The sequence below is a fragment of the Eutrema salsugineum genome, unplaced genomic scaffold (assembly GCF_000478725.1).
Source record: "Eutrema salsugineum unplaced genomic scaffold, Eutsalg1_0 scaffold_8, whole genome shotgun sequence".
Classification (NCBI taxonomy): domain Eukaryota; kingdom Viridiplantae; phylum Streptophyta; class Magnoliopsida; order Brassicales; family Brassicaceae; genus Eutrema; species Eutrema salsugineum.
The window spans coordinates 1862422-1923369 of record NW_006256414.1 but is presented as its reverse complement, the minus strand read 5'-3'; the positions used below and the strand labels follow the sequence as shown (position 1 = coordinate 1923369).

General features: G+C 37.4%; 7 protein-coding genes and 2 pseudogenes across 7 annotated transcripts in view; 2 read left to right on the top strand and 7 right to left on the bottom strand.

Moving 5' to 3' along the window:
- Positions 1-4272: 4272 nt before the first annotated feature.
- Positions 4273-7557, bottom strand: LOC112090216. Its single transcript, XM_024160926.1, has 7 exons — positions 6907-7557; positions 6588-6851; positions 5827-6495; positions 5612-5746; positions 5138-5382; positions 4986-5070; positions 4273-4899 (listed from the first exon to the last, which is right to left on the bottom strand). Exons 1-7 carry the CDS (start codon positions 7555-7557, stop codon positions 4273-4275), a joined length of 2676 nt encoding a protein of 891 aa, XP_024016694.1.
- Positions 7558-13106: 5549 nt separating this feature from the next.
- LOC18009920 lies at positions 13107-16636 on the bottom strand. Its single transcript, XM_006391828.2, has 6 exons — positions 15707-16636; positions 14794-15534; positions 14605-14721; positions 14010-14296; positions 13823-13910; positions 13107-13730 (listed from the first exon to the last, which is right to left on the bottom strand). Exons 1-6 carry the CDS (start codon positions 16634-16636, stop codon positions 13107-13109), a joined length of 2787 nt encoding a protein of 928 aa, XP_006391890.2.
- A 423-nt stretch (positions 16637-17059) lies between these two features.
- LOC112090212 lies at positions 17060-24636 on the top strand (annotated as a pseudogene).
- A 261-nt stretch (positions 24637-24897) lies between these two features.
- Positions 24898-26295, bottom strand: LOC18009824. Its single transcript, XM_006391827.2, has 2 exons — positions 25666-26295; positions 24898-25275 (listed from the first exon to the last, which is right to left on the bottom strand). The coding sequence occupies exons 1-2, from the start codon at positions 26177-26179 to the stop codon at positions 25088-25090; spliced, it is 702 nt and encodes a 233-aa protein (XP_006391889.1). The 5' UTR covers positions 26180-26295; the 3' UTR covers positions 24898-25087.
- Positions 26296-33235: 6940 nt separating this feature from the next.
- LOC18009898 lies at positions 33236-35672 on the bottom strand (annotated as a pseudogene).
- Positions 35673-35865: 193 nt separating this feature from the next.
- Positions 35866-37449, bottom strand: LOC18009890. Its single transcript, XM_006391825.2, has 2 exons — positions 37302-37449; positions 35866-37195 (listed from the first exon to the last, which is right to left on the bottom strand). The coding sequence occupies exons 1-2, from the start codon at positions 37327-37329 to the stop codon at positions 36120-36122; spliced, it is 1104 nt and encodes a 367-aa protein (XP_006391887.2). The 5' UTR covers positions 37330-37449; the 3' UTR covers positions 35866-36119.
- A 4235-nt stretch (positions 37450-41684) lies between these two features.
- LOC18009889 (UDP-glycosyltransferase 73D1) lies at positions 41685-43344 on the top strand. Its single transcript, XM_024147895.1, is given in 2 exon segments — positions 41685-42124; positions 42127-43344. Coding segments are annotated over 2 exon segments (1533 nt in total). The 5' UTR covers positions 41685-41730; the 3' UTR covers positions 43266-43344.
- Positions 43345-43460: 116 nt separating this feature from the next.
- Positions 43461-45517, bottom strand: LOC18009800 (caffeic acid 3-O-methyltransferase). Its single transcript, XM_006391823.2, has 3 exons — positions 44687-45517; positions 44484-44548; positions 43461-43879 (listed from the first exon to the last, which is right to left on the bottom strand). Exons 1-3 carry the CDS (start codon positions 45411-45413, stop codon positions 43580-43582), a joined length of 1092 nt encoding a protein of 363 aa, XP_006391885.1. The 5' UTR covers positions 45414-45517; the 3' UTR covers positions 43461-43579.
- A 13662-nt stretch (positions 45518-59179) lies between these two features.
- The window catches only part of LOC18009865 (carotene epsilon-monooxygenase, chloroplastic), a 3986-nt gene continuing 2217 nt past the window's right edge, over positions 59180-60948 (bottom strand). Inside the window, 4 exon segments of the mRNA XM_024160331.1 lie at positions 59180-59377; positions 60345-60381; positions 60535-60697; positions 60796-60878. Of these exon segments, the coding sequence (XP_024016099.1) occupies positions 60352-60381; positions 60535-60697; positions 60796-60878 (276 nt within the window). The 3' untranslated portion in view covers positions 59180-59377; positions 60345-60351.

The following is a 60948-nucleotide window of genomic DNA, read 5'->3' as shown; positions in this document are numbered from 1 at the left end:
TTTATTATATTTCAGGTGGAAATGGGTTTAATGGTGAAGTATGTAAGAGGCGTGTGGAACAAATCTGCAGATGGTGATTGGGATTTTGAGGTGGAGACAACGGGGAGAGGGTACGGACTTTTGATTTCCGAACGAGAAACCTTTGAGTCACTCGACGGGATGATGAGAGCCCGTTACAGCCTCGGACCACACGACATGATGGCCATGACCTACCAGCCACCTCCAGGCATCTGTGTAGCTCCAGCTCGCAAGACTCCTCCTTTCGACATCATCAACAATGGAGACGTCCATCTCTTCATGGCTTTGCGAGTGGAGGTGGAGACACTGACCATTTGTGTGACCGTGGGGGCAGAAAATGTGGAGCGCTACCGCGCTGACCGACGTTCTATTGGTCACGTTGCCGGTCCACCTCCTGGATTTGAACGTCCAATTCTGGCAATACCGGGTAACCCTTTTGGTTACAACGATAATTTAATTAATACCGTTAAGCTTGCAATGAATGATGGTAAAACATTTGGTGGACTTGACGATGTTCACAATTTTTGGGAAGGCCTCATGGAGGGACCAACGGTGCAGATTGCTGAAAGTGTATTCCATAAGATCTTTACTGAGGAAGAGCAGCGTCTCATCATGGAGTTCCATAACGCCTACACCCACCGAGAGTCTGCAAGTCAACAACCCATCGCCCAAGAAGACAGCTTGACGAAGTCGTTGGCTGAAGAGTTCGACCAGATGCAACGTGAGGAGCGTCTCTCACATGGTCACCAGAACCCAGTACAGCCCCCAACGCATGTGACTCGCGCAGTAGGCAACCTCTCCCTAAGGACAACCATGGGTGGAGGTACCAGATAACTTTGATACTACAACAAATTATATAACTTTGAACATTGCATCTAACTTAATCGTTGTATTCGGTATATGGTGACGTAACGGTTAACTTTGTGGTTAAAGGGAATGGAGGGTCGCCGCTGTCGTCATCCTCAACAAGCAGTACCTCGAGTAACTTCCCTATAACCGATGACAAGGGCAAAGCCAAGATGCCAACCGAAGCTGCCGGAAGTCCATTTCTTGGGTTGACTATTGCTTGCGTCGGTGAGGGTAGCAACACGCCGAGTAAGCCGGTTCTTGTTTCAGACGATGACCTTTCTGACCACGATGGAGACTACATATGTGAGTAGCAGTTGTATAAACATCTTCATACATACGAGCTAACATTCATGTTAACTTAAAACTTTCTAAATTATCGTTTTCTCTTAGGTAATGGGGTCAACAAACCAGATCTTCTGTACGTGGGAATGGTGTTCGAAAACCAGAATGCTTTCAAGCTACACATGTCGCTCTACGCAATTGCTAATAAGTTTCACTATCACCACCGACGATCAACACCGAATCTTATGGTGTTAGAGTGTGTAGGACAAAACTGTCCATGGCGAATTTATGCCGCGAAGATGCAGGGCATCGAATGGTTCCAGATAAGGAAGGCTTGCCTGACACATAGCTGCACAGTGGACGAGCGTGGCCAATACCATAGGCAAGCCACCACAGCAGTCATTGGGGATATGGTGAGGAGCCGATATGCGGGAGGTTTGGTTGGACCACGGCCAAATGAATTGCGAGATATGATGCGAGATGAACACGACCTCCCAATTTCTTACTGGAAGGCATGGAGATCTAGAGAGATAGCAAGGGAAGGTAGTTTGGGTGCTGCTGGTACGTCTTACAGAGAACTTCCCAATTTCCTTCAGCGTCTGGTTATCTCAAATCCTGGAAGTCTTGTGTCTTTGGAAACAGAACACGACATTGGCTTCGGTCAACGATTTAAATATCTCTTCTTCGCCCTTGGAGCAAGTCTAAACGGGTTTCCATACATGCGCAAGGTTGTAGTTGTAGATGGGGCCCATCTGAAGGGTAAGTATGGGGGTTGTTTACTTACAGCTAGTTGTCAAGATGGCAACCACCAGCTGTACCCACTGGGGTTTGGAATAGTTGACGGAGAGAACGATAAGGCATGGACGTGGTTTTTCCAAAAGCTGGTGGAGGTGATCCCTGACAATGAAGATCTGGTATTCATATCTGACAGACATAATTCCATTTACGCAGCATTGCGTAAGGTAAATACGTTGCTTATCCAAAATTTTTATTGCTTCTCTAATAGATATGTCTGAACGCTAATTGTTATGTTACCGTCCATCAAACATGGTTTAGAACTCTAATATGATAGTTAGTTAACTACGACGGTGTTATCCAAAATTTTTATTGCTTCTCTAATAGATATGTTTGAACGATAATTGTTATGTTACCGTCCATCAAACATGATTTAGAACTCTAATATGATAGTTAGTTAACTACGTCGGTGTTATGCTACCGTACCTCCTACACGTTTTACACAGCTAATACGTTAGTTAGTTAACTACATACGGTGTTAACTAAGCCGAGCATTTTACGATGTAGGTTTACCCAAAGTCTTTCCACTGCGCCTGCGTGGTACATCTTCAGCGCAATGTGCGTTGCATTTTCAAAAAAAGACAGTTAAGCTACATGGTCTCCAAGGCAGCAAGGGCTTTCGTTCCTTCTGAATTTTATGAGTATTTCAATGAGATTCGATCCATGGACGAGGGATGTGCAAGTTACCTGACTTCAATCGGGTTTGAGCACTGGGCGAGATCCCATTTTCCAGGTGTTCGTTACAACCTCATGACCAGCAATGTGGCTGAATCCTTAAACAATGTCCTCGCAAGTGCCCGTGATTACCCTATCGTCCCTCTGGTGGATTGCATCCGAGCTACCCTGATGGGGTGGTTTACAAGGACAAGGTTGGCTGCTAACGACTGTGGTACCACACTAACACCCAAGGTGGAGGAGATCCTTTCGACCAACTTCGAAATGTCTACAGGATTTTCATTCCGGAGAATTAATGTAGATGAGTATGAGGTGAGGAACAAGGAAGGCGTCCCATTCCTGGTCAATCTCCAAACAAAGATCTGCAGCTGCAACGAGTTCCAAATGCTACGCATCCCTTGCCCACACGCTGTCGTTGCCGCCATCCGTACGGGTACCAGGGTTGATTCTTTGGTGGCTTTAGAGTACAGCACCACCTTTTGGAGAAACGCGTACGAGTGCAGCATCTACCCGGTGACAGCACCTACCCCACTTGTTGCCGTTGGAGACGACTTTTCAGGACTGAATTTGCTTCCGCCACGTACAAGGCGACCACCAGGTAGGCCGCGCAAGACACGTATCCGTTCCCGCGGAGAATATGGGGTAATTAGATAGTTAGTTTCTAATCTTTCTCTTATACCACTAACATTTTGATTTTGCACTTTGAAAACCAAATCAATAATTTGATGTAGGGTAACCAGCCAAGCCTCTTCCGAGTTTGTGGGCGCTGTGGTGGATTCGGTCACAACCGCGCCACATGCAAGAGGCCAATTTAGAGAAATAATGATGGAAGGTACAAGGAGAGAAGCAATGGAGTTGGTTTTTGTTTTGCTTCTGTGTTGATGGGGCCATATAAGTTAAGAACTTTTTTGTGTAATATTTCTGGACCCCTTTATTAATCCTTGTCAGTTTCATGTAAGATATTCCTGGGGTTGCCCCATCGTACTTGTTTATTTCTATGTTTGAATTCTATGTTCCCTAATTGCCGTTAGTGTTTACATCTGAACTTATCTTTTAAAAAATTGTTGTAAGCACGTACTCGCCATGTTGTAGGGATAGACTTCTGATGCCATAGTTTAAATCAGACAACAAACACTGAAATCAACGATGAGGTCTGCTATTCATATGTTTAGACCTGTTGTCAGATTATTTGGTAGTGTTAAACAATTGGTTTGTTCTCTAACTAAATTGATTAGCATTAACGCCAATACTAATGAGAATGTTTTCGTCCTAATGAAATGCATGTTAATTATCTGTTTAGTTCTGATAATGTTTTGTTTAGCTCTATAATAAAACTGTTTACTAACAACAAAATATTCACCGATAATGGTTTGGCACTAATTTACATATGTTATTAAAATGTTTAGACCTGCTAATATTTCTTTAGATTTGTTAATAACTTTGATGGACTTGTTACTGATTAGTTATCAGATAATCATAAAATTACACAACTACTGAAACAGTTGTGAGGATATCGTATTTTGCAAATTCATACACATGAAAATTATAACACACACCAATTTGAAAAACGACCATAAAGATAGAAAATGTGTACTGCAATTCCAAATAACAAGAAATAAGCTAAAAAATTTTTCCGGACAAACGTAGGAAACATCACAGTTGTCCTGCAAATTCCTCGAAGAATTTCACAGCCAATACCTGGCTCGCATTGACCACTTCTTCTGGGGTCATCAGCTTGCATCTCTCCACACCCCCAATACAATGCATCATCGCCAAAAGAGCAACAGATACTCCAGCATCAGTACGAATAGGGTTCTGTGGGATCCCTTTGGCTCTTTGGATCGACAACACCTTATATTCTATTGGATGTTTGTAACCCGTTAACTTTTTCAAGACCCACGGCAACATTTGTGCTAGAGGTGTAAGCTCTTTTTTAGTGGCCGCCTCTGTCCGAATTGAGGTGTTGCAGTCAATACTCCACATCACCCCACCCATAACGTCAACATAAATGGCTATCCAATGCTCCTTGTCCACATTTAAAGGCAGATACAATCTTTCAGGAGGTGGTTGTTCAGGTGTTTCTGGTTCCAGATATTCCATAACAGCATCGCCGAATGAAAACCGCTGTCTGTCTTTGGGTGCAAGCTTGGAGAACTTCCCCCAGCATTTCATGAGATGATAAACGAATTTTGTCTCCAGAAACTCCGTCTTGTTATGACTTGGCTCGGGATAGAGTCTGTTGTATACTGCACGGGCATAGAGTAAAAGAGCATCCATCATCTGCAACCAAAAGTCGGTTAGTTAAATATATGATGTAAAGAAGATTATATAGCTTTAACTTGGCGCCGGTTATAAATGGTACTTACCTTGGCCAACATCGGTTTTGTCCTCTCTCCGATTTCAATAACATCCCTACCAGTGACGCATGATCCATCCCCAAGGCTGATAACTCTGCGATCAAATTCTACAATCATCACCAGAACCCAGAAATAAAGTTACTAGCTATTATATCACTTACCGTTGAGGCTTGACTGTGGTAAGCAACCGTGCAAACTTCTCGAAATAAATCCTCTGCTCTTCGGGAGGACATAAAAATGGGTTGGAGCCAATGGATGATGCCAGCAGCCTAGTGTCAACATGGTAATCTGTATATGCCGTGTTCTGGATCCTAGCTCTCTTCCCTCTTCGGGGAGCCACGTTGAAATCATCAACAAAATCATTGCCACCATCGACTAAACCGCAATTGTCACCCGTCTCCCCACCCTGAATAAAAAAGCTAAAACTCTAAGACCGATACTACACACTAGATCCAGAGCAACTAAACCTATAACTTTAAGGTTACTGGATAATATTGTATTTAGCTGCCTAACATTTCTTTATCCAATTGTTGTGTGGTTGTTATCTAAAATTGTAACGCTTGTAACAGTGTTGATAATACGGGTAATGATATTGTTAACTCGGTATTATAAGTAATATCATATACGATCAATACCGGATTACTCGGCGGAACGTCGTTGCTGTCACCAACTTCTGAGCCCGACGCGTTCGATCCTTTTTTCTCCATTGCAGCACGCTCCATTGAATTGGCTTCGGCGGTGGCGAGAAACTCGTCCTGTTGGTCATCTCCCTATATACAAAAGCAAACCGACATAAGCCGTTTGTATTTTAAACAAGACGATGAAGTATTGAAGGTGATCATAATCAAACCGCTCCAGCAAGTGCATTCACCATCCCGATAGCATCAGCAATCACAACATTTGGGTTCTGGTCCACGTTTAACTGGGGGATGGTCGCACTAAAATCGCGTGAGCCTACGTTTGCGTTGACATGGATACCTCCTTGTCCGTTGTCTGACTTCTGCTTCCCGGCAGATTGTTTCCCGCTAACTGAAAGCGACTTATCCAAAAACCCAACAATGTTTGAAATCAGCTCTTTCTGCATCTCTTTTAAGTTAAGATCAAGGCTAGCCTTCAATTTTTCTTCAAACCCAGAAAAAACTTGGTCAAGAGCACCAATTTTCAATAACGCTTCAGACAACGACTGCTGAATATGTGCGAGTTGTTCCTTAACCAGATTGCAAGAGCCATCCTGGCTGGTACTACCAGAGATGCCTTTGTCTGCTGCAGGCACCCCGGATGCCTCCATTAGTTTCTCTTTCTCTTTCTTCTCTCGAATCTCCTTCCTCTCTGATCTCAACTTCATAAGTTCGGCTTGAGTCATCCCACCCTTGAACATTTCCTTTCTGAATTGAAAACCTTCACCTATAAGCTGCACCACATAATTTATTTTGGGATCGTCCTCGTCATCAGACCAATCAAAATCCACATTCTCCATGGGTATATTGGGGTCGTCTGGAATAATACTGAAGACATCAGCCTGTATAAGAGAAAATATTATTCGATTAACTTAAAGATTAGATTCTAACAAAACTGTTAGATATCATATATAAAATGTTACCGGTTACTTACTTTGCATTCTTCGTCTACCTCCCTCGCATGACCTGGACTGAGTCCAAGTTTGGGAACCTCCGATCTGGAAGTTGTCTTGGGTGTAATCCGATCTGGTTCCATCGTTGTGTCCTGTTCTACCAAGCCCTCACCACCTCCTCCTGATTGAACGGCATCGTCAGTGTCACCTTCTTCATCTTCACCACCTTCGGATCCCGATGAATCGGAAGATTCATTGACTTGGACAACCTCCGTCAGCGCCGGTATGGCTTCCACCAGTATTAACTGAATGGCATGAAAAAAAACCTTTAACTGCGACGGTGCTTTGTGCAAGTGCAACCTCGTCTTTGGCTTTTATGCTAGCAATTAGCATCTCGAATCCAAGTCTTCCCCATGGATATGAGAAGAACTCTTCCAGATCTCTGATTAACTCGACATGGTCGTAAACGATTTTAGAACGGTGGTTGGTAGGACAGAGGACGGCGCCGGTAATAGCGAGGCATGCGTACTTCAAACGAGTTGTCCGGTCGACGACGGTTCTCTTCTTCAGCATCTTCGTTGCCAAATCAACACTGCATACTTTGAGATTGCCAAACAAATCAGGCCAATAGGGTTTCTCTTTCACCGGATTTCGTTTTTTCTTCTTCAGCTTCTTCGGATACCTTCCGCAGGGCAGTCCGGTGACAATTGCAAACTCGCGCAGAGAAACCCTAATTGGGCGGCCAACAAACAGAATCCATACCTCGTGCTTCTTGTTAACTTTGAGTAGCCTGGTAATGATGAAATGCCCGAAACTCCCGGACAACGACGGTTTCTCCGCAGTGGCGATTAGCTTCCCAAACGGCGAACTTCGTAGATAATTTCTTTCGTCCTCATCGAGAGCGTCAAGAATGTTACTAATGGTCTTCGCTTTATGATAGGAATTCACTCTCTCGCCGGTGGGTTCTTCGCCGGCGGCGAAAATTCTGGACGGGAGATCTTGCAACGCCATTAGTATAGCAGTTTCAATTGGGGCAAAAACTGTCTATATTGGAGAAAGTTACGAAGACGGTTTTAAGAAGAAATTTTGAATTTTAAAAATACTCTTTTCCAAATTCAAAATATCATCATCACACTGTGGGCGTAGGGGTTCATGCGCCTGTAATCTATAACCGCTATCTTTCATAGAGTTATAGGGATATTTTTGTATTAATGAAAATATGAAAGTAGGCGTATAGTGTATAGAGTTATGTTTGCAAATACGGTCGTATTCTGCGTTACAGTGTGCAAATGTTTTATAATATATTTAGATGATGGCTTAGAGTTCCCATGTCCTTTAACAAGTAAAATAATCTTTAATTATGTGTGCAAAACACAAAATAATGGTAACTCGTTAAATGATGGAATTGAAAAATTTGGAACCAATCGCAAAAATGCAAGAATTTAAAATTCAATTATATCCTCTTTCCATAATTAAATTGATTGTTACTTTATTTTTGTTATAAGATTATATAACACTTTTTATATATCTACGATTCCAGAATATTATCGATCAGATCAACCAACCCATATTTTTTTCATTAAGGTGATTATTTATAATACAGTGACTTTAACTTGAAATTTACAGATTGTTAAACATCTATGTTACAAAAAGCAAACCTTTTCAAGGGAAAAAGGAAAAAAATAAAGGAAATGAAAAAGAAAAACAGACAGAAATAAAAAAAAATATATTTTAAAAAACATGACCCAGAAATTTACAAAAATAAACTATATAGTTTATTTTAGAAATGAATTTGCTAGAAATTCGTCATTTTGGTCAAAATTTGGTCCATAGGAAAAACAGTGAAGCGAGGGAGAATTCGGATTTCGAAATGGTGGTGTATGACCGAAAAACCCTTAGCGACAATCTCTGTAATTTAGGCAGTAATTAAAAAATTATTTAATTAAGATATTGTACAGATATTATCTACAAACTTAGACGTCTATAGCGGTTCATAGGTCTGCGAATAGGTTCCTGGTGTCCACAGAAAATCTTCTCTCCCGAAGCTACGCATTTAATGCCAAATCTAAGAGATTTCGTATATTTATGTGGCATGTCATGGGATGTATGTATGTATGTGTATGTTATTAGGGTTTTTTACCCTCTATATAAATAGGTATCGTCCCCAATTTCCCTTTTATCAGCCACCTCCGAAAAAGAACACACAGATATCCTCAAGTTAAAGTTGTCTTCTAGTTGAATAAGTCAAGAAAGATACTACCGTTTCTTCCGTTAAAGGTAAGCCGACAATAAACTCAGATGTCTTCAATATATTCCTTTTGTAACCTAGTAAATACCACTCCGGAGCAATAAAGTCTGAAATCTGTCGTTTTACAACATTAAATACTTCCATAAATGTTGATTTCGCTGTAAAGTTACCGAGAAATTATATATTGATGAGTAGATGTAATATTTTTTTTTGGTTTATTTGCTAGATGGTTGGAAGTTTGGTTATGCTTGTCCGTGGGTCGTGGGAAAGATCGGAAGTCGGTGCTTGGAGTTTTAAGGTCGACAGCGAAGGTGAAAGCTTCTGCATGATGGTCTCGGAGAACGCGAGCTTCGACGGGCTTATGAACAGTATTAGGGTGCGATGCAATGTTGACGCCGCCACAGAGGTTGCTTTGAGCTACCAATTCCCTGACTGGATGTTGGTACCCACCGGACCTCCAACTCCGCCGATAGATGTGCTGAACAACGCAGACGTGGGGGTTTTCATGGCTGTGCGCATGGAGGTTCCCGAACTACCGATGTGTGTGACCGTAGGAAATGATGCCGTTAACCGTTACAAGTTTCAGAAACGTGCTACGTACGACGTTGGAGGAACATCTAATCCGGTATCTGTGCAACCGTTACCAATCCAGTTTGGGAGTTTCGACTACCGTGGTAAGATTCACTGGTAAATGCTAATAAAGATTTTTTCATAGTGTATAACAAAATAGGTAACTTAAAATTGTGTATGTAGGGTTCTTTTCACGAGATGTGATTCGGTGCAGCCAGAGTGTGTTGGAAGAGGTATGCACGTCAGATGAGCTAGAACTCTTACTAAAGAAGTCGACGGAACTGGAAGCACAGCTCATGGCTGCCCATCAGCAATCCACAACGAACCAAGTTGTCCAGCTGAGTGACAACCAGTCTTCGGCGGGATCCAGCAACAATCCCGGCAATGGAGATGGACAACACGAAGAAATCGTAAGGCTTACTGATGAAGAGGACACCAACATGGGTCCAGCGAGTTTTGACAATGCACTGGCCAATCTAGCCTTAATGACCCCAGTGAAAGGTACGGTTAAGAGAATAGGCTAGGAAATTTAGTTAAAGCTATAACATTTACCGGTGACTCATGCAATGCAGTTGTTGGAAGAGGAGAAGTTGGTGCCGTGACGCCACACACTCTGACGTTTAGTGAAGATAAAGGGAAAAGGAAGGCAAAAGAGAACACCTCAGAGAGTGGGTCTCATCTGGCTTTGACGTTAGCCTGTCCATCAGGATCGGAGAACAATGACCCCATAGCTGAAGACACCGACGAGGAAGATATGATAGGCGATGTTTTTGTCGGTAAGAAATTTGATAACGGGTATTTATAATAATAACGTCGTAATCGAATGTTGAATATGTAAATCGCATGGTAACATTTGGTGTTAACAAGCAGGGGACGGATTAAGCAGGAACGACGAGGTGTATGTGGGTATGATGTTTAAAAACAGGGAAGCTTTCAAGCTCCACATGGCTATGTACGCATTGCACCACAAGTTTCGGTTCACCCACAAGAAGTCTACACCAACTGTTATGGTGTTGGAGTGTGTTGGCAAAAGCTGTACATGGAGGGTTTATGCGGTGAAGATGAGTGGGTCGGAGTGGTACCAAGTGAGGAGGGTGAAACCTGATCATTTATGCACGGTTGACGAGAGAGGGAATTTCCAAAGACATGCCACATCAACGGTAATAGGAGACATGATGCGAGCACGGTACGCAGGACGCGGGGCGGGACCAAAACAAAATGAGGTGCGGGAGATGATGAGAGCTGACCACGATGTACCTATCTCATACTGGAAGGCAAGATATCTTGAATTGTCTATTTAAGTTATTAGATGGTATTAATGTAGATAGACATTGATTATTTAAATTTAGGCTTGGCGATCCCGACAGGTGGCAATGGATTATGCGAAGGGGAGTAACGGCGGGTCGTACAAGTTGTTACCGTCTTATCTCCAACAACTGGTGATAACAAATCCTGGAACGATTGTTAATCTAGAGACCGACATTCAAGAAGGCCAGGGGCAGCGTTTCAAATACCTTTTCGTCGCATTTGGCGCATGTGTGCAAGGATGGAAGTATATGCGAAAGGTGGTTGTAGTGGACGGGACGCATCTGAAGGGTAATTATGCAGGCTGTATGCTAACTGCGAGCGCGCAGGATGGAAATTTTCATATCTTTCCAGTGGCATTCGCCATTGTGGATGGGGAAAATGACAAATCCTGGACCTGGTTTTTTCAAAATCTGCTGAATGTAATTCCCGACGCAAACGACGTGGTCTTTGTCTCCGACCGGCACAACTCAATATACGCTGCCTTAAGCAAGGTATGAACTACAATCGATGATTATGGGGAAATTTTAGGTTGTGTGTAACTTGTTAAGTTAGACCTCTATAGTAATAAATATTGTTTACCTATAGGTGTACCCGCAAGCTAAACATGGGATCTGCGTTGTTCACTTGCAAAGGAACGTCCAAGCCATCTTCAAAAAACGGCAACTAGCATACCTGATATCCAAGGCAGCCAGAGCATATCACATCTCGGATTTTAACACACACTTTAACCAGATAGTGGAAATCGATCGTTCTTGTGCAGAATACCTCGCCGCCATAGGATTTGAGCAATGGACCCGTGCACATTTTAGTGGAGTGAGGTACAACGTCATGACCAGCAACATAGCTGAGTCATTAAACGCTATAATGGCTGAAGCTCGAGGCTTTCCAATTCTGGCTCTATTGGAACACATTCGCACCACCCTGATGGGTTGGTTTAATGAACGGCGGGAGAAGGCTACAAACGACTCTGGTGTCCTAACGAAAAGAGTTCAGGCAATCGTGGCTTCTAACTTCGAGAAAGGGACCGGGTATGTGTTAAAGCGCATCAACGATAGTGAGTTCGAAGTGATAGACAAAGCAGGGTTCACTTTCCGTGTGGATCTATGCAAGAAGAGTTGCAGTTGCTGCGAGTTTCAACTCTTATCTATCCCTTGTTCGCATGCGGTAACAGCTGCCGTAAGGTCAAATGCTAATGTTGAACAGCTGGTCGGGGAGGAATTAACGACTAAGTTTTGGCGAATGGCTTACGCGGTGAGTATTTACCCAGTGCCAGATTATCAATCGCCCAGCGAAGAAGGTGACCTCATTTCAAACTTTGCCCTACTGCCACCCGCCACCAGGCGCCCTCCTGGACGCCCACGTAAGCAGCGTATATACTCACGTGGTGAATTCAGGGTAAGTTATCATTTAACAAGAATTTATAAGTGTGGACGGTAGATAAGCGTTAGCATTAAAAGTAAGTTTATAACGAAGTGTATTTATCCCTTAAGTTTGCAGGGGCGATTTGTGAGGCGTCTTACGATATGTGGTCGGTGTGGTGGTCGGAGCCACAACCGAGCCACTTGTAAGAATCCAATATAAGAAGATGGTAGTGGGAGGAGGACTCAATCAAGCGATCGTGTTTTATTTTGGAAGTGCGCCGAACTCAGGGCCGGCCAAATTTTCATCTGGTGTGTTTGTATAATATTAAGCGTAAGTCCCTTGATAAGACTGAATCGTGTGTGATACAGTCTCGGAATGTTTGAGATGTCCTTTCTCCCGTTTGTAATATGCATGTTTGAAAACTTATGGTATCTGCTTTGAAGCAATGTGAAATAGTATGTTTATGAATTAAAATGTTAAAGACTAAAAAGACAGTTAGATATTATAAATATATATGCGAGTGAATTGGAGTTGTTAGAAGAAAGCGTGCTAGAAAGTAAAAAGAGAGTTAGACGTAAATGTGTTAGAGGGTAAGACTGAGTTTAGACCGTAAGAATTGAATTGGGTGTGAACTAAATTCTGTAGAGAATATAGTAAGCGTAACATGATGTCAATATTGATTTACCAAATATATTTATAAGGAGACAACAAGAACATTGGTAGTAACAAAGTTAACAGCTAAGTATAGTAATGTCGTATTATAAGAGAAATAGTGGATGTATAGAATAATTTAACAACCAAGAAGTTAACTCAATTTAACGCAAAAAATAGTGGATGTATAGAATAAAGTTATTTAATAGAAAGAAGAAGAAGTTAAGAAGGAATCTATATGGAACATTGGTACTTGTTAAAAATAATTATACATCGAACAATTTTTTTTACCAACTACTTATTATTGCTAACATGCTAAAATAAATTCAACAAGAATTACGATATAGAGAAGGATCCAACGAGTAATTGTAAAATACAAAGCAATGTTAGCATCTCACATGAAATGTTCTCATAGCTAAGGCTAAGGACTCGGCCCAAACTCATCGTAAAACATAACAGCTAACTTGTAGGCCTCCGATGTCAGCAACTCAGGGGTAATGGTTCGGCATCCGTCCAATCCAGCACTTGCATGGGCCTGCATAAGCAAAACAGCGGTGACGGCTGAATCTGAGTTGATCTCGTTTTGTGGAATGCCCGTAACTCTCTCCAGGGAAAATGGTTTCTCGTCACGCAAAGCCTTCGTGCTTGCGGCTCTGACAATGAAAGGAAACATATTGCAGATGGGGTTGAAGTCACGCTTGAGGGCAGTGTCAGAACGAAAAGCAACGTTGCAATCGAGGACAACAATAGCAGCCCTAGGAATGTTCACACATACACCAACCCAATGTCTTTGGTCAAAGTTGAAGGGGAAGTACATTGCCTCCGGAAGAGGACGCCGCGGGTTGTCTGACTCGAAGTACGATAGCAGCGATCCGTCGATTTTAAACTTCGAACGATCTTTGACAGCGGTCTTGGAAAATTTAGCATATTGAGATTTGATAAGACTTGGGAAGAGCGTATCAAAAAACTCTATCTTTGAGTGATTCATCGGATACATCTGAGGGCCGGAAACGTGACGGACGTAGAACATTAAGGCGTCCACAATCTAGAAAATCATTAACGACTATATGTTAACAAAGTGTTGAAAACTGAAGAAAAGAAAGTTAAATATGAGGGATTAGCTCTCCAGAGTGTTACCTTAGAATCAAGCACACGAATGCGGTCGCCGATAGCAAGAACATCTTCGATACTAACAGATGCACCCTCGTAAATCTCCATTGGACGTCTAAAAAAAAGTTTATTACGTTAACACGAAATTTGACGGATAATAATATATATATCCGGTAAAACGTTTATTATAAAGATAATTTGCTGTATGTATTACTTGTCGTGCGTGAGCTTGGCTTTGAGATCCACAAACCGAGCACTATAATTGACATAGGGGTCGCATGGCATTATAAAAGTACACTTAGCAGCTGCTGGACGGTTGAAAGCGCATTGATAATCCTTGAAAACAACAGATGAGGTCTTGACTCGTTTGCTTTTGCGTGGTAGAACTTCATCTTTGTCAGAGACATTTTCATTGACGACATCGGGCTTCTGGGCCACTAATTGCTCGTCTTGCGTTAAACCGAGAGAAAAGGATGGTGACACGGACAACAGTAAATCCATCTACATTCAATATATGAAAATTAGTGATTCGTCCCTAACAACAGAACAAATACTAAAGATTGGCTTATACCGCTTTCGTGTTTCCCCCAATGGAGCAAGATTGATGTTGGGGCGCGAGCTGGTAGAGAGACATTAGAGAGGGACGTCATCAAATACAAACAATAACGAAGTTGGTGATATACTTTTTTGTAAACATCTACAAATAATAATACTTCTCTATATCTAATTGTGGTCGTTAATATATATTGTAACTATGTTACAAGTATATGTAGACAACTATAATTTTACATGGGTGATGAAAAGCTAACCTCAGCAAGCTGGGTCGGTAAGTCTTGGGATGTGGTGTTTGCTCCCGGAGGAGTCAGGTGAGATTGTGACACATTACTGGCAGGGAAAACACAACTAAAGGGTGAAGGGTCCTTGGCCTGGATTAGGAAAAGGAAATTTAATAGAGCTGCGGAAGTGAAATGGAAGATGAGTAAACAATGACCACTTACTTGGGCATTTATAGATTGCGTTAGACTGCGAATGAAATCTTCATTACTCATGGCAAGGGAGGGAGCCTTTTGCATCTGTGTCGGCGCAACTGCAGAAGGTTGAAAAAGAGGACTGGGCGGCGGATGATGGCCACAATTCAAAGAGGTTTTCGGATTGGCGACATTGTCAAAACCTGACTTCCCGCCTGAAGAATGGATGGAATGTGCTTGATGCTCATTTTCAGACTCAGGAACGCTTTCTCGTGTAGGAGGATCTCCAAGTTCGGCCGAGATAGTTGCGTGTCTAACGTTTTCGGATATACTTTGGATAATGGAGTGATGAAATGACTTGAAGGCGTCTGTAATAGCTTGTCCAATCTTCCCATCCTGCAGAAGGATTGATGCTTCAAGATCCCGTAACCTATTACTGAAGGACTGCAACTCAGGCTTCAATTTATCAAGCACCAGTTCAGCGATCCCCTCCTGATCAACCGTAGCAAATGAGGATGAAGTGTCGCCGGTTTTGTCTTTTTTCTTCTTGTCTTTAGCTTCTTTCTCTTTCAGAGCCTTATCACTTCGCATACGGACCAAGTCAGAAGTTGTAAGACCACCCGTGAACATATCACCTGAAAAACGATAACCTTCGCCGATAAGCTTGACCATAACATCTACGGACTCATCACCAACTTCGTCAGCCCAACGTAAGTCCATCCCTTCGATAGCACAGACACCGTCCGTAGGGATGATGGAATAAACCAATGCCTGATATGGGAAAGTTATAGGTTACAGGAAATTGTATCATTGAACAACATAATGTAACTGATATTATAATAAGTGACAGATATTCCCAAGGATACTTATTAATTTGTCAACGCTCAGATTATGTACCCGTTAACTATGATTGTAAACAGTATCAATAAGTGAGGTAATTTACCTTCTCCTCCTCATCGATTTCTCGTGCATGGCTGGGACTAAGCATCATTTTCACAACGCCGGAAGATGTGGCTCTTTCAGCCAGATCCGCGGCATCGCAGCCGAGATTGGCCTCCTGTCCGGTGGATACATCGGCGGCGGTGTCACATTCATCTTCGTAGTCACTATCAGACTCACCGGATGGAGCTTGAACTACCTCGGTAAGCGTCGGCACTGCAGCCATCATTACAAGCTGGATGGCATAAAAAAATCCTTTTACGGCGATTGTCTTCTGCGAGAGTTCCAATTCATCTTTGGATTTGATGCTAGATACGAGCAAATCAAACCCAACTCTACCCCAAGGGTATGAAAGAAATGAATCAATGTCCCTTATGAGCTCGACATGCTCGGGGACAATCTTGGTAACATGCGAGGTAGGAACCAAAACAGAGGCAGTTACAGCGAGGCAGGCGCATTTGAATCTCTTCTCTTTGTCTGAAATTTTTCTTTTCTGTAACATGTGGATGACGGAATCAACAGTGCATGTCTTAAGCAACCCAAAGAGCTCAGGCCAGTACGGTTTCTGGGCCACAAGATTTTTAAGCTTCCTCGTCTGAGCAAATTTCCCACACTCGAGCCCTGTAACTAGAGCAAACTCTCTGAGAGAAAATCTCACTGGCCGACCAGCAAACAGAAACCATAATTCATGCTTCTTCTTCACACGCAAGAGACGAGCGAGCATGTAATAGCCAAAGCTCCCGGAAAATGAAGGCTTCTCCATCGTCTCTAGGAGCCGTCCAAGTTGGGAATCACGAAGCCTCTTTGCTTCATCTTCGTCGAGAGAATTCATAATAGCCTGTACCGATTTTGATTTTTGGTAAGAATTCACCCTCTCTCCGACGGGCTCTTGGCCGGCAGCAAAAATTCTCTCAGGCAATTGAATGTTAGGCATCCTTTAATATATTTCAGACGAAACCAATTAGTCATATATCAAAGCAAAAATTCATGTGCAAAATTGAGAACGGTGTAACGAAAACTTACTTACAGAAATCGGCGACTACAAACTGTAAAATTGGATGAAAATGGATTCCAGGGATGAACGGCGGCGAAAACAAGAGAAAGAAGCTTCTGGGTTCAGTCTAACTAATAAAATAACCTAATAAAAATATTGTTTACCAGTGTTCGACATTTGCTTTGATCGATGAGGCTTATTGTGTAATATTAATAAGATTTTTGAATTTCAAATTATTGTGTAATATATTACTGTTTCTCTCTGACGCCAAAATCTTATCAAGATCGGCGATGCTTGCTAGTAAGTAGGGAGCATAGGGGTATAGTCGGGTTATTAAAATGCTAACAGTGTCGAAATAGTGCGATGTATATTCTTGCAAATATGGTACAGTATCATGGTCATCTAGTGCATTTTCTTTTATTTTATTATTACTTTATATGAGATAGAATCTTTGGCTGTGACTGGATAGTCATTTTAGCGTAAATATTTTTACTCTAGATCCATGTTTACTCCAAGTTCAGCCAAATATTCACCAATCAAGTAGATTATCATTTTTTAATATTTACGCTAGCTACTGTAGATAAAGAGAAAAGTACACTCTAACTTTTACTCTGGGTTTTGCTGGAGTAACTCTTTTCCACCTGTTTTATTTTTCTCTCTCTTATTTCCACCTGTTTTTTTTTCTATCTCTTTTCCACTTCTTTTTTTCTACCATTTTACTCTTTGCATTACCAATCAAGGCCTTTATTGTTTCTTTTTAGAATTTATCATTCCTTCTTCCCTTTGGTGGGTTACCTTTTGTATTTTTTTTTGCCTTCAAATTTCCTTGATGGATTTCTCTTTTTCCTGTTAGATATTGTTGTCTTATTGATAGTTACAACCAAAATAAAATATCGTCAAGTATCTCTTGGGTATGCTTGTTGTGTGTCTAACTTGTTGGTTTTGGTCCATCTCTTAGTTTCTGTTGTCACTTATTCCTTGTTTGTAGTTTATTTTTTGTATCTCTGCTTTCTTTGTTGTCTTTGTATTTCTGTCACAAATTTAAAAACTGGTATAAAATTTAACATTTTACCACAAAAAAAAAAAAATATCGTCTTCCCCGTTGTTTGCCTCCGACGTCTTTTTCTAGTTAAATTACGTACATGGGACCACCGACCAAAAACAAAGACAATCCATGGGGACAATTTTTCTCTAACATTTTTTAACTTTGAAATGTCAACAAATTTATCCAACTTTGGAGTGAAATTTATACTGAACGTTAACTGTATTTTTCTTACTTGCACTGTATACTAGATAAACACATGCAATGGGTTTTACTGTGACGGTTTCAAACCGAACTCAGTTAATCAGCCCAAGTTGTGGACAGAGACCTGGACTGGTTTGTAAGTCAATAAGCTCTTTAGTATTACAGTTTCATTTTTTTGAGCTTGTCTTTAAATATAAATCATTTATTATAAGATACACAAAATAGTAAAATGTATGTGGTGATTGTAGGTTCACGGAATTTGGAGGTCCAATACCAAATAGACCAGTCGAAGACATTGTGACAACGTGACTCGTTTCATACAGAACGGTGGTTCCTTTATGAATTATTACATGGTACTAGGGGTTATCCCCGGGTTACGCCCGGGTTATTTAATAATTTTTTTCATTAATTTTAGTTTACTATCTAATTTTTCTATTTGCATTTGAATATAGACGACACATTTATACAATGTCTATGTTTTCCAAATATACAACCATGTTTTTCGATGGAATTAAAAAGATCCATTTTAAGAGAAAATATTGATTGGAGATTTAAAATTATACTCCCCTGTTTTACAAAAAGTGTCAGTTTTAAGGTTTTTCATACATATTAAAAAATCAATTAAGAAAGAACACATGCTTGTTCAACGATATTAGGAAGTTTTGACGTTTGAAAAACTGAAGCCTGGTTTTTACCATTGTATACAAATAATCAAAGTAAACAACATTTAAAAAGTAAAGTGTTTTCTATATGTAAATTGATTTTGTGGGTAAGCAGTCACAATGCAAAAAAATTCACATACAAATTTATCTAAATATATTTTGATTCATACGTTTCTATTAAATTTTACTTTTAAGAGTTAGAATTGTGAATACATTAATATTCTGTATATACAATCCCGCACGGATTTCAACGTGTTTGGAACTTACATCTTTAACCAAAATTTGTGGTCTGATTCTAGTTTGTCCGTCCACATTCGCCTCCCGAAAAGATTGTAAATCTTAAAACCTTTTATTAAATCACCTAACCGCATACATTTGAGATCACCTCCTTGTCAAAACCCAAAACCCGACACTATATCTCTCTCTGAGACATTATGGGCTGCATGTCTGTTTTTAATATCAAAACCTGTATAACAAATCACTCAGTAGCACATAAATGAATCCTTACTCACATAGAAGCTCTTGGTGTTCAATAATGTACTTGAGAAGAATTCGCAAGAACTGCCACCTGACCTTGAAGCTACTTTGAACCCATGTCTTTTTACCGTTCCTTGATAGTGTTACTCGCTCCTTAACTTGAAATACCAATGTGTAAATCATATCTCATTCATGATAAGGAGGATCGCTTTGAGAGAAACCTTTTGAGTAATATAACAACATTTTTCTTAAAACTATACAATATACTAAATATAACTTCAGGAAAAGGACAGAAGCTACTAACCTCAGTAGCAGAATAAGCAGGGAAATATCCCAGATACTTCAATGTGACAGGTTCATAGCATTGAACTGTCTACTGGCTTGCCTCCGATGATTCAATGTGCTAATAAACAAAAGATTCAACAATTAAATTAGCTTATCATGACATATCATCAACCGTAGTGAGTCAACCAGTTAGATTGACAAATATGGAAACCAAAGTTTGTTCCATAACACAAAGATGAAATCTACTTAAACATTACCATACCTAAGTCCTTTCATCCAGATTTGAAAACCACAATATGGAAGAAAATGAGACATGGTACGATTGAAGAACTCACATAAACAAAGCTATTCTCCTTCGTATCTTTTCCATGAGCCAACATTGTTTCAAAAATCTATTCCTAAAACCAATAAATCACAAGTAGATAAAGCTTGTTCTACGGAATGTTTCACACAAAGGGAACACGCAGTTCTTTAACAACCAAGCAAAGCCAAAAACGAAAGTTGGAGAGGTATCATCGGATGCGTCTACGTCAATGGAAGGAACGTTGGGGGAATGAGCATAAGAAAACATACTCTACACATATGCCATACAATTATACAGCCTTAAACATTTAAAATGTATATGCAAATTTAATTCATTTATGTATTGTGTTCATAATGGTTTCGTCATAGATAAGCGTACAATTGTTTTCCTCACGATCTCTCTATATTTGATAAACCACTATAATATAAAATTAGAATTCGTTCGGTTCAAAGCCAAACTAATGTTTTGCTTTTTAAGTTCTCAATGGAATAGGGAAAAAAGGAAAATACAGGCGAACAAATAATAGATTAAAACTACCAAGAGTCAAAATGAAATGAAACGAAAATATGTATAGGAAAAACAGGATCATGATGTGCAATATGTACCTTCGTCCCAATTTGAGAATTGAAGTTACTCCGCATCTGAGGAAGGGGATTTTTAAATCCAATCTTCAAGCCTGAAATCCAAGACAATAAAACCAAGACCAACAAAAGAATCTGTTAAATGTGGATCGGACTCGTAATGAGAATATTATAAAACAGTCATCTTTGTGAGCAACCCAGAGATATCAAGAGATGATAAAGTTAGGAAAGTGGATCATACGTGGAATGTAGTGGCATACATCTCTTGAGAAAATATGAGCGATGAGTTAAGACATATGTGCATTGAGGAAAAAGCGATATGGTTCTATTGTCATGATCATTTTTTTTAACCTGCAAAACAAATTCAAAGTGTAGATTTTCATTTAGTGTAGATTTTTTTTTGGATTATTACATGGTATTACAGTTTGATTAAATTGAAAAATAGAAAAAATAAAATAGAAAATGTTTCAACTTGTGAAAGAGTATATTAATTAAGAGAATGTTGTTTCAGTACCACGGCGGGAAGAACTTTGATAGAACATCTGGTGTGTTCATTGCCACGAGCTACGACTACGATGCTCCTCTCGATGAATATGGTAATCAACGCTATTATCATCTGAAAAATTAAATATTAATTAATCAGTCAAAAAAAAAAATTAAATATTAATGACCTCTCTAGCTATTTGATTTGATCGACGATTTGATAAACATTTTTTGGAAACTTTTTGTTTGTTTGTGAAAAGGATTACCGAGAGAACCCAAGTATAGTCACCTGAAAGAGTTGCATAAAGTCATCAAACTATGTGAACCTGCGTTGGTCTCTGTTGATCACATCATTACATCGCTCGGAAATAAGCAAGAAGTGAGTATGCAATGTAACTTTGAAGAGAAAAAGTATTAAAGATTTGTTCCCAAAAAAAGAAGTATCAAAGATTCATACATTTTGTTATTTTGGGTTATATTTTCAGGCGGCTCATGTGTTCAAGTCCAAGACTTCGTGCGCTGCGTTTCTTTCGAACTACGACACGAGCTATGCATCAAGAGTTATGTTTAGGGGATTTCCATATGATTTGCCTCCTTGGTCTGTCAGTATTTTACCCGACTGCAAAACCCAGTATTACAACACTGCAAAGGTTAATAAACTAAAATCTTATATTGATAACATTATCCTTTTTTGACATGTGCAACTAGTGCATTTAAATAGGATACCAATTCGATAATTATGTTTAAGAAAATTTCGAATATGTGTGTATAGATTTAGTCCCTAATTACAAAAAGAGGACTTCTGACACATGATTCCGATTCGAAAATTATTTATACTGTAAGAATACTATATGATTTCAATAGTTTAAGACGTCCTAATTTTGTTAATCTCGTAAGAATGGTATTATTGTTATTGAGATTGACCTATATATGTGTTCCTCATTTTGTCATGTACGTAACGTGACATAGATCCGTTCACCGAGCATACTTATGAAGATGATTCTTACTAGAACGCGATTTTCATGGGAATCATACAATGAAGCAATCCCTTCTTCAAATGGCTATGGTACGTTTGCTAAAGATGGTCTGTTGGAACAAATAAGCATGACCAGAGATAAAACAGACTATTTCTGGTATCTTACAGAGTAAGTAATGTTTGACCTTCTCTTGACAAATGAAATCTCTATATCTTGCTGATTGATTAATTGCTGATCCACAGTTGGTTCTGTTTTATGTTTGTTTCTTGTTTATTTTCAGCATCGCAATTATTTCTAATGAGAGATTCTTGAAGACTGGTGATGGTCCACTACTTACCATTTGTTCACCTGGGCATGCTCTTCATGTATTCGTCAATGGTCAGCTTGCAGGTAAGATAAGATATACTTATGAACTTAAAATATCAAAGGTCAAATTCATCTTTTTTTTTTTTTTTTTTTTTTTGAACACAGGTCAAACTCATCTTATACTTGAAAAAAATTCTTAAAAACATTCAATTTTTTTTTTTTTTAGGAACTAGTTATGGAGCATTGAGCAGCCCCAAGCTCACATTTAGCCAAAAGATCAAATTGCGTGTAGGCGTCAATAAACTTGCTCTGCTAAGTACGACTCCGGTTAGTTCTGATCTTGTTTCATTCGATGGGTTATTGCGTTTTCTTTTTCCTCAAAATATGAATTTATATAACTTAGTTAACGAGATTTGTTATCTCCAATTCATCACAGAAGGCTGGTTTGCATTATGAGACTTGCAATACTGGAGTTCTAGGTCCAGCCACACTGTATGGAGTTAACTCTGGAACATGGGATATGTCAAAATGGAAATGGTCCTATAAGGTATCTTCAACAAGAGTTTGAACTGTCTCTGAATCTTTATACCAACCATAACAATAATAAACTAAATGTGTATTCTTTTGTGTGTGTGATTCGAGTAGATCGGTACTAAAGGTGATGCTATGAGCCTTCATACCATAACTGGGAGTTCCTGTGTGGAATGGATAGAAGGATCATTCGTGGCCAAGAAGCAGCCTTTGACCTGGTACAAGGTATGAAATACTACTTTTTAAATAGTTTCTTTTTAGGTTTTAATTTTTTGTTGATATAGATTAATGGTTTTCCAGATTTGCATGCAAAAACAAATGATATTTCCAAATGTACCTTTACTTGAAATTAGTTAGCTATTATAGCGCATTTATCCAAAATAGCAAATGAAATTTATTAAAAGCTATATATGAATCAAGTGGTAGTGGGCGAAATTCGTTTAGTTTTATTGAGGAGCCACCATGTTGATCAAAGTCAGTAAACGAATTATATAACCGCTCTGCTTGACCACTATAGACGTCTTGAATGGGCAAGACCTCAGATTTTATAAACCTTTGGAATTAGACTAGGTTCCAAAAACCCCCTAATAAAAAAGTTTTTCTTTATATATATATTATGTTTTGAGTGCTTTATTATATGCTTGTGGAGATTACAAAACATATAACTTTGCGAAACAGAGAGAGAACATAAGGATGAAACATGTCTACCAATAAAGTTGGATCAATATATATCATAGAAAAGAAACCTATGGATCGGGTGGGATTGTGTTGACTATCTTACCTTGGTTAGAAATGAGACTAACTAGAACCTTACTACGTCTCAGAGACACTCTTAGACTAGATTTGGGCGGTGGACTGTGTATATATGGGTTTTATTGAGCTTAGTTACGAGCATAGAATGATATTTTCATATCAGATTCTTGCACTCTTTATTTGCAGTCTTCTTTTGATTCACCGGTATCTAATAGTGTGTAATATAGCCTCTGTAGTCTGTACTATGCGCGCTGTGTTTAGAGTCTTTAGACTACATAACATAGAGTCTAATTCAATTAACTTTATAGTTACATTTAAGTTCTTGATTATCTAATCTTGAGACTACCGAACATAGCTGCATTACTCCCTTCCTAGCTCTGCTTTGGGAAGATTTCATCACTGTCTTCGGCTATCTTCTGAGACAGTTCCTGAGAGAGAAAGAAAACTCAGGAGCCAGGTACGATTGCTGAAATTGCAGAACTTTACCGCGATGAGGATAACGATGAGACATTATCTTCCTTGATCGAGATAATGAGCTGGCTGGTAGGGATCCGTTTCACTTGATTGCTGCCTTCTGAACAGCGAGAGGCAATGTTTTCCGGAAAGGCTGCGTCTGTGTCTCCTGTGAAAAAGGAAGAAGAGAGTTCTCTTCTTCAAGAATCATCACAGTCTGCTTCCTCTGAGAACCTTCTCACTTCTTCATCTGACATTTCCTCAAGCCAGCCAAAGATTGTTGTAGAAGGAAGTGACGGACCTGTTAGACCCGGGAAAAAGTCAGGAAAGGAGTATTGGCAGCACACGAAGAAATGGTCACGCGGGTTCTTGGAGTTGTACAATGCAGAGATTGATCCAGAAGTGAAAGCTGTTATGAGACACGTGGGAAAAGACTTGGACCGATGGATTACAGAAGACGAAATCAAAGACGCAGCTGATATAATGGAAAAGCTGCCAGAGAGGAACAAGAAGTTCATGGAAAAGAAACTCAACAAACTCGAGAGAGATGGAATTGTTTGGTCCACAAGCTGTTTCGAGCATTGTTTTCTTCCTAAACATTTGACATCGGAGAAACCCAAAGTCCTTCAAAATCTTATCTTCCTTTTCGTGTTACAGTGAATTGAATTGTACACGGTTGATGACAGAGGAGAGCAACAAGTAGGATTCTACACATTGGAAATGGCAGCAGATCTCGAGTTAGAACTCAAACCGCATCATGTGATTGCTTTGGACTGTAAAAACCTTTGTTGTTACATTATTCAAGCTCAACTGGATATGCTTAAAACTGGAAACGTTTTCATTGTTCCCGGCCCGCCGAAGATAGAGAATGTTCACCAATGAAGAAACTTTAAGTAGACCTGTTCTCTTACCAATTTTAAAAAGATAGATTTCCAGAAGAGATGTGTGAGATAGGAAGCAAGATGTACCATGATAAGATCATGGGATAGTATAAGCTCGTTGATGAAAACAATGTGAATTTGCGGTTATAGAGAGTCAAGTTACTCTGGAAAGGTTTGCTTTTCTTTACCGCAAGTAATGTAAACCATTCAAGTATGAATTTGCGGTAAAGTGTGAAAAACCAGTACGTGATGTGCAATCATATTCCGTGAAATCATATATAGATTAGATTGGAATTCGGATACACAATGGAGATAATGGAATCATACATAGATTTTGTCCAAAAAAAAGAAGTAATCATACATAGATTAGATTGGAATTCGGATACACAATGGAGATAAAGGAGCACAATCCCTGATCACACAACTAAGTCACTCCCTAATCCTAAACAGATTTAACGGGACTTAAAAGGACCATCTACTCCTCCTTCAAACAGCTTAGACGATGTCCAGACAGCTTTAGCAAAAGGTTCAAGATCTTCTGCTTCGTGGGGTGTTGCTAGCAATACTTTATAACCTTGCTCAACCGCGAACTTCAGAGACTTCGCGAAGTCTTTATCTTCGGAAATTAACAGAACAACACCTATAAAATAAATAGAAGATCTGTCAAAAAACAGATCAAACGAACCACATACACCAACACGAGCAAAAACACAGACTAGCTCGACATGATACAACCTAGCACACCACATACCAGCTACTGGTACAGGTCACAAAAAATTTCCAACCGTTAGTATCCTAACGCCAAACCACAAAGCAAATGCTCAAACTTTCTCAAACTCAAAAAGATAGTATCTATTTATATTATTAAATCTTCATCAAAAATAATCAAATTCCAAATAAGAACATGATATTAAATTCTACAATTATTTAATTCGGTATGCACGAGATTTTAAGTTAAAAAAAGTCCAATTAACCGGCGCTCATAATCTAGTAAAGAAATTAAAATTAAAAAAAAAATCTAAAAAGAAACCTGGAGGTGGATCTGTCATATTCAGATATTTTATCTCGCGAGCTAAAATCGCATCTCCCACGTCCATGACTCTCGAGTAATCGTCTTGATGGTTTTTCTTGTAGTGTTCCTCAAGTTGAGCGTCATTCATCCAGGTGAGATTTGTAGACTCGTGACCACATTTCGCACACTTTCTTACCCTAACCGGCGTTCTAAAGGATCGGTAAGGTGGGTTGTTTGCGTCGAGATAGCTTAATCTTTCTTCTCTGAAGAAAGATTGATCCTCAGGTAATTCATTTACGCCTAAACCGAAAAAGCTCCCACAGGCTGCGAAAGTCTTGATCTTAAGATTCGTATCATAGATCGTCAATGCTGTTTGAATCTTGGGCAACAAAAGTTCAATATCATATCCTAAGGGAAGTGGAGCATTATCCCAGTCCCAAATTACATGGGCTGGTTTAAAAGGTACTTTAGTTGGCACCGAGTTCCAGAAGTCGGTGTCAAACTTAAGCAGATTTGTAAATGGCTGTGCCATGAAAGAAGAGTTTGAGAAAAAATTAGGGTTTAAGAGAAGGAGGCGGAAAAATGGATAAATTAAGGTTCCAGAGGAAGGAGGCGAGAATGAAAGAAAACTAGGGTTTCAAGTTTTGGTCGCTTTGGAGACTTTGATGAGGTGAAGATTGGGCCAAAATTGGTGGACACGAGTTGGGCACCCATAGGACCGTGTGTGTTAAATGCGAATATGTTTGTTTTTGATTGTGAGAATATTATGTTTTCAATTGATTTATATTTTACATTTTTAATTATTCCTAAAGGGAGCTAACTGAAACAAGTGATGATCCATGTGACTAAATCTATCTATAATAACAAAGCGAAGAATTACCAATTAATTCATCTAAGAGTTGTGTCTTTAGGATTGTTTATATTGCACTCTTTTGAAAAGAAACAATTTTCTATTAAATTCCCTATATATTACATAAGTAAGTTGTTTAAAAAAATTTATTAGTTAAAGAATGACTATAAGAGAAATTTTCCTTTCTCAAAGTTACAGTGTATCAATCAAACAAAAAAATTCAGATTTTTCTTATACATTATCAAGTTCATCTTATTCTAATTCCAGAAAAACCATAATTTCATTAGTATTCAATAATGAAGGTATGATATTGTTCACCTTTTAATTTGTGTAATGTTAAAATTTAATTAAATAAAATATTATGATGCTAAATCCATTAATGTTCTTAATGATATTTGATCAATAAAAATATTGAAATTGATGAATTCTTTATTGATCCAACAATTTCTGATAATGTTCTCCAACTTATAGTTTTTCATTCATTTTTACTAATTTGTTTTGTATATATACTTTTTCTGTTAGTTTATATATATTTATGTTAATTAATTGTTTAATTGTGTTTAGATGTTTCAAAAATCATATATATATATATAGTATGTTGTTGTGAGATTTTTTTCTTATTTTTTTTATTAAACAATTTATATATGGGTGAAGGATCTAGTCATCAAACATGCAGTTTTTCAATAGAACACACTTCAGTTGAATTGTTTAATACATTATCAAGTCCATCCAATACTAATGACATAATATCTAGAGTTCCATTAGTTATGATGCTAATAACATTTGTGATAATGTTTAAATTCAAATAAAAATATTTATGATGCTAAATCCATTAATGTTCTTTAATGATATCTAATTAATAAAATTTATGAAATCAATGAATTCTTGAATATCAATTTATTTAACTAAAACATTTTGACAATGTTCTCCACCTAATAGTTTTTCATCCATTTTTTATAAAAAAAAAATTTAATAGATAATTCTGAATATTGGTTTATATATGTATATATTATTAACAGTTCAATTGTGTTTAGATGGTGATTAAAAAAAAAAAATCAAACAATAGCAATATCTACCCCAAAAAAATGAAAAGTGAGTATATTCTTAAAAAAAGTTAAAAGTGAGTATTCTTACGATTAAATTTTGTTTTGGAATTAAATGAACCTGATAATATTTAAAGAGAAAAGAGGTCGACCATTCAAACAAAAGGTTATAGGACAAGCAATAGAATTAGGAAGTTGTTCCCAGCAGCCATCTAAAAATAACAATTTGTTACTATTATTTTTTTATTTTTTATTTTCATATCTTATTTGACAATATTTTTATTTTCATATATTATTTTTTTATTTTGTGAATTCCAACAATTATCAAATGAATCTATTACACCCCCCCAAAAAAAATCTTTAAAAGTAAAAAAAAACAGCCACACAGCAACAACGAAGAATGTTGACGAAGAAAATGATCGAGTTTATTGGTTAATGATCGGTTTAAGCCCATGATTTAGGAACATATCAAACCGGTTTAGTTAACCGGTAGTTATTCCATAAGTAACAACTCGTGTCTTTACATATGGTTGTGTCTCTACGTACGGTTGTGTATTTCTGTGTTGTGTCCATTTGATTGTGTATATATATGAAACATTGCAAAGAGAAGAGTAATGTTTTTTGGGGTAATACAAAACATAATATGAAGTAACTATTGAGACAAGGAGAGAAATCTAAATAAAGAAAAAAAACGTTACAGTGAGAGAAAGCTTTGAGAGATCAACCGGAGGGCACTTGAACAGTGGATAGTGGTTGATTTCTATCTGTGATCTCATCCTGATCTCTGCAGCCGTTTTCAGATCATACCGAGTCATCTTCGTCGCTAAACTAGGCTAAGGTATGTGTTTCAGTTAACATGCGTCCGCAGAAACTACAGTTTCAAGTTTATTTAACACTAATGATATATGATATACGATTCTACTATTGTTAAATGATAAATGTATAATGTTTTTCAAACTTGTCTGATAATGGTTAAATTTCAATTAAATTTTCATCAATTTATATAAAATAATTTAGTTATTGCCAAAAAATTTTAAATATAAAAATGCTTTGGTAAAAAATTTTAAATGATGTTTGAATAAACAATTTAACAAATCAATGAATTCAGAAAAAAAAAAGAGATTTAGAAAATTGTTTTCAACAACATTCTCCAATTAACATATTGTCTTTTATAATATTTTTTTGCTTTAAAATACTTTCGAATGTTACTTTACACATGTATACATTAATTAATCATTCTTCATACTTATGAAGTGACTGAGTCTAATGACTATGCACCTTCAAAAATCATACTTCCTCTGTTTTTTATAAGGAGTTTTTCTTAAAAAACCAAGAATTAAAGAATTCTTTTTTATTACTTAAAATATTAAATACTACCATAACTGTATTTAGTTACCAATTAAAATGAGTTTAAGAAGAGAAATACAAATGATTTATGATAATATCAAAACTATTAATAATTAACTTTACATAGAAATGTGAGAAGTTTTTATAATAAAAACAGAGGGAGTAACAATATATTTTTTCACCTACACGTACGAATGAGATTAGCCATTGGTAACTGGATATGTTGCTATAATTGGCTATAAGATTTTTCTTAAAGTTTGTTACAAATTGGCAAGTGGCAACCTTAAACCCACAGCTAGTTTTTCCCACGTACAATGTGTCGTTAATTATAAAAAAATTAAGTTTGTACATATTCGAAAAATTCATATGAAATTTTCATTTTGTCGAAAAATGATAAGGATCTGAAAGAAAACAACCAAGAAAAATCATAATGTCTTTATAAATCTATTAAACAGAACATTGTTGTCTCCTATTTTGATACTGTTGTCAATACTCAAAACACTAAATATTTCTATTTCTTCGTTTCAACACTGATAATTAACATATAATCAATGAGGAGACGCATATCATTTGAAAGACGAACCGAGACGGTCTAAACCCGACAAGATGAATCGGCTGAAAGACTGGTTAACCAAACTGAATCCTTTTGTACCGACACATCATCATCGTTCCTCTGCCATTTCCATTGTGCATGAGTCGCATTCACCACCACCAATTGACCATGCCTGAAACTTGCTTCTCTAAACAATGATATTGCTGGAGTTGGATCTTGGTAGCTGTATATATGAGTTATAAACATCGTCAAAATCATTTTATGTCACTATAAAATAGGAATATGTTCGAGTTCGTGGTTGCCTTGAGTGACCATCCATGGTCTTTTGCTCGCAAGTGGCTGCACCAAGCGACCAAAAGTGTCCCACACGGGTTGCAACGTATCAGCGTACGAAGATCTCCAGGCAAGATGAAAACATCGTATTCCCATTTCGAGACATGGTCCAATGTTGATTTAGTCCATTCAGTCGTACCAAGGTCACCTTCATAATTAATCAATTTTCATGATCATTAACAAAATAACGAATTTGAGCTACAAAACCGCCATGACCTGGGCTTTGGACTTTAGCCTGTTAAGGGTTCAGTTCAGAGCTATAAATACATAAATGTTTGTACTTTATGTTCAGCAATGACAAATCTAAGAAATTATGAGTGATGAACAAAAATGGAAAGTGTAGTACCAGCCACGGCAAATTTGATGGGAAATTGAGAAGGTCTCTAGTCCGGTTAATTAAAGCCCATACGTTCGAAAATGTAGACCAAATTTACAGAGAAATAGAAACTTTTTTTTTTTTTTGCCAACCAGAGAAATAGAAACTAGGTTTAGACTTTTGTGTGAAAACTAAAGAAATTCCAAAATATAATAAATAAATTCTTCCTAAAATAATCTAACTAAGGCCCAATATTGTTGACAAAAAAGTCCAATTTTCTTGTTCTTTCTAAAATCTGTTGGAACAGATACTGGCCTAAGTCACTCACGAGGACCCAATCTAATTATGTAATGGCTCAATAACAGAATTAAAAATAAATAAGGTAATTGGAAAAGAAATGTGAGTAGTGAGTGAGTACATTGATTTAGAAGTATAATGTACATTTAGCCACTTGGATCAGTTTTCTTGTGTGGGCTCGTATACGATCATGCCCGACCTCTAGAGCAAAGCAGGCAAAACACATGATTCCCTTTTTTTTTTTTTTTTGGCAAAAACTTCCCGCCCTATACAAAATGTTTATTTTTCTGATCTATTTTTCTCCAAAGTTTTCAGTAAATGTTTATTATTTGAAATTGACTTGTCGATGATGGAATTCTTGGAGATTTGAGCCTCTAATCTCGTTATTACCTCTTCTATTTACAATTATTAACTTCCAAGCCCATGGAAATTTCTTTTTGTTTATAACTCAAAAAAATTCAGATCCGACATTATATATGATATATACCCAAAAAAATTAAGGGGAAATGATATATGTATAGAGTATATATATATATATATATATCACTTTTAGTTTTATATATTTATATACCAAAGTATTTTAAAAATAAAAAAGAAAATTATACAATAATTACTAATACTTTAAAAGAACAAAAATATATAATTTTGACACATATGAAAATAAACTTAGGTATAAAAATTATACAATAATTTTTAGTTTAAAATAGATTATTCTAATAAATATTTTAAGAGTTAATTTTATAAGAAAATTATACAATTTTTTCTTTCTCGATTTCGCATCACTAAAGTCATCTCTATATAAATATCTAAAAAATAATAATATTTATGTATGTATTTCTTTTAATTAGTGATTATATAACAATAAGATATGTTTATATTTATTTTAATGATAATTGATGTAATAATATAATGGATTTTATTATATTGATGTTAGTTAGTTTTTTTTTTTTCGGTAAAATGTTAAATTTTATACCAATTTTATGTTTTTGACAGAATACAGAGATACAACAAAGAGAACAGAACGACCAAAACTACAAACAACAATACGAAAACCGAACTAGATACAACCAAGCTCAACACGACAAGAAAATGGAAAGGAAATCAGGAGCAAAACAGAGCCAAGCCGAACGACAAAGCAGCAATCAAACGCAAACGCGCAGACCATCCCGTTTATGCCACAACTCAGAAGAGCTGAAATCCTCATCGTAGTTGCCGCGAGATCCCTTCCAGAGGTCCGCCCTCAAAACCTCACAGAAAGAGATGCTTACAGCTTCTCCGAGAACTGACGCGATCTCCGATTCAGTCAAACAGATCTACTTGCCACCGACAAGAGAGCCAAGAGAACAGAACCGCCGCCTCAACAATAATCGCCTAGCAAAGGCCCACAACATCACCGATCCAATGTCGGAGCCTAACCTATCCAAACCAAGTTACGAGAGCAATGACGATCTAGCCGGGAAGACAAACACAAACCGGAGGTATACTACGGCCACACCGATAGACAGACGCCGCCAGAATACTAGCACCATGGGGAGAGCATCCGACGAGCCACACGCCTAGACCACCGCGAAGAGACACCACCGGCCGAGCCACACAAGCCGAGAGAAGACAAGCGCCAACTCCGAACTAGCCACGGGACGAGCCTCAACACCACAAGCTGACAACAAAAAACCCGTCCTCAAGGATATGTCGCCACCATCGGGAGTTAAGAGCTCCGAGCTACCAAGACCTAAACCACCAACTCAGATCTGAATGGTCTGGGCCAAGGCGAGGCCCGAGCAAGGAGGAGAAGCAAAGCACTACCACACCACCACCGAAGCAAGCCGGAAAGCACACCATCGGCTCGAGAGCTCTAACGGGAAGCCGAACCGCCAAAAGGGAAACACGCCGGGAACGGAGAAAGAGATGCCGGCGAAGAAGAGACGAGGCGACGAAGGAGAGACCACCGACCACTCGAGTAGACGACTCTCCGCCACCGCGGACCCAGCGACGCCGCTGAGCTCGCTCCGCCATCGACAGACCAAACACCGAAGAACTCTAGATCCGCAGAACCGGCTCGACGGCAAAAGAGAACAGAGGAGGAAACAAACGCAGAGAAGAGAGAAGAAGAGGAGGCAGAGGCAGACGCCGGCGTTGAAGAAACCGCCGGCGCCTGAAAAACAGATCTGTGAAAGAAAAAACCAGTCGAAGATGGTTGGGAGAGAAGAAGACGGGCGCGTCCGTCTCACGCGTCAAATGCTATTAAGATAATAATCCTTCCAAAGTCATCTCTATATAAATATCTAAAAAATAATAATATTTATGTATGTATTTCTTTTAATTATCATTAAAAAATAAATAAAACCGAAAAAAAAACTAACTAACATCAACTTGATGTTAGTTAGTTAGCCGAGCCTTCGTATTTTCCAGAGGTTGTGCCGTACACAACAGTCGGCATGACTGAGTCGTTCGTTATCCATGATATTCTCATTTTGTCTGGCCCAACGAGAGATATATGCACCTTGCAATTTGTTTATTATCCCATATTATATGTTCTGTTTTAGACCTGGAAGAAACTGGAAGTAATAACACTGAGACAAGACCTCGTATTTCAAGAAGAATAACCGAAGACGAACACGGCCGTACATTTGAAACGGACGACATCCTTCTACTGTAGTTGGGACAATACATTTAGTTAATTTGTATTTTCGGCAAAAGAAGAATGAGGGCAAATCTTATTTTATCCCAAAAGAAAAAAATAAAATAATATATATATATATATATATTTGTAGATAGACTAATCTACTGTATCATTTTAATTTGTGAGGGGTCAAAATTGACAAAGGAAAAAATAAAATACCACCTTTTTTCTGCTGTAAATTTACAAAACCCTTGTGAATTATAGTGCGAATTATAAAGACTAAGAATCTGTACAGTAGAAGAGGGATGGCTGAAACAAACAGACTTGTATGCGTTGATGAATGAATCAGTCAACAAGGAGCCTTTTGATCAAGGCGTTCCAATTTAAGCAAGGGATCAAGCTTCTAAACCAATCACCGGTTTGATCAGATTTGTTGACAGTTGGGAGTGGATGTTGGCTCATGTATATTCTCACTGAATCTCCCCTCGAAAGTTGTTGCCTTCTCTTTCCATCAAACGAAACCCATGCATTGCTTCGAGCATCATCTGGAATCGGTTTTTGTTTAGAGAAGATTTGTGAGCATTTGAAACAGCAAATATGAAAAAGCCCAAAGGTTTTGATTACGTGGTCTCCAAATATATGAGCGCAGAGAGTTTGGAAAGTGTATTGCTATAAAGATCTAAAGTCTGACCTTCAGTTCAAGCTTAGCAGAATCTGGAAGTATAACTGGCCTGAACGACATGGAATGTGGGCGGATCGGAGTAAACAGCATGCAAGGAACGTTTGGATGCACCTGCAATTTTTTGAATTTTATACATGTCTAATTTGCGAACACTGAAATTTTATTATAAACGGCATGATATTACTCTGAGATGCCAATGAGGTTTATTCTTTTTAGTATGTAATGCAGAGTTAAGTTGGAAAGTTTACCATGGAGCCTCCGGCTGCTGTAGAATAAGCAGTTCTTCCTGTGGGAGTCGGTACTATAACTCGTACCTAAACACACAAAAGCTGTAAAATTTTATCAATGTAGGGGTCATTTTTACAACATGCACTGAGACTCCTCACTTGCTTAAAGATTAAGTAGACTTCGTCTCACGTAAGAAATTAAACCAAATGGGTACAGACCTTGGTGATGAGACGATCGTGTTCATAACATTCAATCTTAGAAAGGTATAGTTGGGTTGATCAACAACACTCTCGTTCAGAACATCAAACACTTTAACAAAGATTTCGCAACATTCGAAGAGTTATATACAACATTCGAAGAGATCAAGCGAGTTATTCCCAAGGATGATGACTCGTTTGAAGTCTTGTCTGAAGTCCTCAAACTAAATGGAAACAAAATAAAAATAATAAGAAGGCTGTCGAAAGAAAAAGAATAGTAAGACATAGTTAAGAAATAGAACATGTCGAAAGGGTTAGTAAAGTGAGAAATCCAAGGGACCCCAAGTTAAAGGAAACAACGGGAGGGACAGCTCCTTTGAACAAGTTTGATGCATGTAATATCAACCCATCCGCTCCTAAGCATGCCACAAAATCAACCCTTCCATGGAGATCGCTGAATTAAAACAAAAGCAAATAAAGTCGATCACAATTGAGCCGTGGATTAGTAGTCTAGCTGATGTCCACTTAACTTATTCTTGTACCTCGTGTCCTGTATGTAAAAGGTCCGGGCAAAGCCAAACCCTGGAATCCTGGCAAATACGTCATGTCACCTCAGGTTCAACCAATACATTCATCTTCTCTTGGTGATACAAGAAAGATGCAGCCTGAAACAAATTCGAAAGAAGAAAAACTTTTCACCGGCTTCCTGAATTACAGGCAACTTCAATACACAAGAGAGAATTTATATAATCTTCTTGAAAGCGTTTACCTCTTTAGCTTCCTCCATGAGTTCTAGCACTAGCTTCTTCAGCAGTAAGACGCGGTTTTTGGGGTAGTTTTCCAAAGAAGCATTTACTGTTGAGTACTTGTATGTGTGAAGGCTAGCGAGGACTCTGTAACCTTTTCCCTAGTACAAGAGACTCCATCAGTTGGGACTAAGAACATCTCTGCTTTCTTTCTCGACTGCACCCTTACTACACCAGTGGCAGAAGCACACATATTTCCCTCAATAGCCCCAGCCCGACGAAGAAGTACTATTGTTTCTCTGAGACTCTCGAGCAGGTTTTGAAACTACAGTGCGACTTAAGATATCACTTGGAGGCACAACAATAGGCTCTTCAGAGAAGCCATTTCCCCTATTACCCGATGTACATGTACTTGTATTGGTGTCATCAGAAGCATGCACATTTCCATTTGAAAACTTCCCATAGCCAAAATCTAAACTTTGAGCGTTGGAGTTTCCTGTCTCCGCAAGTCCTCTTACAGAATCAGCAATCTGAATACTATAATATTCAATCCAACCTTAGTTTCAGAAACCACCTGACGCCTGATCAATTGCGCCTGATCATGAGATACTAAAGCCAAAAATCAAATTGAAATTTACTAGAACGTTAGCTTTGGTAGGTAGTGACAAGAACAGAAAATCCACCTTATAGTTGAATTCGCCTCAATTTGAGAATCTAAAAACAGAATTCAAGCAATACGCTGAATAAGAAGGGAAGTCTCTGAATCCGAGAAAAGGAAGACGAAAACAGAAGCAGGGGAAGAGAGTGATACATACGTTTGTTACCGTACTCCTCGTCGTCCACCACAACAAAAGGAGTTGTGATTTCTGATTTCTCACACTTGAGTTGAATTTTTTGTTCTTTTTATAACAAAAAAGGGAAATAGCCTGATTTGCAGATTCGATTATGAGATCTCATGACGACTGGAATGTACAGAAACTTTATAGGAGTTGAAAGGGATAAGAAGAAGCAAACTACTTGGACCAAAAACTTTATGAAATCAAATTAAGCGTTTTGGAGTTGCAACAACCGAAAAACAAACAGCAAATACCAAAAAGGAACCGAGGATGATTAAAGATAATAGTCCAAATGCAACAGAGGATGATAAAAGTCCAAAAGCAACCGAGAATGATAGAAGTCCAAACGCGTAACACAGAAGCAGACAGCAACAGAGAATGATAAAAGGTCCAAACGCTACACAGGAGCAAGACAGACAGAAAGTTAACGACTAGAGAATCGGAGTCTCTTCTGCCAGTCTGGGCCCCGCTGTTCTTCTTCTGCTGATACGTCTTCCCAAGGCAGTGAGATAACATTTGGGCCAAATACGGTTTTCTCGAAATCAATCATGAAAACATTGTGACCCCGATATGTCAAGCTATCAAGGATAGAACGTCCAAAACTCTGTTTGGAAATTATAAGCAAATTAGGACCGCCTGGATTGAGATTGGAATTGTCGCCAGGATTGTCAATTGTCCACAGAAGAATGTCCATTTTCAACTGAGCCAATCTTGCAAAGTTGTCTGATGGAGCTTTGCGTACCGTGATTGCATCCTCGTCATACTCAAATTCCTCCCCCTTGACAACATAGGCGTAGATTGAGTGGTTACCACAAGGAAGATGAGAACCAAGAGCTGATCTGATATTATCAGAAAACGTAGAGAGTTGGAGACCCTGAGGAAGTGGGTAATCATGGACGTCCCAGAAGACGCATGTATCAACATTCTGGAACCTGGGGAATTTCTCCATGGTATATGAAGGAGGAGGCTCTATAAAAGCAATATCATCAACTTGTTCCCCAGACCCTTGCTCAAGCAGATGTGGACAAATCCATACAGGGATTCTCCCCTCCACATCGTTTTGCTCCCGGAATACATTGGAGGAGCCAATGAATGAAGGAATGTCAGGCACTGCAAACATAACTCGGCGGCCTCTGCTTCTCAAAGAAGATGCAACCGAAGAGATCATCTCCCAGTCTTCTTCTTCCAATCTTGTGAAGATCAAGAATCTGCACTCGCGAAGAGTATCACTTGAAGCCTTCAAAACGAGTTCCACCAACATCAAATAAAGTATCTCCTCTGCACTTCTTGATCTGCGAATTCCGTAGTATCCGTCATAGATCTGATATCGAATCAACACCTCACTCGTGAAGACATCCTGATGACCAAAACCCACAAAACGGGGATTGCAAAAACGACGCTTTGAAAGAGAATCAGAGACAGACCCAAACAACGATATAGGGTTCTTATAGTTACTGGGGAGCCAACGGTGGGCGTTCCACAAGATGTTTGTCCTATACTCTGCCAAAAAAAAAAAATCAATTAAACAAATCATCTACATCGACGATATCAACTGAAGGATAGAGAGAGAGAGAGAGAGAAAGAGATCGATTTCTCGATTTCTTACCGCTCAAGGATCTATCGCGCGTGCCCATGGTTCCGACGTAGTGGAAAATCGAGAGGCGAGAGGAGAGGAAACACCGAATAAAAGAGCAACAAACAAATAAATTAGGGCTACACACATCTGTGGCTGCCGGCTGCCGATGCGATGAGATATAACCTAATTTATCTGTTAAGCCCATACCTTAAAGGAATTTTGAGTTGGGCTTGAGTTGAGCTATAATTACGTTTGTGACGGGCATAAGTTATTCCTGTCCCGTCTCATACCCGTTCCCATTTTCATTTTCAATGATATAAGTTTTCAATTCATATGAAATTTTCATTTTGTCGAAAAATGATAAGGATCTGAAAGAAAACAACCAAGAAAAATCATAATGTCTTTATTAATCTATTAAACAGAACATTGTTGTCTCCTATTTTGATACTGTTGTCAATACTCAAAACACTAAATATTTCGATTTCTTCGATTCATCACTGATAATTAACATATAATCATCACTGATAATTAACATGTAATCAATGAGGAGGCGCATATCATTTGAAAGACGAACCGAGACGGTCTAAACCCGATCGACAAGATGAATCGGCTGAAAGACTGGTTAACCAAACCGAATCCTTTTGTACCGACACATCATCATCGTTCCTCTTCCATTTCCATTGTGCATGAGTCGCATTCACCACCACCAATTGACCATGCCCGAAACTTGCTTCTCTAAACAATGATATTGCTGGAGTTGGATCTTGGTAGCTGTATATATGAGTTATAAACATCGTCAAAATCATTTTATGTCACTATAAAATAGGAATATGTTCGAGTTCGTGGTTGCCTTGAGTGACCATCCATGGTCTTTTGCTCGCAAGTGGCTGCACCAAACGACCAAAAGTGTCCCACACGGGTTGCAACGTATCAGCGTACAACAGATCTCCAGGCAAGATGAAAACATCGTATTCCCATTTCGAGACATGGTCCAAATGTTGATTTAGTCCATTCAGTCGTACCAAGGTCACCTTCATAATTAATCAATTTTCATGATCATTAACAAAATAACGAATTTGAGCTACAAAACCGCCATGACCTGGGCTTTGGACTTTAGCTTGTTAAGGGTTCAGTTCAGAGCTATAAATACATAAATGTTTGTACTTTATGTTCAGCAATGACAAATCTAAAAAATTATGAGTGATGAACAAAAATGGAAAGTGTATTACCAGCCACGGCAAATTTGATGGGGAATTGAGAAGGTCTCTAGTCCGGTTAATTAAAGCCCATGCGTTCGAAAATGTAGACCAAATTTACAGAGAAATAGAAATTTTTTTTTTTTTTTTTTGCCAACCAGAGAAATAGAAACTAGGTTTAGACTTTTGTAAGAAAACTAAAGAAATTCCAAAATATAATAAATAAATTCTTCTTAAAATAATCTAACTAAGGCCCAATATTGTTGACAAAAAAGTCCAATTTTCTTGTTCTTTCTAAAATCTGTTGGAACAGATACTGGCCTAAGTCACTCACGAGGACTCAATCTAATTATGTAATGGCTCAATAACAGAATTAAAAATAAATAAGGTAATTGGAAAAGAAATGTGAGTAGTGAGTGAGTACATTGATTTAGAAGTATAATGTACATTTAGCCACTTGGATCAGTTTTCTTGTGTGGGCTCGTATACGATCATGCCCGACCTCTAGAGCAAAGCAGGCAAAACACATGATTCCCTTTTTTTTTTTTTGCAAAAACTTCCCGCCCTATACAAAATGTTCATTTTTCTGGTCTATTTTTCTCCAAAGTTTTCAGTAATTCAGATGTTTATTATTTGAAATTGATTTGTCGAGGATGGAATTCTTGGAGATTTGAGCTTCTAATCTCGTTATTACCTCTTCTATTTACAATTATTAACTTCTAAGCCCATAGAAATTTCTTTTTGTTTATAACTCAAAAAAATTCAGATCCGACATTATATATGATATATACCAAAACAAATTAAGGGGAAATGATATATGTATAGAGTATATATATCACTTTTAGTTTTATATATTTATATACCAAAGTATTTTAAAAATAAAAAAGAAAATTATACAATAATTACTAATACTTTAAAAGAACAAAAATATATAATTTTGACACACATGAAAATAAAACTTAGGTATAAAAATTATACAATAATTTTTAATTTAAAATAGATTATTCTAATAAATATTTTAAGAGTTAATTTTATAAGAAAATTATACAATTTTTTCTTTCTCGATTTCACATCACTAAAGTCATCTCTATATAAATATCTAAAAAATAATAATATTTATGTATGTATTTATTTTAATTAGTGATTATATAACAATAAGATATGTTTATATTTATTTTAATGATAATTGATGTAATAATATAATGGATTTTATTATATTGATGTTAGTTAGTATTATGTTGACTATTATTATGGTCAGTAATCTTAATTACCATTATTAGAATTGTTGGTCGTAATTAAAAATTCTAGTATTTATAAAAATATAGAAAAATCAAGTCTTGGCGCTATGGTAATATAATGCGTAGTCCTTAGGGAAAGAGAATTTTCCAAACATATTCTTTTTCAGAAATGTTGCATAAGTGTTTTCCGAAACTTCTGATGTTGTTTTGATGTAGTTCAGTTTTGACATTTGGACATATGGCTTTGCATTTCTCATGAGATTAAAAATAGCATTTTAGTTTTTATGATTAAAAGTCAGTTTACTAATTTAAAGTCGTCGTAGTTAGTCAAATATGAAGATCCTGTAAACAATCAATTCAAGAAAAGGCAAACTTACACGTATGTACCTAAAAGCAAAACATAATAGCAATACGCTAAAACGTTCGCTTAATTATAGATACGCCATGTGAAAAGCATTAACTATTGGCCCTGAGATTAACCCGGCCAAAATCTCGAATATTATTCTAGAGAAGGTTAACCAAAAGGCAAGTATACGTCAATGATCCAATATTCCAAAGGGTTGAACTAGTCTACGTTGGTTAATTTGTTCACCACCGACGCACAATTGAACGTTTCAAAGTATCCCTTTTCTCCTTTAAACAATTAAGGTCCTTTTCAAACGACAAACAAATATGAAACAACTTTTGCCGTGATGTTGGGGTTTATTTTGTTTAAAAGCTAGTTTAAATTGTCTTGGTAATAGCGTTAGCTTTGTTTAACTTCGACTTAGTGACACTTCCGCTAGTTCAACAAAAATGATTGAATGAAACTAATATGGGTAGTGATGATTTTGATCATTAGATAATGATCAAGCTGTCGAATATTCCATAAATATCAATACATATATATATATATATATATATATATATATAAACAAGTTGTCATTCATAATTTTCTTGATACTTTGTTAGTCATCCAAAAATTAAAAAGAAAAAGAAAAAAAAAATAATATATATATAATTTGTCCCTATATTATGTTAGGCAGAAACTTCTTAGACATATAGGTAAACTCAAAGCATTTTGCATACAGTATCTAAAGTTTTAAATTTATTTTTAACATTTCGAAGAACTTTATTTCATGAACTGAAAAAAAGGAATGATCTTGACAATCTCGTTCACTCTATCTTGAGTTTGAGATAGCCTTTGATTATTTATCGTCCTCGGGTAATTCATCTAGTTATGTCTTGCACAGTTGCATGTGATTTATTTATTTATTTGGAATCAATGTTTTGAAATTCATAAATATAACTACGCCAAAATAAAAATCATGTTGGTAACCTAAGGGATCAGTCTAAACTTTAGTTTCGTTAGCAAATCTCTCTTGAACACTCTTGAACTACACCACAAAGAAAATCAAATTAAAGGATGTAATGACCAGAGCAGTTATCTACCTTTGGGAAGGGACAACACCATAAAAGGGTAACTGGCTGTAACAGCCCCCAATGGCCTTTACAATTATGTACAATCTTATTCGATACGCTCATTGACTTCTTATTTGGCCAGATGCTTGACCTTGTCGTATGTTTTACACCAATATCATAATCAACAATTATAAAATTAAGTTTTTGTTTTTCTTAAGTTACCTTTACGTACATGTTAGTGAAATTTCATATATGTTTGATAGAAATAATAAAACTAACTCACATTTAAAACTGTATGTACGTCGCTGTGTTAAGGATTTCAATATCCTCATATATTTCATAATAAAATGACGTCGCTATCACTGTCATGGAATAATGACTAGCTCGCTTTCGTCATCGATCAAGATTTTAAATATGCGTGTTTGGTTCTCTAAATAATAGTTTTTAGTGACTTATTCAAAGTCAATATACAGCTTTCGAAGACTTACCCAATTAAATAAAGGGCAATCTATCAAATATGCCTTCACACATGTGTATATATAATAATACATATTAGCAGGTTGTGTGGGTATCCTCTATATACTATGTGCCCTTTATCTGTAAACATTTGATAAACCCAAAATAATGGAAACTAAAATGGTTTCAAAAGCCAAAAGGCTTCACTTTATTTTGATCCCTCTCATGGCTCAAGGGCATCTAATCCCCATGGTTGATATCTCCAAGATTCTTGCGCGAGAAGGGAATATCGTTACCATAGTTTCAACTCCTCAAAATGCTTCTAGGTTTGAGAAGACAGTTGAGCGCGCAAAATCGGAGTCGGGTCTCCAAATTAACGTGGTGAAATTTCCAATTGCCTACAAAGAATTTGATCTTCCCGAAAATTGTGAGTCTCTCGACACTCTGCCCTCTAAAGATCTCTTACGGAAATTCTATGACGCTGTGGATAAGCTCCAGGAGCCCTTGGAAAGGTTTCTTGACCAGCAAGAAATCTCTCCAAGTTGCATAAACTCCGATAAATGCCTTTTTGGACGTCAAAAACCGCGAAAAGTTTCAAGATCCCAAGGATTGTGTTCCACGGAATGTGCTGTTTCTCTCTTTTAAGTTCTCACAACGTCCATCTTCATAGCCCGCACCTCTCGGTTTCTTCAGACACAGAGCCTTTTTCTATACCAGCAATGCCACATAGGATCGAGATAGCTAGATCTCAGTTACCGGGTGCGTTTCAGAAGTTAGAAAATATGGATGACGTTCGTGAGAAGATGCGTGAAGCTGAATCAGAAGCCTTTGGGGTTATTGTTAATAGCTTCCAAGAATTGGAACCTGGCTATGCAGAGGCCTACGCTGAGGCCATCAAGAAGAAGGTATGGTTCGTTGGACCCGTTTCTTTATGCAATGATCGTATGGTAGACTTATTTGACAGAGGAAACAACTGTAACATTGCGATTAGCGAGACCGAATGCTTGAAGTTTCTGGATTCGATGAGACCAAGGTCTATCTTATATGTTTGTCTAGGTAGCCTCTGTCGACTAATACCTAATCAATTGATAGAACTAGGGTTAGGGTTAGAAGAATCTGGAAATCCCTTTATTTGGATGATCAAGACCGAGGAAAAACACATGAATGTGCTAAATGAATGGCTAAAACGTGAAATGTTCGAAGAGAGAATTAGAGGTAGAGGGATAGTAATAAGGGGTTGGAGTCCTCAGGCTATGATACTCTCACATGGCTCGACCGGAGGGTTCTTGACTCATTGCGGTTGGAACTCGGCGATCGAAGGGATATGTTTTGGTGTACCAATGATCACATGGCCGTAATTCGCTGAACAGTTTCTCAATGAGAAACTCGTCGTGGAGGTATTGAAGGTTGGGGTTAGGATTGGGGTGGAGATTCCGGTGAGATGGGGAGACGAGGAAAGACTTGGAGTATTGGTCAAGAAACATAGTGTTGTGAAAGCTATAAAGGTTTTGATGGACGAAGATTGCCAACGCGGAAATGAAGATGATGGTAAAGATGGTGAATTCTTGAGACGAAGAATACACATTCAAGAACTTGCAGTAGTGGCGAGAAAGGCTGTCGAATTGAAAGGATCTTCAAGTACTAACGTTTCATTCTTAATCCAAGATGTTTTAGAGAAATTGAGTGTCGATAGAAAAGTCTAATGTACTATAAGCTAATGTAAAAGACAATCTTAAACTCGTTTAAAACAAGGAAAACTGCAAGTTTGCCATCATGAAAATGCTTTTTAGCGTATTCTTGTTCTGCACTTCTGCTAGCAAAACAAATGTATCAAACAAACGTATTCATTTGAGATTTAGAGATCAGATCATCAAAGAGGTCTATGATAATACTGAAGCTTTCAAAAATCTAAGTTGCATACATATTGATGAAAATGTATTCATTAGAGATAAAATGGTCTATGATAACTTCAAAAGTTCAAAGCTTTTAGAACTGTAAGAGGATAAATGCTTTAACATTACTTCTGAAACTCTAAGATGGTGTAGAAGTAATCAATGTAGAAAGGTCGAAAAGAAGGGAATCCAGCAGAGAGACCAAGCTCTTTAAACTCTTCTTCGGTCCTATGCTTACCTTTGGTCCTATAGATTGTCATGACAAAGATGTTGCCTTCTAGCAAGGCACGGGTTCGGTGGCTATCATCGGTTTCCTTAGGCAAGACTGGCTCACAAGCGATTAGCTTTCCTCCAACTGGTAAAGCATTGTAGCAATTTTTCATTATTTGCTTGCATTCTTCATCCGTCCATGTCGTTAACACCCACTGTGCATTCAGACAACACAACATTACAAGATATTAATTGGGACAGATATGCAAAGAATATGTAACCATTTCTATTGTTCTATCTATAAACATCAGATTTTTTTTTATTATCCATATGGTTCTAGCAAATGCATAGCTTCAACAATTACAGTTGTATCGTATAACGGTATACAAGATATTAATTGGGACAGATGCAAAAAATATGTAACCGTTTGTATTGTTCAATCTATAAACATCAGATTTTTTTTAACCATATGGTTCTATTTCTAGCAAATGCATTGCTTTCAAAAATTAGAGCTGTATATTAGATTCCAATATGAGATATGCATAGTGCATATGCAAATGTCGAATTTATGTAATCAGTCTACAACAATGAAAATATCACAAAAGAAAAGTGACCAGTCACATGATCATTAGCCTATATTACCAGGTCCACACATAACTCTAAGTCTCTAATTTGTCTGTAGCGACTTATGTACCGGACCTAAACTAAGAATTTTCGTGATCAACCTATCAATAAACTCCGAAACTATTTATATAAATTAAAATCCGTCCTATTAACAAAAGAAGTCAGTATTCACGTGACCACAATGGTACCACGAACCTTCATGAAGATTGCGTCACCACTAGGAACTGACAGGAACATATCTCCACCCACGTGAGTCACTCCTAACTCAGACAATATCAACAATATCAACAATTTCAACACATTAATTAAAGAACTGAAAATATCATAACGCTTTCCAAAAATAACGTCTTCCAATTTTTTTTTTTAAATGATAAAAATAAAAGCAATATTATTTTCACCAGGAATCTTGGGGGCTTTCGCAACAACTTCAGGCAAATCAAAGTTAATCCCTTCACGGACGTTAGGAAACTGCTTAAGGATCATACGGAGACAATCTCCTGCGCTCCCTCCCACGTCAACTAAATGCTCCACGGATTTAAAACCATCGTAGCCGTCCAATATCGCCTTCATGAACGGCACTGATACTCCGGACATTGCCTTCTGCATAAGACCGTTCATCTCTTCACATTTTCCGTACTGAACGTACGCCGCCTCCCCGTTTGCTTTCACGTACGGCTCCGTCTCCGGTTCCACCACCGCCGTGTGAACCAGTGGCCATGCTCGCATCAACGACTCCTGATGGTGTTGGAGGACGTAAGCGGCGTAGGAGAGTCCCCCGGAGTCGGTTACGAGCGTTTTTCCAACGTTCGTGAGAGAGTATTTCCTCTCCACGGATCCGGCGTCGCCGTTGAGGTGTTCAGAGAAGACGCCGTAGCTTGTGAGCATACGAAGTATACGCTGGAGATTCTCGGGATCGCCACCGATGGTACTGTCTCGGGATGGGAGAAGGAGGCGAGGGAGGATCTCAGAGGCGGAGAGAGGAGAGTTGGCTCCGGAGTTCCAGATAGCGTCGGCGATGCCTAATCTCACGGCGGCGTTGAGTGACATCGGAACGCTGATCATGTTAGCGAGCTCCATGATGGCAAGGCGAGCTTTGTTTCTACTCTCGGAGCTTTCATCTTCCATTTCTTCGACTCTCTGGTACGTGAATGAGAGAGACTCCACTAACTAAGGAATTAGTAAAGGTACATGTATATATGGTTATTGAAATGGAATAATGCTCTATGACTGTATCCCTAAAATGTTTTTAATACTACGAACTATAGTTTCTTTTTCTCTCTGTATTTTGATATATCTACTTTGATATATTTTAAGTATTTATAAATAAAAACTTATGCATAAGAATATAATATCAGTATATTATATTTTGTCCACTCATATTTGTCTATACTTTTATTCAAAATTTATCAATTGAAAATACCATATTTTATCCATTAAAACATGTCTATGATATGATAACTTTATTTTGTAAAGATAATATATATAGATGATTCCGTGTGGATATCAACACAATCATGAATTTGCACATTCCAGATTAATAATCATTTTCAATGATATTTAGCAATTTCGTAGATACATAATCGTGAATAACCATCTAGTTACGAACTATAAAAACACATAGATGTGGACATGCATCCATGCATACGAAAGAATGTTACATTAAATTCGACATACGACGTCTATAACATATAGTGAACATAAATCCTTTGACACACAAAATAAAATCCTCATATCTATGTCAATATCATCATTTTCTCGGAAATAACAAAGTTCCTTAAATTGTAAAAATGGTAAAGCAAATTCAAAAAATCACCTAAAATGTAAAATTAGTTTTTAAAGAAAATGTTACACATGAAAATAGTGAGATAACAACCACAATACCACTGTTCATTATCTTCGACTTCGAGACAAAGAATCTCTCAGGGTACAAACATAAGATATGAAATAATTGAGCTGTTTTTGTTTTTATCTAACTCCTCCACTTTATGTTTGTCATTATTTGTGGGCTGATTTTGTGTTTTGTCGTTCTTGGTACATTATTTTGGCACCAAAAAATAAATGAAGTTCTTAATTTCAAGACCCATAAAAGTGATTCATATAATTTCGGTGTCACGATAATGTTATTGTACGAGTGAGGACTTGCTATTAGGATGAATTCATGTTTTTGGTGAATTAGGTTAGAAACGTTAAAACAACATTCTTTTTTTAGCATGATCTATTGATCGGAGTAGCTTTTGCTTAAGAAAAATGCTACAAAGGGTCTGATGCGAATAATTAGATAACAACTAGAGGTGAGCCCACGCCCTACGCGGACCAGCATTAATGTTACATCTCGATAATTATAAATTTAAATTATAATGGTTATTATAAATTTAATCTATAGAATCCTGAAGTTCAGTTCATCATAGTATAATGCGTTACATAATAGTTCTTAGCACTTGTACTTGGACCGAGCCCAAAATCACCAATGATACTATTCGTAAGCCCAAATCGCAATGATACTAAGAGACGTCCTTCCGTATTTGTGCATGTAGCTTTTGTTTACAAATGCAAGAACACGTGCAAGCTATCAAGTTACGAAACATGCAAACGTAGGATCAATAAAATAGGTCGAAAGGCTCCTTCACCAAAATCAACCAAATAAATTTTTTTTTATTATTATTTCTTATCGAAAATTGACACTCTTTAAAATCACGCAATGCTTAGACCATACATAGGAAAATGCTATAACCAAACTTAAAAGACCAAAACTTAAGAAAACCGAACATCTCTAGAGCAAATATGCTTAACCAACTCACCAAAGTCTAGTCTCTGGATACCTCATGACACAAAATAAATTATAAAAAATCCCTAAATGACTCGACCAAAAACAATTGTTGCAAAGCTGACAGTTTTCTATGCCGTTACGGAACCAAAAATACCAAGATACGTGAGGAGCACCCATAATCTCCAGTAGTACAGATTCTAGAAACTCGCTCCTCTTTGTAGCTAAATCATGCAGTAAATGAATACGCCCCATCCGATGGACCAAGATAGTAGAGCTCATACGCTGGATAAATTCTTTAGTGATATGGGATAAGCAAACACCGTCATCGTGCAATGCCCTACGAAGCATAACGTACGTATACAAATCCACCATCCGCAGCCAGTTTGATCCCGTAGAGACCCTCATCCCGTCCGGAGACACACAAGTCATCATGAGTCTAAAATACATTTTTCTATCACACGGGACCATGGATCCATTGCTCGAAGGATCCATCAAAAGTGGATCTCTGAAAGAAAACATGACACGGTCTGTCTGTTAAGGTTTTGGGTTTTTGAAAAAGAGATAGGTATGCTACCTACTGCTCTAAACTTTATAGTGGTCTGGATCTTAGTTCCCTTGAGTTACAAAGACTGAATTTCAGATGAAAACAAACCGAACTACTCAAAAGAAAAGAAATGAAACAGAACACTTTCATGCTCATCGACGAATATAAAGTGAAGCACATCTTCACCAGTACAGATCTGACAAAACCATTTTTGGTGAATCTTAACATGGATTTTCCAATCGGTCCTCCACTGTCCTATAGCCCGGATTGTAGAAGGTGGAGCCAGTAACACGGCTCGTGAAAATATTATTTCTTATGGCAGTAAACAACCTGCTCTTTATAGCTGAGAAAAAAACTCCAATAGTATAATTGAAAGTGCGATATATATTTTTTCGTGCAAATATTATATTTACGATCCAATTACCTATTTATATTTTTGGACAAAAAGTTGATTCAGTTCTTATGTCTGGACACGGTTAAGTAATGTCTCCTTTTGTCTATTCACACGTTTTTCAAATATACAATAAGCACTCGAGCTTTTTTGGAAACCGCAGCCGAAATGACCGAACAAATAAAAGTGCTACAGGCGAATCTATCCCATCACAAATTATAACTATCATCCATCTCAAATTGAATTTTCTCTATAAACTACAAATCACTAATGCCGTGATTTCTTTAAAAACTACAAACTACAAATTTATTTGACAACAATCTATAGTACTAATGCCGTGCTTTCATTAAAAAGTTATTAATACTTGAGAATTCTCTAAAAAGTTATTAATACTCGAGAATATGGACGACCACAAAAGATAAATATTGCTTAAAGAACTACGTGCCTAAACTGTTCTCATCATCTTGCTCTCTATTCTCCATAACGTTCTTTAGAGTATTTCTGAAAGCACCGACTTCAAGTAGTGGTGGATCCAACAAAATCTCCGTGAAATTTCCAGCAGTTGTAGCCACTAAACTCCCTAATAACCCAAGCAAACAACAAATCATATACCTCAACATCGCAACCATAGACATAAAGAAATTCGGCTAGTATCTTAACTCGACACAACTACCTTTTTGTACTCTCATTTTGGCGAACCTAAGCACACACACAACGATACAACCCTCATGGAAATCTATGCCTCCTAGAAAAGATTCAGCATAGCAACCGGTCAGGTGGAACAACAATCGGCAACCCCTGCAATATTACACACACCTTAAAGATCAAAATTATAATCCAGATTCGAAGCCAAACTGGAACCAAACCATACCTCTCATTCTCTATGCAGAATTGTATGACCCTTTGTTTAGAAATTCCGAGAAACTCGTTTTGACTACGTGGATTTCCAACATTGATCACTCTGCCCATGAGATCTATGGAGCAAAAAAACGTCATCCAGGTTACCAAATGTTAAAACCATCGTGTAAAGCAGAGAATTAGCTAAAGAAGACTAACCAATGCAGTGGTCTGCATTAAACTCTTTCTCCAAAACGTCCTCCAAATCAACCAAACTAAGAAATTTACTGGATTCCATTGAGAAGATTTTGGTGCACGGTGTTTCTTTCTTTAACTGAATCATAAATTTATGTTTTGCTGGTCTAAATTCTCTTTGAACGGGCAAGAGGTCAAAATTCACTAATAAAACCCAATCTCCCACGTGGAAACACGTAGAGAATAACTCAATGTCACCATTCAAAATTGAAGCATGAATTCTATCACCCTGGAGTCAAAAAAAAAACTGCTCATAGACCTGCACAGACCATAGATCCTGCGACTAACAAAACAGTTCATGAAATATGGAAAATCAGAAACAAACCTTTGTTGGTGAGAACAGTGTTTGAATTTGTGTATCACCTTTCCCTTGATTCTCCACACGTAAACATCAGGATCAAGGTCAGAAACACCGCCAAGATACCTATCGTAGGTCCTATGAATAACACAACATAAAAGATGTGCCATGATTAACAATATGTATACCAATGTTCCCAATCTCTAAAAACCATTTATACCCAAATTATTAATATATCTTTTGTATATATTCCTTTCTGATATATACAGAAAAGGAACAAAAATCAAAACCACTCATCTTCGACAATATTTTATAGGAAATTTATGATTATCCATACAATTAAAAGACACGCATATAGTCAATATTATATCAATAGTGTTCATCTGTCATATTCAGAATATATAAGTTACATAATACATTCACAAAATTATCCACAATATGTAAAGTTATAAATTTAAGCGATCAAGAGGAGAGCATATAGAACATCAACAAAGATTCGCTCTAGTCCAAGAAATCTAAACCACGTTTTTAATCCTAATCCACCATATTCTTTATTATCCTAAATTTAATTATAATGCAATCCTTTTAATCAGAACCCAAACACAATTCTAAAAAAAAAGATATTCTTGCATTATCACGATTTAAAACAGTTTATGCTTATATTAATGATGATTTAAACCGGATCAAGATAGAAAACCTCCGGTTTGAAACGACGCACCGCTGCATGAAGGTATCTGAAACGTTACTTTATTAAACGTCTTTTTATGATTTGATTAGTAGAGACATTTTTGGCGTGTACCCGATTTACTGCGGCACATATTTTCCAAGAATTATTTTACAGGTATATCCGAACTGCCAGTTCTAGAGTGCTAAATCATGCTATTTTACTGATATATCTTTTGTGCTGAGCTCCTAGAGGGTGATCATGCCATGTCGCCGTGCTCAATGGTTTCCAAGCTTGAACTCAACAACATAGACTGGCGTATATGTGCACTCGTTGTCAAAGTTTTTATCGAATCATCGGTGAAATGCGAGAAGCAGTATTCAATTGTGCTTTCCGATGATAATGTATAATGTTATTCCCATCCGTAAAAGAATTAACTGCACGTTGATGTGGAGCTTTTCGATTGATGCTAGCTCTTGTGTAGGGTTCAAGGATTGTAGCCTCTGTACCAGATTCACTGTGGGAATCTTTTAAAGAGATGATTAACCAAGGACGATGGTTTTATATTGGTCGTTTTAGAGTGATGAAAGAACAGAGTGCGTTTAGACTGACTCTTCATAACCTCTGTATCTATTTCGACCGTAAAATTTCGATCGAGCGCACAAAGAAAAAAAAAATGGTTTAGTATCTACTCTTTCTCGACATTTGAAGAGATCTCGAAGAGCTCGACGTTGCATAGTGATGTAGCGTCAGAAGAGATATTTTACGTGGGTTTCAAGTATTAGGATTTGATTTAGGATTTATTCTATTTTTGGTTTTATTTAACTATATTGATAATCTATAGCAAAGAGAATATTATCAAGTTAGTTGTTAGTTAGATTTAAGCTTATCTCTATCCTATTATAAATAGGATCGTATGTGTTTCTTATTAGTCAGTATTTTGATTGAATTAATAAAAGAGAGAGAGTTTCTCCATTATTCTTGTTTTCGGTTATTCCTTGTGGAATCAACGATCCCAAGATCACAAGTGTTTCGGATATCCTTTTCGGATCAACGAATCCTTGTTCTATCGTAGCTTCCGCTACACCATTTGGTATCAGAGCTAAAACGGTTCTTTTATCATGCCGCCAAGAAAGAATCTCCAACGACGGAGGATCAAGCAAGCTAACGCCTTGCTAGAAGTATTGGCTGAGTTTCAACAAAATTTATGTGTTGTGGTGCAGCAGTCCGTGGAAGCTGCCTTACGTATGGTACTCCAGCTGAACCAACAACCATTGGTTTTGCCCCAACGTGATGATCCACTTTTCGACAAAGAAGATGAAGAAGGTGGTGAAGATCTCTATATCGAGATACATGGTCCTCTAATCTTTGATGTCTATGATGATGCAGATCCGATCATTGATGCTGTGGATCCAATCTTTGACTTCCTTGATGAGGTAGATCCGCTTAGTGAGGTATACGGTGGAGAAGACGTCCAAGCCATCGATTATGTCTTTGGTGATGAAGCTTTTGAAACTTCCACCGGATCAACATTGTTTCTTCACATTACGTGTTCTAATGCGTTGACAGAGGCACCACGTGGAGGGTGGATATTAGCAAACGTTCCACTGAAGTCTCGTGGTAATTGTTTTTCCCTTCAAAGAAATCATTGCTTGACATCTCGACAGTGCGACAATACACGCAAAGCTTTTACAAATATTTTCAAGCTTTCGAAGAAGTTTGACGCTCGAGATCGTAAATGGGCAATTTTTATAGTTTAAGTTTGTGGACGCATTGGAGGTTCAAGATTCGAGGGCGAATCTTCTCTTACACCGGGAGACCTGATGTAGCGTCAGAAGAGATATTTTACGTGGGTTTCAAGTATTAGGATTTGATTTAGGATTTATTCTATTTTTGGTTTTATTTAACTATATTGATAATCTATAGCAAAGAGAATATTATCAAGTTAGTTGTTAGTTAGATTTAAGCTTATCTCTATCCTATTATAAATAGGATCGTATATGTTTCTTATTAGTCAGTATTTTGATTGAATTAATAAAAGAGAGAGAGTTTCTCCATTATTCTTGTTTTCGGTTATTCCTTGTGGAATCAACGATCCCAAGATCACAAGTGTTTCGGATATCCTTTTCGGATCAACGAATCCTTGTTCTATCGTAGCTTCCGCTACACCACATAGTATATTTGCAGGCAGATTCTATGATCTTGGTTCTATACTGTCTTGTGTATACAGTTTTTTCGATGTAGCTGACAATCTAGATGTTTCCCTGTTTTTGTAGTTGATGTACTCGGTGTTGTCGTTAGAGTTGGTAAATTTTCTAATGATGAGACACTTACAGCGGACCGTGATATGGATTTGAAGTATAAACTTGAATTTACACTGAGAGATTTTAGGTGAATATTTTGTATCTACATTCGAGAACAGTTGCTATTTGTTTTTCTTCGCGACGATTTTGACATGTGTTTGTTTTCCCGGTGACAAATCTTTTATAATCCTGATAGTCTTTTCTCTTACATACTGTGTTGTTTATTGTTGTCTTTTCGATCCTCGTTGGTTAGTGGCCAGGATATGAGGTGCATTGCGCTGGGGAGATATGCTATCGAGTTCGAGACTCTATGGTATAATCAGTACATAGCAGATAAATGCATATGTGTTATGCGGTTCTGGAGGGTCATGGTCTCCGAAGGTACCACAACTTAATATACGATGCAAACCGATCACTCACTAAGGAATTTTTTTCAACTCACGTGGTTTAAACCCTGTTCATAGGCAATATTTGGTTGAGCACGTCTGGACCCGAGTTATAAGACACTGATCTCGATCCACCTATAGAAGAAGCCAAGCGCGCCAAGAACATGTATCTCGATGAGTCACACTTTTAATTGTGATACCATGTGTCTGTTTAGCATTTTTTAAAACAGGATCGCTGTGCAATACAATGCAAGATCAATAATGCCGCTGTCAATTTCGAGATGATCGAGGATGCTTACATAAACTGTCCAATGCGTCCACGATACTCTTAGTCGCAATCATTCGAACGTCTGGATGAGTGAATCGCAAGACAGAGCCAGATGAGTTAGGGGGCCTAAAATGATCGACAATGTCTTGCAAACATTTGGTTTTACAATGATTTGCAAACATTTGGATTTATTTTTTTAATATTATTAATGGTGTAAAGTAAATGGGCTTTGCGACCCCCGTTTAATGGATGTGTTTTAGATGCTTGTTTATTTAAGCCTTTTTAGCTAAACGGGTCCAAATGAGAATTTGTTCAAGTTAAAATCTCATTTAAAACCCACGGAAAAAGCCCATATTAACATCTCTAGAGGTGGTTACTACAGAGATTGGCTGTTAATCGTAGGCCTATGAAACTATGGGCCTCTCAGCTCAAATTTCACGTTTAGATGGACGTCGAAACTCCATACATTATTAAACGATCCAAAATTTGAAAAAGACCCAATACGAACCAAAATGTGGATCCAGCCCAATCTTGTTCCCTACGTATTTCGAGACTCTCAAAACTAAATCCATGTTCGAAACCTGTTGCCATCCATTTTTCTTCGATATGATCTCGTCCTGAGTTTGTTTTTCTGGCAAAAAATCTTTTATAACATTGATAGTTAATTCTTTTACACAATGTGCTATTTATTGTTGTCTTTTCGGTCCTCGTCGATCAGTGGCCAGGATATGAGGTGCATTGCGTTGGGCGTACCAAGAACTTGTATCTCGATGAGCCACACTTTTAATTATGGTACCATGTGTCTGTTTAGCATTTACTAAATCAGGATCGCCGTGCAATATAATGCAGGATAAACGACGCTGCTATCGATTTCGAGATGATCGAGGATGCTCACGTAAATTGTCCCATGAGTCGACGACATTTGCAGTCACAATCATTCGAACATCTGGATGAGTGAATAGAAAGCTGGAGTCAAATGAGTTAGAGTGCCTAAAATGAACGACAATTCTTTGCAACTATTCTCTCTAAATTTTCGCCTCATGGGCTTCGCGGACCCCTATTTAATGATTGGGGTTTAAATGTTTTTTTATCTAAGCTTTCTAAACTAAATGGGATTTTAACTCAAGTTTAAAAACTCATTTAAAAGGCGAAAAAGCCTATATTAACATTTCTAGATATGGCTACTGTATAGATTGGCTGTCATTCGCGGGCCCATGCAATTATGGACCGCTTAGCCCAAAATCATTATTAAACTATACAAATTTTGAAAAGAGCCCATTATAAATTGGAACGTGGATCCAGTCCAATTATTTTTCCCATGTATTTCAAGAGCCTCGAAATCAAATCCATGCAAATCTTTAAACCGGGGCTTATACGGTTCTAAATCATTTTTTATGAGAGAACGATAAACATATGATTCCTACCAAAGTCTTAAACAAAAATATAGTCTAAAATTGCAACAAAAATTCCATAAAAAAAACCTGGATACCAAGGTCTCAAACATAAATAAAAACAATAGGAAGAAACAGATCTCGAGTCTCGACAATCTCTGCTCATCACCAACGTCTCGTCGCAACCAAATCACCAAACCAAATTTGTCCACCAACCATCGATCTAACCTTATATGTTTTGAAACACCTCGTTGTATGCAACATTAACTGCCTTGCGCTGTGGTCTACCATTTTCATCGGTAATCAGAATCCTCAACCCTGACATAGAAGTTACCATATAAACGGCGACGTAAAGCTGACCATGAGTAAAAACGGGTCTTGGAAGATATAAACCCACTCTATCTAGCGTCTGTCCTTGACTCTTATTTATAGTCATTGCAAATGTCACAGCGATCGGGAACTGCTTGGAACTTTCCTACAGTCGGCATTAGAAATATCCTAGGAATGAGGACCCTTTTGCCGGCCTTATCACCAGTTATGATCTTAGCTCCAATGACGTGTCCACCTAACGCAGTAATAAGCAGTCTGGTGCCGTTGCATAGTCCTCCCGGAGGATCGATATTCCTCAGCATCATAATAGGCTGTTCAGAAACTCATCGGTAAAGATCATATTATTGGTATTCGGCTGATCTGGAATCTCAACACTCTCCGACGGTATCTCCGATGGCTCATTGATATCATCAACTTCTCGATCAGTAGTATCGATACTGTCGCAGCTCCGAAAGATCCTCTCGGGTTCTTGCATATTAAATACAAAATTTAAAAGGATCTCAGACGAAAGCCTACTAAAACACTGAGCACACATATATAAAAACATCTACCTGATAAACGCGTTAGTATGTAATCGTTTATTATAGTCACGTCGAGGTGACACTAACTAAGTATGGTCCTCCGTTGATAGAATGCTGGATCACCCTCCTTGTCAAATGCCTCCCCATAAATCTCGGCCACAATCGTTTTCACAAGATTACCACAATTCACAACCAACAGATCTTCGAGAATCTCGATCTCTGATTCACCGTTATCATTTTTGCCGATGATCCCATCTCCTATTGCCATGATCTACTTAGAGAAATATTTGAGTTCAATCATCTCATGGCTATTGCCTCCAGGGATAAGGCACATATTCCCTGTTAGCTTCAACACCTTGACATGAGACCAAAGAAGTGAAGAGTTCAATGCAGCCAAAACTATCTTTGTCCGACCACCATCAGGAATGATCGGCAAGATCTGCCTAAAATATCCTCCGAAAACAACCACCTTGCCACCAAAAGGCTTATCACATTTTAAAATAGCACGCATCGTCCTATCCAGAGTCTCGAAACAATCTTTATTCATCATCAATGCCTCATCCCATACAATCTTTACTGCACCACATGGCCCATGAATCATCACGTCGCGAACAACCTCATATAGATGCGGTTCCGAGTCTTTTTCAGGCATCTCTGCACATATTATATTGTCGATCTTCTCGGCCGTCCGGAGCTTGTGATCATGCGCCATGAAAAGGACTATGTGAGCGTGAGGAAGACCTCTTTTTAATGCATATATGACAGTCGACAGTGATGAAAGTCGACAGTGACCCCAATTGTAGATAGTGGCCTCTGTCATTACTTATAAACTAAACCTTGCTATTTATATCTTTCTATTTTCTAATAAGATCAACTACAAACAAAATTACCCCAAAATAGTTATATAGCCATTACTCTTATCTGATAAAAGCTGCATAAATCTAAATTATAAGGCAGATATCCTACATTCACCGATCGATCTAATGATGTGAAAAAAAAAAATCAAAACAGCAAATCAACTATACACATCAGAAAATCAGAGGAAAATTACTTGGTGATTAAATTGAAAAGGAAAAGTGAGAAGGCAAGTAATTATAAATAGTTAGGGATAAAGATAAATGCTCTTCACCCATTTTGATGAATCAACATCATTATCCTTTTTAAACTGAGCTCCGATTTCAATTACTCTTTTTTTTTTCAAAATTCCGCATACTGTGTTCTATCATTCCCGCGTATTTTTAATTATGTTTTGCTATATATATATATATTTTTATTTACGCTATGCAGCATATACACATATACATTATAAATATTTTCTACGGGATCATCTACCAAATAACTTTCTAATGGGCCCAATGATCCAAGGAGCCAATTTAACGATAATGCCGAGAAAAACGCTCGTATTTTACCGCTCTCGTGTAGGCTCATACGTTTCCAAAACCATGCATGCATTCTAATGACTAAACTTTATCGGTTGACATTAAAAAAAAAGAAACTTAAATCTATAAGGTAATCAATAAATTTATGGAAGACTGTTAGAATAGGTAACAATAATATTCTGGATCAAAATAAATCGCGCTGAGCCCCAACCCTAGTTCCTTTTAGAAGTGGACACCACTTCCTCGTCTTTCCATCCCAAATCCATTTAGAATGAAATTCCATATACATCAAATTTCTAGTCTCAGCACCATTTCTATTAGTCTCCATCCAAGCAGTAAATTGTTTTCCAGGATAACTCGAAGGATCGTTTTCCTCTCTAAAGATGCAAGACTGCTGACGCGGAAGAAAGAAAGGTAGCATGTCCATGTTCATAGCTCGCCAGAAAGCAGAGGACTCTACGTAACAGCAAAAATAAACTTGAGAGAAACGCAACAACATAGAAAAATGCATTAATCAAAGATAGACAAACCACAAACTAACCAAGCGCTAGGGTTGAGAGAACGCACGTCCAATCGGCTATGAAACCAAACTCGTCCACACCTTAGGTATATATAGACCTCACCAATTAGAAGATATACACGAACCATAGAGACGTATCAACAAATTGGATACGGATTTTACCGAAACGTCATATGTTTAGGAAATTTTACGATATATAAAACGAAAAAACCCGGACATTCTAGAATAAACGCTAAAGCCAAGTAACCATGTTTACAGATATACATAACACACACACATATATATATATATATATATATATGCAGTAAATAACAAATCTCAACGGGGATATACACAGGAACATTATATATATTTGGATTTTTGGTAATCAAGGAACGTACATTATATATACTACAAATAAAAGTCATTTACCCGCTAGTATATTCAGCAACCGAATATATAATTTCAGACGATGAAGGTGATCACCGACATCCTGATATTCTTGAAAATAATATACACAGTAACATAGACAAATTAGATTCATCTGCTATTTACCAGTTCTTTATTAACAACGCATGTCCAGACAAAGCAACAAAACTATCAGTGAGATCCATTTGCTATTTGCCAATTCTTTTTCCACAACGCGTGTCCAGACAAAGCAATAAAATAATTAGCATTCTCTTAAATTTCATCAAACAGTCATCCGTTTTTCAGAAAACCGCAGCGATTAAACAAAGAACACTCGAACCTCTACTCTTTCAATCGAATGAAATACAAACCATTTGAATAACAACTATGGCTCAACCTCAGGCTCATGAGAAAGAAACCGATACAATACCTGGTCCGAGCAAATGACTTATTCTTCTTTTGATATACGCTTCCCTACAGTATCAATAAATAACCATATATATGGGAGTGAATCATGTGGTTATACAGTCACTGCAACCTATAATGACTAAGGCACTATAGTCATTACCTGTGATCTTTTGTCACGGAACACTGCTTTTGAATTCTGACCAGTTAGCTCGGAATCCATATCTTTAAACCTGTAGAAGGTAGAGTATATACCTTGTTTAAAAAAATATAGCAGCCTAAGTCGTAAAGTGGAGACTGATCTCTCTTTGAATCCCTACTTGAAGGGATAGAAAAGACAAAATCCTTTTAAAAAAAAAGGAATGGAGAACCTAAAAAAACCAGGAAAGGTAATGATGCAATCCTGCTATCCTAGAAACATAGAAACAGATAGTAAATATGAAACTCAGGTTTTATAAGACACTACTGAAACAAACCTGATGCCTATAAATAAAATACAGCAAATACAGTCTTATTAGTCTGCTTTTGAATTATTACCTCCGTTGTTCGTCCTCCTTTTTCTTTTGATATTCAATTCCAATGCCTTCGCCACTAATTAATCCCGACTTCCGTTGCCACTTTCTTGATTGAGGAGGCGGTGATTCTCTGTTTGGTCTCCTTGGCGGGGAGTTTTCAAAATTAGAAACACAATTTTTCTTTGAGAAGAAAGACCTGAGTCTCGTGAACTCTTCACATTCGCATTCCTGCGTGGTGGAGGTAAATCTTGAGCTTCACTTAAAGATTCTTCACCTAATGTTTGTCACCTTAATTGCAAAACTAAGTGCGAAATAAAATAATTATACTAACCTGCACTTGGACTGAGCTCAAACCTCATTCGGGGCCCAAAGCTTCATCCTGTACGTTGAAGCTCCTTCTCGTCGGGAAAGCTCTTCCGACAACCTGATAGGGAAGAAACTTTTCCAATCAGATTTGTCTCGGTTAATTGCTAACATCTGTATGATAATTGGAAGTAGATATATGCAAGAACTCTAAGTCAGATTTTGATATATTTATTTTACCGTGTAAACACCCATCGTCTTGAGAGGAGGGAGCCACGCCGTGGTAGTCGATAGTTGAATCCTCCAGAACACAAACAAACTTCTTTTGTACATCTTGTTTATATATGACAGTAAAATTAAAACCCTAATTTTCCCCACCGGAAGATAGGTAAATATAATTACATAAACCCATAAACATTGACATATGAATAATTTATCCCCTCAAATTGACATATCCACGATGAAACTATTAAGAAAGAGAGAGCATTTATACATCTTATTCATACGTAATAAGCAAATCAAAATAACCAAATAAGCAGAAAAAAAATATAACCAAATAACACCAATTACCTCATATGTAGATGTGCCGTCAAACTCCCTAAAGATCTGTCTTTTGCTCGATAACCTAAAAAATTGAACCAAAAGATCAGTTTCATAGCAAATTCAGAGAACAAAGGAACAACAACAACAAACAACCCCCAAAAAAAATTTCAATCTAAAACCTAGAAATAATAACTACCATGAACTAAACTAAACATAAACGACCGTAAAAAAAAAAGAAGTGAAGAAAACCTAGGGCAGCCTAGTTATTAAATTAAAATTTTATCTATAAAACGAAAAACAAAAATCCTATAATATATATATATATATATATATATTCCATAAGCATAGTTTAATAATTAAATTAAATGGTAATGTAAATAAAATAACTTAATACGCAAATTATTCTTATTTAGAAGTAAATAGAAGTATTTTTAATTTAATAAAATTTAAATATAATAAATTACTTAATATTTGTGTTATTTGATAATATGATAAATGGGTTGAGATTAATATTTTTTTGTATGAAATGATACCCATTACAGGGTTAACTATCAAACATGCAAAATATTTAGATCACTGTGAAACGAGTTAAAAGAATGAAAAAACTAAAATATATTGTTCGCTAACGGGTTAAAATATAATAATTTAATAAATAGATTATCTGAAATAAAACACCTACATTAAAAATAAACATTTAACAAATAAAAAATTAAATTTATAAATATATTATCTGAAATAAATAAATATCACTAAAAATTAAAGAATTCAGCAAATTAAAAATTAAAATATAGATGTTATTTTATATTAAATTAAAATATATTTAGCAAAAATATATTTCCGGTCTTCGGAAGCCCGGGTCAAAATCTAGATCACTAGTAATACTAGAGTACAAAAAGATTGTAACAAGTCCTTAAACAACAATGAATCATGATGGTATAACGAAAAAAAATCATAATCATAAAGACAGACAGATATTCGACTAAAAAGAAAAAAAAAGGGACAGACAGATGAAAATAGAGTCGAACTTCATCTGCGACATTCTGGTTTACCTTCGGCTCACCTTCGGCTCACCTTCATATACAATCCCTGTAATAAATAAATAAATAAAACAGCATCAGAGAATTTGTTCAAAAAAAAAAAAAAAAAAAAAAAAAAAAACAGCATCAGAGAAATTGAAATCATTCTTTACAAAACAGACACTCTGAATAATCTAGAGTTTGAGAACAGTTTCATTCATACATTGGTGGTGTGTATGGTTGCTCCAGTGGTCATGCTAATGGTCTGATCAGGAACCAGCTCAACGTTTAGGCGCTGGAGAAAGACCGCGAGTGCCACAATTGCCTCCATCAATGCAAACTGATCGCCTACACATTTTCTAGGCCCTCCACTAAACGGTATGAATCTGGTGAAAACAAATCATCAATCATCGTTAACCTATCTAAGCAAATATAAAACTTGATTCAATAGTTTGCGTCAAAACATGTATGGTACTGAGTTTACTTGAAATCGGTGTTTGTTTCGTTGGGGATTGCGCCTTCTAACTCGAATCGTTCAGGCAGAAATTCTTCAGCTTTTTCCCATACCTTGGAACAACAAACACATCTAAATGAAACTCGAAACCATACAGATAAATCCGAACCAAGATCAAACCAG

Bases quoted from the DNA above. Each gene is read 5' to 3' on its own strand.
- LOC112090216 (XM_024160926.1), bottom strand. From the start codon at position 7,557: ATGGCGTTGCAAGATCTCCCGTCCAGAATTTTCGCCGCCGGCGAAGAA. The intron at 6,852-6,906 runs GTTGCACTTGCA...CATGCCATTCAG, and splicing joins GCATAAAAGCCAAAGACGAG to TTAATACTGGTGGAAGCCAT. The intron at 5,383-5,611 runs GTATTGATCGTA...TTTTTTATTCAG, and splicing joins ACGTTCCGCCGAGTAATCCG to GGTGGGGAGACGGGTGACAA.
- LOC18009920 (XM_006391828.2), bottom strand. From the start codon at position 16,636: ATGCCTAACATTCAATTGCCTGAGAGAATTTTTGCTGCCGGCCAAGAG. The intron at 15,535-15,706 runs GTAAATTACCTC...TTCCCATATCAG, and splicing joins AAATCGATGAGGAGGAGAAG to GCATTGGTTTATTCCATCAT. The intron at 14,722-14,793 runs GTAAGTGGTCAT...TTCCTAATCCAG, and splicing joins CGCAATCTATAAATGCCCAA to GCCAAGGACCCTTCACCCTT.
- LOC18009824 (XM_006391827.2), bottom strand. From the start codon at position 26,179: ATGGCACAGCCATTTACAAATCTGCTTAAGTTTGACACCGACTTCTGG. The intron at 25,276-25,665 runs GTTTCTTTTTAG...TTTATTTTATAG, and splicing joins TATGACAGATCCACCTCCAG to GTGTTGTTCTGTTAATTTCC.
- LOC18009890 (XM_006391825.2), bottom strand. From the start codon at position 37,329: ATGGGCACGCGCGATAGATCCTTGAGCG. The intron at 37,196-37,301 runs GTAAGAAATCGA...TTTTTTTGGCAG, and splicing joins GCGCGATAGATCCTTGAGCG to AGTATAGGACAAACATCTTG.
- LOC18009800 (XM_006391823.2), bottom strand. From the start codon at position 45,413: ATGGAAGATGAAAGCTCCGAGAGTAGAAACAAAGCTCGCCTTGCCATC. The intron at 44,549-44,686 runs GTGAAAATAATA...TGTCTGAGTTAG, and splicing joins GAAAGCCCCCAAGATTCCTG to GAGTGACTCACGTGGGTGGA. The intron at 43,880-44,483 runs GTTCGTGGTACC...CTGAATGCACAG, and splicing joins GTGACGCAATCTTCATGAAG to TGGGTGTTAACGACATGGAC.